Genomic DNA, 72089 nt, shown 5'->3' with positions numbered 1-72089 from the left:
ATAACCCTTTACCCCCCTTATCGCTCAAAAATCTGTCTATCTCCACCTTAAATATATTCAATGACCTAGCCTCCACACCTCTCTGGGGCAGAGAATTCCATTGATTTACAACCCTCTGAGAAGAAATTTCTCCTCATCTCAGTTTTAAATGTGTGGTCCCTTAATCTGAGACTATGTCCCCTAGTTTTAGTTTTCCCTATGAGTGGAAATATGCACTCTGCATCCACCTTGTCGAGCCCCCTCATCATCTTATATGTTTCAATAAGATCACCTCTCATTCTTCCGAACTCCAATGTGTACAGGCCCAATCTACTCTACTCATCTTCATGAGTCAACCACTCATCTCCGGAATCAACCTAATGAACCTTCTCTGAACTGCCTCCAATGCACGTATATCCTTCCTTAAATACGGAGACCAAAACTGTATGCAGTTAACGAAACAATGGAAAGGAAAATTGGGCAAGATGTATAACGGGCAGAAGATCTGCTACTGCCATTGTACACCCCTGCCGAAGTTGCATTTCGTCCCATCGAGTGGTATTTTGGCTGCAACTCTATGTCTCCGATATTTAAGGCGAAGTGGGGAGGGTGCAGCAGAGGCCGAAAATAGCCGAAGATCCCGGGGAGGCGGGTATTATGCTAAATCTAACAGCAGGACCTCATTAACGTTAGCGATCATATCAGGGGAAGAGAGAGGCCACAATTGGCAGAGGGGAGGCCAAAGGCTTCCTTTTAGGGTGGGGCGAGTACTCCTGCAACTTCTGGCCCACAAGGAGTGCTGTAAAAGGCACTTACCTTGTGGAGTCAGCAGCTCCCATCTCCCTTTCACCGCCAGGAAACCCGCACTGTGAAAGCCCAATTTAAATACGTTAATTAAATGTCCCACCTCTCCACGATGGGAGACTCGAACGCCGCAAAATCCACCGGCGTAAAAATGGCAACCAGCGCGTACGTGCCCAGTTGGGGTCGTGTTCCCTATTTTTTCATGTTTAATCTCCACCTGCGACTCTCAACCTGCCTGTCACGGGGGACTAATATCGAGGCCTGCCTATCGGCAGGCACTAAGGCCCTGAAGCAAAAGCAAATTAAAGCCATCCACCCCGTAAACTATCATGTGACAACAAAGTTTCAAATGGAAAAATGGCCATGGAAACAATTGAAACACATACGCTGTATGACTTGTAAACCACAGCAATAGGAAGTCAGCAGATGGAGATCAAGCAAACAGCAACAGCAGCAGTTAATCATAAAGCCCAGAACCTGTCAGCTCGGAAAATAATGGCTCGTCCAATAGATGCCAGCCTGCTGTGTTTAACACAGAGGGAATAAATTTAATCCACATCAGCCGGCGGGAACAGGGCAGCCGTGCAGTTGAAATCACCTCCAAAAGCTCAGCTCCTCATTCCTGCTTGATCCCCGTCTGCTGGCATCTCACTCGGTCCTCTGTTTAGGCGGCCGAGGCGCCCACCTGATTCGGGCAGCATCCTCATTAATATGTGCATTTCGGGGTCACATGATGTCATTCATGTCAGCTGTGCCTCAGTGGGTAGCACTCGCGCCTTTGAATCAGGGGGTTGTGGGTTCAAGTCCCACGCCAGGGACTTGAGCACAAAAATAAATCTAGGCTGACAATCCACTGTAGTGCTGATGGAGCACTGCACTGTCAGAGATGCCTCTTTTGGATGAGCCGTTAAACCAAGACCCCGTCTGCTCTCTCAAGTGGACGTAAAAGATCCCATGGTACTATTTCGAAGAATAGCAGGGGAGTTATCCTCGGTGTCCTAACCAATATTTATCCCTCAATCAACATAACAAAAAAAAACAGATTATCTGGTCATTATCACATTGCTATTTGTGGGAGCTTGCTTGTACACAAATTGATTGCCGCATTTCCTACATTACAACAGTGATTACACTCCAAAAGAACTTCATTGGCTGTAAAGCGCATTGAGATGTCCGGTGGTCGTGAAAGGCGCTATAGAAATCCAGTCATTCTTTCTTTCTTCGGACCCTGATGGGATTTTGACTGCGAATTGAGGGGGTGCACATCGCAGCCACCCCGCTCGGTGAAATCTGCTCTGCAGGAAGATGGGGTCCTGTGAGGTAAGTGTTAAACTTTCCTTAATGAGGCCAGGAGGAGCAGGATTGCTCCTTTGGTATCTACAAGAAAAGTCTGAACCTCTGCTGCCCAGGCTCCCCCCAACCCTCCCTACCTGTGCGACACTGCTGAAACACCCCCTGCCTCCATCTGCCCCAGTGACTTATTTGAGTGCAAGCGGAAGCCAATCTACTACCGCCAATTTTGCACCCCAACTGTTATGTCTTGAATAAAGAGTCAGACTAGATACTGCAAGCTCAAAGTAAGGTGTGACCGTAGTCCTTTATTACAGATCTCAGAGCGCCTCTCCAGCCTGTGAGGCCTTCTTGTATATAGGTGCTCCCAAGGGATTGTGGGATCCCTTGGGACTCTAGGGGATAAGCCCTCTGGTGGTTAGACATGGTATTTACAGGTTTACATACATAACAACACTTCCCCCCACCCCCACCCCAAGTCAATAGTGTAACTATTTACAATGTGAGTCGATCTTGGGCCTTCCTTTCCCTGGTTGATCGTCTCGGTGCAAATGCTGGTGTTGGTGAGTCGTTTGTTGGGCACTCGCTGGGCTGCTGAGCAACTGGCCTTGCTGGACTGCGGGGGGTGGTGAGTCCTGCTGGGCTGCTGCAGGTGATGGGTTCTGCTTCATGGTCAACCGCTGGGTCAGTTGCCACTTGTGTGTGTGTTGGAGGGTTGAAAAAGGTAGAGTCTATTGTGGGTTGTTCTGGATCGTCTGTAAATCTAAGTTTGATTTGGTCCACATGTTTCCTGCAGGTGAGTCCATTTGAGTTTGACCACAAACACCCTACTCCCCTCTTTGGCCAAAACAGTGCCAGGAAGCCACTTGGGACCTTGTCCATAGTTCGACACAAATACAGGATCATTTATTTCAATTTCGCGTGACATATTTGCGTGATCATGATATGTATTCTGTTGAAGCCGCCTGCTCTCTACCTGTTCATGTAGATCAGGGTGGACTAATGAGAGCCTTGTCTTAAGTGCCCTTTTCATGAGCGAGTGGGGTCTTGTGCGGTAACTAAGCAGGACTTGGGATAAGTGAGTCTACAGTGAGCCTTCAGTTACCCTCTTCAAGCTCTGCTTGATTGTTTGAACTGCTCGTCCTGCCTGACCATTAGACGCTGTTTAAACGGGGCAGACATGACATGTTTGATCCCATTGCGTGTCATGAGCTCCTTGAACTCGGCACTGGTAAAGCATGGCCCATTGTCACTCACATGGACATCAGGCAGGCTGTGCGTGGCAAACATGCCCCGTAGACTTTCAATGGTGGCAGCGGACGTGCTTGCCGACATTATCACACATTCAATCCATTTGGAGTATGCATCTACAACCACTAAGAACATTTTTCCCAAAGAATGGGCCTGCATAGTCGACATGGACCCCAGACCACGGTTTGGACGGCCAGGACCATAAACTTAGTGGCGCCTCCCTGGGTGCATTGCTTAACTGGGAACATGTATTTCATTTGTGCACACAGGACTCTAAGTCTGCATCGATATCAGGCCACCACACGTGGGATCTGGCTATCGCTTTCATCATTACGATGCCTGGGTGGGTGCTGTGGAGATCACTAATAAAGGTGTCCCTGCCCTTTTTTGGCACCACTACCCGATTACCCATAGGAGGTAGTCTGCCTATATAGATATTTCATCTTTGCGGCACTGGTATGGCTTTATTTCTTCCTGCATCTCTAACGGGACCCGAGACCAACTCCCGTGGAGCACACAGTTTTTTACTAAGGGCAGTAAGGGGTCCTGGCTCTTCCAGGTTCTAATCTGTTGGGCGGTAACGGGTGATTGCTCACTCTCGAATGCTTCCATTACCATAACTAAATCTGTGGGCTGTGCCATCTCCACCCCTGTGGTGGGCAATGACAGCCTACTGAGAGCATCGGCACAATTCTCTGTGCCTGGCCTGTGGCGGATGACGTAGTTGTATGCAGACAACGTGAGCGCCCATCTCTGGATACGGGCCAATGCATTCGTATTTATCCCCTTACTTTCAGAAAAGAGGATTATAAGCGGCTTATGATCAGTTTCCAATTCAAATTTGAGCCCGAACAGATATTTATCGAAAGTCTTTTTGCTCATTATGGACTGGCTTGCGCCCGTGTCGAGTTCCATGGACACCGGGAATCCATTTAACTCAACCTTCAGCATTATCGGGGGGACACTTTGTGATAAATGTCTGCACCCCATATACCGCTGCCTCCTTGGTCTGAGGCTGTGGTTCATCGTGATCCACCGTGGATCTGTCCTCCTCTGCAACATGGTGGTTTGCAGGATTAGCAGGGTTTGCTGCTTGCCTGCATGTGCGTTGGAGGTGTCCCATTGTTCCACAGTCCTTGCAAACGTATCCTTTGAAGCGGCATGAATGGAAACGATGATCATCCCCGCAGCGCCAGCAAGGTGTTAATGGCCTTGTATTCACCACCCTTGATGGTGGACTCTGAGTCATCTGCGAAAGTGCAGCTGCAGACGTGTAAGTCCTGCCCTGTACATTTTGATTCGAAAACAATGTTACTTTGTTCACAGTACTTGCAGCAGCACTAGTGTGCTGAGAAATTTGTTTGGTATTGTCACTGGTGGCAATAAACGCCTGGGCTATTGCTATGGCTTTACTCAAGGTTGGGGTCTCTACAGTCAAAAGTTTGCGAAGTATTACTTCATGGCTAATGCCAAGTACAAAGAAGTCCCTGAGCATGTGCTCCAAGTGTCCTTCAAATTTGCAATGTCCTGCAAGGCACCTTAGCTCTGCGAAGTAGCTCACCACTTCCTGGCCTTCAGACCTCTTGTATGTGTAGAACTGATACCTCGCCATCAGAACGCTTTCCTTCGGGTTTAGATGCTCCTGGACCAGTGTGCACAACTCATCATACAACTTGTCTGTGGGTTTCGCTGGAGCGAGCAGGTTTTTCGTGAGGCCATGCGTTGGTGCCCCGCATATGGTGAGGAGGATCAGCCTTCGTTTGGCAGCGTTTGCTTCTCCTTCCAGCCCATTGACCACGAAGTATTGGTCGAGTCGCTCCACGAAGGTTTCCCAATCATCTCCCTCCGAAAATTTCTCCAGGATGCCCACGATTCACTGCCTTGTTGCAGTGGGGTTCGTCATCTGTATCTCGTCGCCAGTTGTTATGTCTTGAATAAAGAATCAGATTAGATACTGCAAGCTCAAAGTAAGGTGTAACCGTAGTCCTTTATTACAGATCTCAGAGTGCCTCTCCAGCCTGTGAGGCTTCCTTATACAGGTGCTCCAAGGGATTGTGGGATCCCTTGGGACGCCAGGGGATAAGCCCTCTGGTGGTTAGACATGGTATTTACAGGTTTACATACATAACACCAACCAACACTGAATTTCACTCCCAGGGCTTCGGAGTTGTCTCGGAGTTTCTTCAAGTTTTGTGACGCAAAATCCTGGTCGCACACAGGAAGCGGTTAATAGCAAGCTGAGAGATTTGAACCTCGCAACCTCACCTGATTCTGCAGTTTCACAACCCCTTCCTCCCCTGGTTTAAACTTTCCAGAGGAGTATATTGAGTTAAATTTTAAGTCTTGGGCAGCTGACCAGGCGAAGTACGCTCGTCGCCCACCCGCACCGGGAGTTGTGGTTGGAGCCATTTCGAGGCCTAGACCTCATTTCAATAAAACCAGCGGATTCACCGCCCAAAGAGGCATCCTGATACAGCTCACCGGTTTTGGGTCGGATCAATCGCGGGCAGCCCAGAGGCCTTTCAACTGGCAACAAGGTATGTCCAGTAGCGTTGAGACTATGGAGGCTGGAAAGCCCAGGGCCACAGTGGTCCAGATTATTTTTGAAGGCCCCGTACAAATTTCCATGGTAATGCTATTTTAAATGTAGATAAGCTCCAGATATTTCATTGGGAACTTATGGGTCCGTTAGAAGATAGAAACTTGCATTCTTGAATTGAAGTCCTATAGCTGCTAAAGTAGACAGATATATTGACTTTTTATATTTGGAAAACAGCAAATTTCTGAGTAAAAATGAGAGAATCAAAATTTTTAGTCCTCTTGTCCTGTTCAGGCCAAGCTGTGCTCAAATCTGGTGGGTCGAGCTGTTAACATGGGTTGGTTGCACTTATGGTGTGAGCTTTGCACTGGGAAACATGGACCATAACTGCAGGTCTGGGGCCTTCTGGCAGCTGTTGGTGAGCAATAACTAAAAGGCACCACCCCAGTAATCCAGGGATTCACTTGAAAAAACATTTTAACCAACATTAAGGGTAACCTTTGACTTTCTTCCAGGCTCTCTTAAACCCTCCAATTCTAGGCATCAGACTAGGAAGGTGGTCCTAGTGCAAGGCCCTCACCCAGCATCTTGGAGTGCATGAGTCTGCCAATCCTAACCAGATGAAGGGATACGGAAAGCCCTGAGAGAATGCGAGCTGTAAAGCCCCAGTAAACAGTAACATTTTGACACCCAAGAGAGCATTTAGAATCACAGAATGATGCAACCCGGAAGGAGGCCATTTGGCCCATCATGCTTGTGTGGGCTCTTTGGTAAACCATTTGATCTAGCCCCTCTCCCCCACTCTTTTCACATAGACCTCGCAAATTTTTTCCCTTCAAGTACTTATCCAATTCTCTATTGAATCTGCTTCCATCACCCTTTCAGGCAATGCATTCCAGATCACAACAACTTGCTGTGTAAAAAATTGTTTCCTCGTGTCACCTCTAATCTGTATCTTCTGGTTACCGACCCTGCTGCCACTGGAAACAGTTTCTCCTTATTTACCATTCATGATTTTAAACAACTGAATCCCCTTAACTTTCCCTGCTCTAAGAAAAATAACCCCAGATTCTCCAGTCTTTCCACATACCTGAAATCTCTCATCACTGGTACCATTCTAGTAAATCTCTGCAGCCTCTCTTAAGACCTTGACATCCTTTCTAAAGTCTGATGTCTAGAATTGAACACAATAATCCAGCTGAGGCCTAACCAGTGTTTTATAAATGTTTAGCATAACTTCCTTGCTTTTGTACTCTATGCCTCTATCAATAAAGCCAAGGATCCCATGTGCTTTTTGAACAGCCTTCTCAACTTGTCCTGCCACCTTCAAAGATTTGTGTATGTACACCCCAGGTTCCTACACCCCTTTTAAAATTGTATAATTTAGCTTATTTTGTCTGTCCTCATACTTTCTACCAAAATGCATCACTTCACACTTCTGTGCATTAAATTTCACCTGCCAAGTATCTACCCATTTCACAAGTTTGTCTATGTCCTGCTGAAGTCTGTTACTATCCTCCTCATTGTCCCTTTAATCCCATAGGCTTCAAATTTTGCTGACAAGTCTATTTCATGGTATTTTGTGAAATGCCTTGTCCATATACACATCAACTGCACTACCCTCGTAAACCCTCTCTGTTACTTCATCAAAGAACTTAAACACGTTAATCAATTATGATTTGTCTTTAAGGAATCCGTGCTGACTTTCATTTATTACCCAAATGCCAATTTGTTCCAGATTATTGTCTCAATGTTTCCTACCACCGACATTAAGATGACTGGCCTGTAGTTGCCAGGTTTATCCTTCTACCCATTTTTAAACAGGGGTGTAACATTTGCAATGCTCCAGTCCTCTTAGTAGGCGTTGTGTACAGACCTCCAAACGTAATAGGGATGTTGGGGAGGGCATCAAACAGGAAATTAGGGGTGCATGCAATAAAGGTGTAGCAGTTATAATGGGTGACTTTAATATGCACATAGATTGGGCTAGCCAAACTGGAAGCAATACGGTGGAGGAGGATTTCCTGGAGTGCATAAGGGATGGTTTTCTAGACCAATATGTTGAGGAACCAACTGGGGGGGAGGCCATCTTAGACTGGGTGTTGTGTAATGAGAGAGGATTAATTAGCAATCTCATTGTGCGAGGCCCCTTGGGGAAGAGTGACCATAATATGGTGAAATTCTGCATTAGGATGGAGAATGAAACAGTAAATTCAGAGACCATGGTCCAGAACTTAAAGAAGGGTAACTTTGAAGGTATGAGGCGTGAATTGGTTAGGATAGATTGGTGAATGATACTTAGGGGGTTGACTGTGGATGGGCAATGGCTGACATTTAGAGACCGCATGGATGAATTACAACAATTGTACATTCCTGTCTGGCATAAAAATAAAAAAGGGAAGGTGGCTCAACCGTGGCTATCTAGGAAAATCAGGGATAGTATTAAAGCCAAGGAAGTGGCATACAAATTGGCCAGAAATAGCAGCGAACCTGGGGACTGGGAGAAATTTAGAACTCAGCAGAGGAGGACAAAGGGTTTGATTAGGGCAGGGAAAATGGAGTACGAGAAGAAGCTTGCAGGGAACATTAAGGCGGATTGCAAAAGTTTCTATAGGTATGTAAAGAGAAAAAGGTTAGTAAAGACAAACGTAGGTCCCCTGCAGTCAGAATCAGGGGAAGTCATAACGGGGAACAAAAAAATGGCAGACCAATTGAACAAGTACTTTGGTTCGGTATTCACGAAGGAGGATACAAACAACCTTCCGGATATAAAAGGGGTCAGAGGGTCTAGTAAGGAGGGGGAACTGAGGGAAATCTTTATTAGTCGGGAAATTGTGTTGGGGAAATTGATGGGATTGAAGGCCGATAAATCCCCAGGGCCTGATGGACTGCATCCCAGAGTACTTAAGGAGGTGGCCTTGGAAATAGCGGATGCATTGACAGTCATTTTCCAACATTCCATTGACTCTGGATCAGTTCCTATGGAGTGGAGGGTAGCCAATGTAACCCCACTTTTTAAAAAAGGAGGGAGAGAGAAAACAGGGAATTATAGACCGGTCAGCCTGACCTCCGTAGTGGGTAAAATGATGGAATCAATTATTAAGGATGTCATAGCAGTGCATCTGGAAAATGGTGACATGATAGGTCCAAGTCAGCATGGATTTGTGAAAGGAAAATCATGCTTGACAAATCTTCTGGAATTTTTTGAGGATGTTTCCAGTAAAGTGGACAAAGGAGAACCAGTTGATGTGGTATATTTGGACTTTCAGAAGGCTTTCGACAAGGTCCCACACAAGAGATTAATGTGCAAAGTTAAAGCACATGGGATTGGGGGTAGTGTGCTGACGTGGATTGAGAACTGGTTGTCAGACAGGAAGCAAAGAGTAGGAGTAAACGGGTACTTTTCAGAATGGCAGGCAGAGACTAGTGGGATGCCGCAAGGTTCTGTGCTGGGGCCCCAGCTGTTTACATTGTACATTAATGATTTAGGCGAGGGGATTAAATGCAGTATCTCCAAATTTGCGGATGACACTAAGTTGGGTGGCAGTGTGAGCTGCGAGGAGGATGCTATTAGGCTGCAGAGTGACTTGGATAGGTTAGGTGAGTGGGCAAATGCATGGCAGATGAAGTATAATGTGGATAAATGTGAGGTTATCCACTTTGGTGGTAAAAACAGAGAGACAGACTATTATCTGAATGGTGACAGATTAGGAAAAGGGAAGGTACAACGAGACCTGGGTGTCATGGTACATCAGTCATTGAAGGTTAGCATGCAGGTACAGCAGGCAGTTAGGAAAGCAAATGGCATGTTGGCCTTCATAGCGAGGGGATTTGAATACAGGGGCAGGGAGGTGTTGCTACAGTTGTACAGGGCCTTGGTGAGGCCACACCTGGAGTATTGTGTACAGTTTTGGTCTCCTAACTTGAGGAAGGACATTCTTGCTATTGAGGGAGTGCAGCGAAGATTCACCAGACTGATTCCCGGGATGGCGGGACTGACCTATCAAGAAAGACTGGATCAACTGGGCTTGTATTCACTGGAGTTCAGAAGAATGAGAGGGGACCTCATGGAAACGTTTAAAATTCTGACGGGTTTAGACAGGTTAGATGCAGGAAGAATGTTCCCAATGTTGGGGAAGTCCAGAACCAGGGGTCACAGTCTGAGGATAAGGGGTAAGCCATTTAGGACCGAGATGAGGAGAAACTTCTTCACCCAGAGAGTGATGAACCTGTGGAATTCTCTACCACAGAAAGTAGTTGAGGCCAATTCACTAAATATATTCAAAAGGGAGTTAGATGAAGTCCTTACTACTCGGGGGATCAAGGGTTATGGCGAGAAAGCAGGAAGGGGGTACTGAAGTTTCATGTTCAGCCATGAACTCATTGAATGGCGGTGCAGGCTAGAAGGGCTGAATGGCCTGCTCCTGCACCTATTTTCTATGTTTCTATGTTTCTGGCACTACCCCCATAGCTAAGGAGGATTAGAAGATTGTGACCAGAGCCTCGCAATTTCAAACCTTACTCCACTCAGTAACCTAGGAATCATCCCATCCCGACCAGGACTTTTCTACTTTGAGGACCGCCAACCTTAAGTACCTCCTCTTTATTATTATCCTATGCAATATCACTACCAATGTTCCCATTAATTTTTGGGGGGTTTGCACGCCTCATTCAATATATCGCACACGTGCAGTTTTTCCTATTTACAAGCCGGTGAGATCTTCCTTCAAATGCCCTTCCTTTCCCCCTCATGGAAATGTGTCTATTCTGCACCTGAACTATCTCCTCTTTGAAGACCTCTCATTATTCAATTACTATTTTGCCGACCAATTTTTGATTCCATTCCACCTGGATTAGATCCCTTTTCAACTCACTGAAGTTAGCCCTCCTCTAGTTAAGTATTTTACGCTTGATTATTCCTTGTCCTTTTTCATAACTATTCTAAACGTGATGATATTATGATCACATTCCCCAATTGCTCCCCCATTGAAACATGCTCCACTTGCCCCATTTCATTACCCAGAACTGGATCCAGCACTGCTTTGTTCATTATTTGGCTGGAAACACAATGATTAAGAAAGTTCTTCTTTTAATTGCCAATTAAGATGACAGGTATCATCAATCAGCTATCAATTTAAGATAAGGTTCCCCTTTTAAAGGGGCACAAACAATAGACGCATATTTATAATTCGAACAAAAATAAAAACGTACCAAATGAAATCAAAATGTTGTTGGCCTTGTCGACTATGCACTCCAGTCCCTCCGGTGTCCACTGGTCATGGAAGGCATCAAGAAAGTGCTCTTATGCACATTTCAGGAATTCCTCCCCCTCTTTGCCCTTTGCACTGTTACTATCTCAGTCTATATTAGGATAATTGAAGTCCCCCATTGTCACTACTCTGTAGTTTTTGCACCTTTCTGTAATTTGCCTGAAATTTGCTCCTCTATCTCCTTCCCACTATTTGGTGACCTTTATACACCCAGTAGAGTAATAGCTCCTCTATTCTTTAATTCTAACCAAATTGATTCTGTATTTGACCTCTCTCCAGTGCTATCATAGTTTCTTTGATCAATATTGCCACCCGCTTTCCTTTTTTCCTCCCCTATCTTTCCTAAATACCTTGTAGCCTAGAGTATGAAGTTCCCAATCCTCCCCTTGTTTGAGCCAGATCTCTGTTCTTGCCACTATATAATAGTCCCATGATATATTTAGTATGGGAGTTAAAACAACCATATCTGGGGCTGCCAATGGGAATATTATTGTAGGAAGAGCAGTGGCTTCTTTGTGAAGTGACTAGTGGGTCCCAGTGAAGGTGGTCAACTTATCAGGAAAATCATTCATCTTACACTGCAATAGAAACGTAGGGCCCAAGTTTCGGCCTCAGTTGCTCCTGATTTTTTGGAGCAACTGGTGTAGAACGGAGTATCTTAGAAATTCAAATTCTCGGCATTTAGTTTGTTCCAGTTCTAGTCAGTTAGAACAGTTTCACTTTGGAACAGAATTTTTTTTTCAAAAGCGGGCGTGTCTGGCCACTTACACCTGTTTTCAAAGTTTCGGCAGTGAAAACTTACTCCAAACTAACTTAGAATGGAGTAAGTGAAGATTTTTGTACGCTCGAAAAAACCTTGTCTACACTTTAGAAAATCAGGCATAGGTTACAAATCAGGTGTAGGGAATGGGGGGGGGGGGGTTTAAAGGGACGTTTACAAACATTAAACACTTCAGTTTTACAAATAAAGAGCCATTATCAATAATAAATGATAAAAACATCAATAAATCAACCAATAAATCAATCAAAAAATTAATAAGAAATAATTTTTTGTTTTTAAATCAATAATTAAAACATTTTCTACTTACCGACTGCAGCACCGGAAGCCCTCCAACAGCGTGCTGGGATGCCCCGCCCCACAGTGTGTCTCTGTCAGTGTCTCTATCTCTCTGTCTGTCTGTCTGTGTGTGTCTCTCACTCTCTGTCTGTCAGTGTCTGTGTTTCTGACAGTGAGGGGAGGGGGAGGAGGGGGTTAGAGGGAGAGGGGGGGCAAGGGGAGGGGAGGGGAGGGAAGGAGGCAGAGGGGGTGGGAGGGATGGGGGAGAAGGGGGAGAGCAGGGGGAGGGGGAGAAAAGGGGGGAGAGAAGGGGGAGGAGGAGAAGGGGAAGGGGGGAGAAGGGGAAGGGGGGAGAAAGGGAAGGGGGGAGGGGGGAGAAAGGGAAGGGGGGGAGGAGGGGAAGGGGAAGGGGGGAGGAGGAGGAGGGGAAGGGGGAGGAGGAGAAGGAGAAAAGGGGGGGAGAAGGAGAAGGGGAAAGGGGGTAGGAGGAGAAGGGGAAAGGGGGGGAGAGGAGAAGGGGGGAAAGGAGAAGGGGGGAAGGAGAGGGGGGGAGGAGAAGTGGGGGGGAGGCTGAATGGGGGGGGGGAGGCTGAACGGGTCGGACCCAGTCGGGCCCAAGACTTCGGGCAGGGCCCGTCCCCAGCACCAGATTTACAGGTAGGTGGCGTTGGGTCGGGTCGGGTCCGGGGTCGGGAGCGCGGGTCGGGTCGGGGGAAGCGCGGGTCGGGGTCGGGAGCGCAGGTCGGATCGGGTCGAGGCCGGTCCGGAGGGGGCGGGAAGCGGTTGGGAGCACGGGTCGGGTCGGGGGGGGGAGGGGGAGCGCGGGTCGGGTCGGTGTCGGGGCCGGGTCCGGTCCGGGGGCGGGGAAGCGGGAGTCGAGTCGGGTCGGGAGGAAGCAGGAGCTGGGCGTGGTAGGCAGCCTTATGCACGCAGCCCCAGTGAGGCCATTCGGCCAGGGCTAGGGGCTGCATGCTTCGGGCCCCTCCCACACAGTTTTGGGCGCCTGGAGCTACTGCCCATGCGCGCCCACTGTAGTGCGCATGTGCAGAGGTCCCGGCACTGTTTTCAGCGCAGGGACCTAGCTCCGCCCCCAACTGCTCGTGCTGTGCCGCGCCGAGGGCCAGAGGACCTGCAGGGAGCCGGAGAATCTGGAAGTTTTTTTTAGGCGCACTTTGTGCCTAGAAAATAGATGCAGGAGTAGGCCATTCGGCCCCTCAGGCCTGCACCACCATTCAATAAGATCATGGCTGATCATTCCCTCAGCACTCCTTTCCTGCTCTCTCTCCATACCCCTTGATCCCTTTAGCTGTAAGGACCATGTCTAACTCCCTCTTGAATATATCCAATGAACTGGCATCAACAACTCTCTGCGGTAGGGAATTCCACAGGTTAACAACTCTCTGAGTGAAGAAGTTTTTCCTCATCTCAGTCCTAAATGGCCTACTCCTTATCCTAAGACTGTGTCCCCTGGTTCTGGACTTCCCCATCATTGGGAACATTCTTCCTGCATCTAACCTGTTCAGTCCAGTCAGAATCATAAGTTTCTATGAGATCCCCTCTCATCCTTCTAAACTCCAGTGTATAAAAGCCCAGTTGATCCAATCTCTCCTCATATGTCAGTCCAGCCATCCCTAGAATCAGTCTGGTGAACCTTCACTGCACGCCCTCAATAGCAAGAACGTCCTTCCTCAGATTAGGAGACCAAAACTGAACATAATATTCCAGGTGAGGCCTCACCAAGTCCCTGTACAACTGCAGTAAGACCTCCCTGCTCCTATACTCAAATCCCCTAGCTATGAAGGCCAACATACCATTTGCCTTCTTCACCACCTGGTGTACCTGCATGCCAACTTTCAATGACTGATGAACCATGACACCCAGGTGTCGTTGCACCTCCCCTTTTCCTAATCTGCCACCATTCAGATAATATTCTGCTTTTGTGTTTTTGCCCCCAAAGTGGATAACCTCACATTTATCCACATTATACTGCATCTGCCATGCCTTTGCCCACTCACCTAACCTGTCCAAGTCACCCTGCAGCCTTTTAGCATCCTCCTCACAGCTCACACCGCCACCCAGTTTAGTGTCATCTGCAAACTTGGAGATATTACACTCAATTCCTTCATCTAAATCATTAATGTATATTAGAAAGAGCTGGGGCCCCAGCACTGAGCCCTCCGGCACCCCACTAGTCACTGCCTGCCATTCTGAAAAAGACCCGTTTATCCCGACTCTCTGCTTCCTGTCTGCCAACCAGTTCTCTATCCATGTTAGTACATTATCCCCAATACCATGTGCTTTGATTTTGCACACCAATCTCTTGTGTGGGACCTTGTCAAAAGCCTTTTGAAAGTCCAAATACACCACATCCACTGGTTCTCCCTTGTCCACTCTACTAGTTACATCCTCAAAAAATTCCAAAAGATTTGTCAAGCATGATTTCCCTTTCATAAATCCATGCTGACTTGGACTGATCCTGTCACTGCTTTCCAAATGTGCTGCTATTTCATCCTTAATAATTGATTCCAACATTTTCCCCACGACTGATGTCAGGCTAACCGGTCTATAATTACCCGTTTTCTCTCTCCCTCCTTTTTTAAACAGTGGTATTACATGAGCTACTCTCCAGTCCATAGGAACTGATCCATAGTCGATAGACTGTTGGAAAATGATCACCAATGCATCCACTATTTCTATGGCCACTCCTTTAAGTACTCTGGGATGCAGACTATCAGGCCCCGGGGATTTATCGGGCTTCAATCCCATCAATTTCCCTAACACAATTTCCCGCTTTATAAGGATATCCTTCAGTTCCTCCTTCTCACTAGACCCTCGGTCCCCTAGTATTTCCAGAAGGTTATTTGTGTATTCCTTTGTGAAAACAGAATCAAAGTATTTGTTTAACTGGTCTGCCATTTCTTTGTTCCCCATTATAAATTCACCTGAATCTGACTTTTTCTCTTCACATATCTATAGAAGCTTTTGCAGTCAGTTTTTATGTTCCCAGCAAACTTCCTTTCATAATCTATTTCCCCCCTCCTAATTAAACCCTTTGTCCTCCTCTGCTGTATTCCAAAATTCTCCCAGTCCTCAGATTTGCTGCTTTTTCTGGCCAATTTATATGCCTCTTCCTTGGATTTAACACTATCCTTAATTTTCCTTGTTAGCCACGGTTGAGCCACCTTCCCCATTTTATTTTTTACCCCAGACAGGGATGTACAATTGTTGAAGTCCATCCACGTGATCTTTAAATGTTTGCCATTGCCTATCCGCCGTCAACCCTTTAAGTATCATGCGCCAATCTATTCTAGATAATTCACGTCTCGTACCATCGAAGTTACCTTTCCCCAAGTTCAGGACCCTAGTCTCTGAATTAACTGTGTCACTCTCCACCTTAATAAAGAATTCTACCATATTATGGTCAGTCTTCCCCAAGGGGCCTTGCACAACAAGATTGTTAATTAGTCCTTTCTCATTACACATCACCCAGTCTAGGATGGCCAGCCCTCTAGTTGGTTCCTCGACATATTGGTCTCGAAAATCATCCCTAATACACTCCAGGAAATCTTCCTCCACTGCATTGCTACCAGTTTGGTTCGCCCAGTCAATATGTAGATTGAAGTCGCCCATGATAACTGCTGTACCTTTATTGCACGCATCCCTAATAGTGCACCATTTCCAGCTTTGCCTTCCTCTCCAAAGTCCTTGAATGTATTGTCACCTTCCAAACCTACCATGCCTATTTTTCCCACAACTCCATCCTTGTTTGACTCTCTTTCACCCCTGCCACATTATTGAAACGGCCCTAATCAAAGTTAAAAATGATATCCTCTGTGACTGTGCTGCACTATCGTTTCTTGTCTTCCTCAACTTCCCTGCAGCCGTTGACACGGTCGACCACAAGAGGTCAATAGATGGACGTCCAAGATACATATTCTCTACCCACCAGTCTGATGATTTAGTAGCATTGGAAGGGGGCGTTATATTCAGCTCCAAGGCAAGAGGGTCAATAATGTGATACTCAGTGCCATTTGTCGATTGTCTTTTGAGGTGCTAGATGTTACATCATTTATACTGTAAAGATATACATGTTATATATTACTGTATTTAGTTATTTGATAAACAAATTCACTTGATAATCAAAGTTCAAAATAAGTTACTGAAGACACTGCATCTTTGACAAATGAAAATAAGTAGTTTCTGGTGCATGGGTACCAGCAGGTGTGTGATCTGGCATAACAGATTTTCCAATCGCTATAATTCTTTTACATCCATAAATCGGACATTACTAATGGGTAATACCTGCATTTTCAGGAGAGAAAGGGCGAGAAATGGGAGAAAATATGTTCAGGAAATCATATGGGAATATAGGAAGATGCACATCTGTCAATATATGAAAGATCAATTTCAGTTCAGGGTTGCTAGCATAATAGATGACGTTATATAGGTCATTTCATGCAACCATGAAAGAGACCAGTGGTGGGCAGGAAAGGAAACAAGGGCACATAGTGACTCATGTTTACCCACTTTAATTGCTGAGTAAAATCCGTGGTACTCAGAAAGTTTAAATATATTGAATGCCATATTAGGAATACATTACGTGCGGATATGGGTATTAGCAGTACAAAGCACCTACCACTTTTCTGAGTGAATTGATTAATAGTGCAAAACAGGAAGTCAAAATTACTTCTTCTTTGTCATTAAGAGTGATTATAGGAACTGTGAGAGTGTGACCCAGACAGAGGTATGAACTCCATCTTTTTATTTGATTCTGATGCCTACTAAAGCAAATCATTTCTCGCACCAACTCTATCTGCCTGAAGTGCTCACCATTTGTAACCAATGTAAGTATAAACTCTCTGTATCTGTCGGTATAACTCATTCCATGTTGTCTGCTTTTTAAATGGTGGTTATTCTTATCTTTCTGTGTCATAATAAAGGTGATCTTCTCTGAAGAATGCAGTCTCCTCATTTTTACTATGTGTACACTATTTATCTTATTAACCATTCCCTCTGGCAAGGCACTCCATTCCCTGATGATAGGGGTAGAAAGAAATTTCTCCTAACCTCTCTCCTTGTCTCTCTTTGTGATCATTTTACATTGATCACCCCTTGCTATTGACTCCTGAACCAGGCTAAATAGTATTTCCCTCTTCACTCCTTCAAAGCCCTTCATAATTCTAAAAATCTCTTTCAATTTCTTCTTCTCCTTCTCAGCTTCAGGGGAAATAGTTCCAGTATCTCAAGTCTCTTCTCACAACTACAGTTTCCCATGACTCTACGCTGTACGTTCTCTATGCCTTTACTGTGGCCTCACTCACTGGGGGTGGGAGGGGAAGGTTGTGATATTCATGAGATAATTAGAGTCCATGAGTGATTCTATCAGCTTCATATTCCTACCAGGAGACAAATGCTATGCTTCATGGGGCCGTTCCCCTTGCCGTAGATTTGTGGCTCTTGCTGCAACTTGTTTTTAATTTCCTGTGAATAATTTTTTAACCTTTCCTTAGATTTTTGGTTTTTGTTGTAACTTGCTTTTAATTTCTTGTGAAATGTTTTTTTTTCAGATTTTATACTTTAAAAACAAACTAAATTTAGATGTAAAAACACAAAGGTTACACTTCTGGGGTGAAAATCAGACAGAAATTGAACACAACAGAAAATGCCAGCAAAATTATTTGTACTATGATTCACTCAGAGAATGAAATTCATTCTGTTGATAAGTTTACCAGAAAAATTCAAAGCAGGATTTCCCATGTTATACTCACCCACTTTTTGATTGAAGTTCTGAAGGGTGAAGTTCTCCTCACTCAGAACTTCAATCAAAAAGTGGGTGAGTATAACATGGGAAATCCTGCTTTGAATTTTTCTGGTAAACTTATCAACAGAATGAATTTCATTCTCTGAGTGAATCATAGTACAAATAATTTTGCTGGCATTTTCTGTTGTGTTCAATTTCTGTCTGATTTTCACCCCAGAAGTGTAACCTTTGTGTTTTTACATCTAAATTTAGTTTGTTTTTAAAGTATAAAATCTGAAAAAAAAAAATTTCACAAGAAATTAAAAGCAAGTTACAACAAAAAACAAAAATCTAAGGAAAGGTTAAAAAATTAGGTTTTTTATTGCACAAATATTTTAATATCAGTATGCTGGAGGGAGGAGGTGAGAGACTGTGAATGAAACCTACCAGAATTCCTCTCTGCATGTAACTGAAAAAGACACTTGTATCCAAGGGCTACAGAATCTGAGTGATGACAGGGAATAGTGGAAGACAGGAAGTGAGCAAGGCAGCGTGGTTGCGGGCGGGAAACCTGGAACTCCCAGGAATGCAGAGGCCCTGACGAATATAACGGCAGGAGCTCACTATCATTGTTTTATTCTGTATTCCGCCCGTCAGCCAGCCAGGTTGACAGGCTGGCCATTTGCCGGGCGGGAAAGCCAGCAGTAGAAGACCGCAGCCGGGGACCGTTGGGGATGGTCCTTGGCAATCGAAAAAGATCAAGTGGGGTGGGGGTGCTCCGAGCACAGCAATTGGGAGGGAGGCAAAGATCGAGGCAGCGAGGAGAGGCCACAATCAGCAGGAGGTTTGCTGCAGGAAACACTCCTGCCCCTCCTGGCCCACAAGCAGTGCATTTACCTGCTAGATCCGGCTGCTCCCATCTCTATTTAGCTGCCGAGTTTCCCGAGCTGAGTGTAAATTCTTGTACATGTGATGCTTGTTTTCTTACCCTCGATTGTGTAAAACACAAAACATTCAGCCCAGTGCAGCGACAGACTGAAGACACGAAAATCTTGATAAAGAGCTGAAGGTAGATGAAGACATTGTGCTGCTTTATAGTGCAGATGGCAGATGTGTAGCCTGTTGGCGTTGAAGTAACTAGCATGTTTGAGTCTACTACCTCAACCTCTTCTCTTTGCTAGTCATTTCTTTAGATTTTTCCCTATTAACCATATATCTAACACGCAATGATTTTCTTGACCAAGTTTCAAACTAATGCTCAAGTTAAATCTTGACAGGAAAAGTTACTCACATATATCCATAACTGTCTTTCAGAGATCAACAGTCTCAGATCATCATAAATCTTAAACAGGCGACTGAAGATATTGCCCTAAAAAGCAAAGCCTGTCAGCATGGCAACAGGTAAGTGTATTACACTGGAACACAAGAGACGGACATGAAAAGGAACTAAGTGTGACACTCCTTTCACACCCTACACTGGGTGATACAGTGGATCAGACACTGTCCTTTCACACCCTGCACTGGGTCGTCCAGTGGGTCAGACACTGTCCTTTCACACTCTGGGACTAGGTGGTACAGTGGGTCACACACTGTCCTTTCACACTCTGGGATTGGGTATTACAGTGGGGCACACACTGTCCTTTCACACTCTGGGACAGGGTATTACAGTGGGGCACACACTGTCCTTTCACACTCTGGGACTGAATGGTACAGTGGGTCACACACTGTCCTTTCACACTCTTGGACTGGGTGGTACAGTGGGTCACACACTGTCCTTTCACACTCTGGGACTGGGTGGTACAGTGGATCACAAACTGTCCTTTCACACTCTGGGACTGGGTGGTACAGTGGGTCACACACTGTCCTTTCACACTCTGGGACTGGGTGTTACAGTGGGTCACACACTGTCCTTTCACACTCTGGGACTGGGTGGTACAGTGGGTCACACACTGTCCTTTCACACTCTGGGACTGGGTGGTACAGTGGGTCACACACTGTCCTTTCACACTCTGGGACTGGGTGGTACAGTGGATCACAAACTGTCCTTTCACACTCTGGGACTTGGTGGTACAGTGGGTCACAAACTGTCCTTTCACACTCTGGGACTGGGTGTTACAGTGGGTCACACACTGTCCTTTCACACTCTGGGACTGGGTGGTACAGTGGGTCACACACTGTCCTTTCACACTCTGGGACTGGGTGGTACAGTGGGTCACACACTGTCCTTTCACACTCTGGGACTGGGTGGTACAGTGGATCACAAACTGTCCTTTCACACTCTGGGACTGGGTGGTACAGTGGATCACACACTGTCCTTTCACACTCTGGGACTGAGTGGTACAGTGGGTCACACACTGTCCTTTCACACTCTGGGATTGGGTATTACAGTGGGGCACACACTGTCCTTTCACACTCTGGGACTGAGTGGTACAGTGGGCCACACACTGTCCTTTCACACTCTGGGACTGGGTGGTACAGTGGATCACAAACTGTCCTTTCACACTCTGGGACTGGGTGGTACAGTGGGTCACACACTGTCCTTTCACACTCTGGGACTGGGTGGTACAGTGGATCACAAACTGTCCTTTCACACTCTGGGACTGAGTGGTACAGTGTTTCAGACATTGTCCTTTCACACTCAGACTGGCTGGTACATTGTGTCAGACATTGTCCTTTCAAATTCTGGCATTGGCTTGTATAATGGGTTAGACATAAACCTTTTACAGTTCTGTTTGCACAGTATCCCTTTACATTCTTGGATTGGGAAAGTGGTTCCATCTTGTGAAGATGTGGTGCTGTGGTGCCCCTCAATTGTTGACTGGCTCACAAATGAAAAGTAGTCGCAGGGGTATCAGACAGCATCGGGCATCTATGGAACCGTATCCAGTTAGAGTCAGTGACTACAAGACAGGAAGATTAGAATAAGAAGCTGCAGTCTGAATATCACAAGTTCATCCAATTAGTGTTATTCTTTCCACTCCTCTAGGGACGAATGAAATGATCAATATGACAATGAAGGCAGAAACAGGGAGCAGCATCATCTCACCAGTTATTAAGAACTCTAATGGCAGCTCAATTCCTATCACAATCAACATGGATAGTGCTTGCAGGTGCAGACAGGACGGTAAGACAGCACTAGCAGTGCAAATACCCACAAGGAGAATCTATGGGCATCAACAACAGGAAAAGTTAAAATTCTCGTTAGGTTTTATTACATCGCTGTGAAATCATAAGGAACGTTCCAGAACATATAAACCTCAACCTGTGTTCCCCAGTTTGCACATGTGGAAAGTCCTGGGTTCTATCCCAGGTCTGTGGCAAGTTAGCTGATCTTGGATGGTAGGCTTGGCATTAGCAGCCCTAAGCTAAGGAGGGGAACAATCAGCCAGGGGTTCTTCTTCTGATCATTATCCAGTGACTCCCACTGATAAGTGTGTGCATGTGAGGATATTTGTATTTTGGGAATCCCATTTTATAAAGGACATTAAAACCAGAGAGTATCCAGTGTAGATTCAGCAGAGAAGAGAAACTATAGTTATGAGGCGATACCTGAAAAGCTGGGATATAATTCCGCAGGAGGAGAGGCGGCTATGAGGAGATTTATCATTGAATCATAGAAGGATACAGCACAGAAGGAGGTCATTCGACCCATCATGCCTGTGCCAGTTCTTTAAAGGAAGTATACAATTAGTCCCACTCCCCAGCTCTGTCCCCATAGCCCTGTGATTTTTATTCCCTTCATTTATCCAATGTCCTTTTGAAACTTACTATTAAATCTCCTTCCACTACCCTTTCAGGCAATGCATTCCAGATCACAACAACTCGCTGCGTAAAAAAAAATTTCCACGTCGCCTCTAATTCTTTTACTTATCACCTTAAGTCTGTGTCCTCTGGTTATCACCCTTCCCACCCGGCTATACTTTCCACCACTTGCCTCGCCAAGACCGCCATGGTGGCAGTGTGGCTCTCATCACCAAATCATACCTTGGGTCTGTCCCCCTACTCCTCCGACACTTTCTCCTTCTTTGAACATCCAACCTTATTCCACCCCTCTCATCCCTCATTTAAAATTCCAGTTTTCTACCGCCCACTCAAGTATTATAAAAAATGTTATCACAGATATATCCTCACTTCCAGAAGGCATTTGACAAGGTGCCACACAAAAGGTTACTGTACAAGATAAAAGTTCACGGGGTTGGCGTAATATATTAGCATGGATAGAGGATTGGCTAACTAACCAGAAAACAGTGAGTCAGGATAAATGGTTCATTCTCGGGTTGGCAATCAGTAACTAGTGAGATGCCGCAGGGATCAGTGCTGGGGCCCCATCTATTTACAACCTATATTAATGACTTGGCTGAAGGGATCGAGTGTAACGTAGCCAAGTTTGCAGACGATACAAAGATGGGAGGCAAAGCAATGTGTGAGGAGGACACAAAAAACCTGCAAAAGGACAAAGACAGGCTAGGTGAGCGGGCAAAAATTTGGCAGATGGAGTATAATGTTGGAAAGTGTGAGGTTATGCACTTTGGCAGAAAAAAAATCAAAAAACAAGTTATTATTTAAATGTAGAAAAATTGCAAAGTGCTGCAGTACAGTGAGACCTGGGGATCCTGGTGCATGAAACACAAAAGGTTAGTATGCAGGTACAGCAAATGATCAGGAAGGCCAATGGAATCTTGGCCTTTATTGCAAAGGGGATGGAATATAAAAGCAGGGAAGTCTTGCTACAGTTATACAGGATATTGGTGAGGCCACACCTAGAATACTTCCTACAGTTTTGGTTTCCATATTTAAGAAAGGATATAATTGCTTTGGAGGCAGTTCAGAGAAGGTTCATCAGGTTAATTCCGGAGGTGAGGGGGTTGACTTATGAAGAAAGGTTGAGTAGATTGGGCCTCTACTCATTGGAATTCAGAAGAATGAGAGGTGATCTTATCAAAACATATAAGGTTATGAGGGGGCTTAACAAGGTGGATGTTTCCACTGATAGAACTAAGGGGCATAATCTTAGACTATGGGCCGCCCATTTAAAACTGAGATGAGGAGGAATTTCTTCTCTCAGAGGATTGTAAATCTGTGGAATTCGCTGCCTCAGAGAGCTGTAGAAGCTGTGACATTGAATATATTTAAGACAGAGATAGACAGTTTCTCAACCGATAAGGGAATAAGGGGCTATGGGGAGCGGGCAGGGAAGTGGACCTGAGTTCATGATCGGATCAGCCATGATCGTATTAGTTGGCGGAGCAGGCTCGAGGAGCTGTATGGCCTACTCCTGCTCCTATTTCTTATGTTCTTATACTTTCCTCCCTCAGCCTTTGCACCAAGCGACTTTTCATCCTCGGTGATTTCAACCTCCATCTCAATTCATCATGATCTCTCTCCTCTGAGTTCACTACCATCTTGTCCTTCCTTGATCTCTCCCTCAACATGAATTCCTCAACCCATGTTCACGGCCACGCACTTAAGCTTGCTCTTTCTCAAGGCCTCACTATTCCAATCGTGTCAGTTGAAGATAAGGCCATCTCTGACCATTTTCTTGTATAGCTCTCTACCCACATCCCCCTTCCCCAATCCAAACCTACTTTATTCTGCATCCACCCCTGGAAAAAACTCTTTCCAAACTCTCTAACAACTGCACTTTATCAACTCCAAACTATCCAACCTTTGGCCCTCCTTTCACAATGACATTTCTGTAGCCACCGATCTGCTGAACCACACTCTCAACACCACCTCTGATGCCCTTGTCCCTATTAAAAAGATTACTCTCTCCCACCCTGGCCATTCCCCCAGTACAACCTTCATCTTCGTTCCCTCAAGTCCAAGGGGCGCAGACTTGAACGGATGTGGAAGACAACTGGTTTAGCCATTCACCGCCAGATCTGGCTCGAACACATCAAGCAGTTTCGGGTCCTGCTTTTGTCTACAAAAACTGTTCACTATTCCAGGATCATTCTGGAATGCAAATATATTCCCTGGCTACTATTCTCTATTGCTAACCATCTTCTTAACCTCTCTCCCCTGTCTCCACCACACTCACCTCCAACAACAAATACGAGAAGCTCATGGACTTCTTTGTCTCAAAGATTGAGACCATTCGATCAGCTGCCTCTGCAAGTTCCCTTCCTTCCCCTAGCCTACTGGGCCAAACATCCTCTGAGGCTCCCACCTGCCCTAGCACTAAACATGCATCTTTCTCCAGTTTCTCTTTGATCTCCCTTCTTGATCTCTCCAAGCTCATCTTATCCATGAGACCCACTTCCTGCTCCCTTGACCCTATTCCCACTAAATTGCTGACCACCCAACTTCCTTTTTTGGCACCAATGTTAGCCAACGTTGTTAATGGTTCTCTCTCCTTAGGTCGTATCCCTCTCTCCTTCAAATCTGCTGTCATCATCCCTCTCCTCAAAATAACAACCCTTGACCCCACTGTGCTTGCTAGCTACTGCCCCATCTCCAACCTCCCTTTCCTGTCCAAGGTCCTTGAACATGTTATTGCCTCCCAAATCCATGACCATCTTTCCCGGAACTCAATGTTTGAATCCCTTCAATCTGGTTTTCGCCCCTTCCTCAGTACCGAAACGGCCCTCATTAAAGCCACAAATGACATCCTTTGTGACTGTAACAAAGGTAAACTATCCCTCCTCGTCCTCCTGGACCTATCTGCAGCCTTTGACACAGTTGACCACTCCATCCTCCTCCAATGCCTCTCCACTGTCGTCCAGCTTGGTGGGACTGCACTCGCCTGGTTCCATTCTTATCTATTTAATCGTAGCCAGAAAATCTCCTGCAACGGCTTCTCTTCCCATTCCCGCATCATTGCCTCTGGTGTGCCCCCCCGCCCCAGGATCAATCCTTGGCCCCTTCCTATTTCTCATCTATATGCTGCCCCTTTGCGCCTTTGCGATATCATCCGAAAACAGAGTCAGTTTCCACATGTACGCTGACGACACCCAGCTCTACCTCTCCATCACTTCTCTCGACCCCTCCATTCTCTCTCAATTGTCAGACTGCTTGTCCGACATCCAGCAGTGGATGAGCAGAAATTTTCTGCAATTAAATATATTGAAGACCGAAGCCATTGTCTTTGGTCCCTGCCATAAACTGCGTTCCCTAACCACTGACTCCATCCCTCTCCCTAGTATCTGTCTGAGGATAAATCAGACTGTTCGCAACCTAGGCTTCATATTTGACCCTGAAATAAGCTTCCGGCTACATATCTGCGGCATACCTAAAATTGCCTATTTCCACCTCCGTAACATTGCTCGTCTCCACCGCTGCCTCAGCTCTTCTGCTGCAGAAACCCTCATCCATTACTTTGTTACCTCTAGATTTGACTACTTCAACGCACTCCTGTCTGGCCTCCCACATTCTACACTACGTAAACTTAAGGTCATCCAAAACTCAGCGGCCCGTGTCCTAACTTACACCAAATCACGATCACCCATCACCCCTGTGCTCGCTGACCTACATTGGTTCCCGGTTAAACAACGCCTCAATTTCAAATTTTCATCCTTGTTTACAAATCCCTCTATGGTCTTGCCCTTTCCTATCTCTGTAATCTATTTCAGCCTCACAACCCCTCGAGATGCCTGCGCTCCTCAAATTTTGCCTTCTTCAGCATCCCTGATTATACCTGGTCACTATCAATGGCCGTGTCTTCAGCCGCTTGGGCCCTAAGCTGTGGAACACCCTCCCTAAACCTCTGCCTTTTTACCTCTCTTTCCTCCTTAAGATGTTCCTTAAAACCAAGCTTTTGGCCATCTGCTGTAATTTCTTCTTCTGTGGCTCGGTGTCAAATTTATCTGTTTTGTCTTATAACACTGCTGTGAAGCGCCTTGGGATATTTTACTACTTTAAAAGCGTTATATACATAAAAGTTGTTGTTGTTATTAAATCTCGTTCCACCACCCTTTCAGGCAAGGTATTCCAAATCACAACAACTCGCGTGAAAAAAAATGTCCACATGTCACCTCTAATTCTTTTACTAATCACCTTAAGTCTGTGTCCTCTGGTTATCACCCTTCTGCCACTGGAAACAGTTTCTTCTTATTTACCCTATCAAAACCATTCATGATTTTGAACACCTCTATCAAATCTCCTCTTAACCTTCTCTGCTCTAAAGAGAACTGTTATGTATGGAGAAAGAGTCAGACTGAACACTGTGAGCTCAAAGTAAAGTGTGACCGTAGTCTTTTATTGCAGGTCTCCAGAGAGCCTCTCTAACCTGTGAAGCATTCTTAAATACCTGTGCTCCCAAGGGATTATGGGATCCCTTGGGACTCCGGGGAATGAGCCCTCTGGTGGCTGTACAGAGTAAATATAAGTCCACATATATAACAACATTCCCCCGCAAAGTCAATAGTGTAACTATTTACAATGTGAGTCGATCTGGGGCCCATCTTGCCCTGGTTGATTGTCTCGGTGTGAAAGCTGGTGTTGCTGAATCATTTGTTGGTCCCTCACTGGGCTGCTTTTGCAGCTGGCCTTGCTGGGCTGCCTGGTGTGTTGGGGCCTGCAAAGCTGCTGTGGGTGATGGGTTCTGCTTCATGGTCAACTGTGGTGTCGGTTGCCACTGGTGTGTGTGTTGGGGGATCAAAAAAGGTAGGGTCCAAGGTGGGTTGCTCAGGGTAGTCTGTGAATCTGAGTTTGATTTGGTCCAAGTGTTTCCGGTGAATGACTCCATTTGAAAGTTTGATCCGAAACACCCTGCTCCCCTCTTTGGTCACGACAGTACCGGGAAGCCACTTGGGACCTTGTCCATAATTGAATACAAATACAGGATCATTGACTTCAATTTCGCATGACACATTTGCGCTATCATGGTATGCACTTTGTGGAAGCTGCCTGCTCTCTACCTGTTCATGTAGATCAGGGTGAACTAACGAGAGCCTTGTCTTAAGTACTCTTTTCATGAGCAGTTCAGCAGGTGGGATCCCAGTGAGTGAGTGTGGTCTCATGCGGTAGCTAAGCAGGACTCGGGATAGGCGAGTCTGCAGTGAGCCTTCAGTTACCCTCTTCAAGCCTTGCTTGATGGTTTGCACTGCTCTCTCTGCCTGACCATTGGATGCTGGTTAAAACAGGGCAGATGTGACATGTTTGATCCCATTACGGATCATGAATTCTTTGAACTCAGCACTGGTAAAACATGGCCCGTTGTTGCTCACCAGGACATCGGGTAAACCGTGTGTGGCAAGAATGGCCCACAGGATTTCAGTGGTGGCAGCGGACATGCTAGCCGACATTATCTCACATTCAATCCACTTGGAATACGCGTCTACAACTACAAGGAACATTTTACCCAAGAATGGGCCTGCATAGTCAACGTGTACCCTAGACCACGGTTTGGAGGGCCAAGAGCATAAACTTAGTGGCGCCTCCCTGGGTACATTGCTTAACTGCGAGCATGTATTACATCTGTGAACGTAAGACTCTAAGTCCGCATCGATACCGGGCCACCACACGTGGGATCTGGCTATCGCTTTCATCATTACGATGCCTGGGTGGGTACTGTGAAGGTCATTGATGAAGGTGTCTCTGCCCTTCTTGGGGACCACTACTCGATTGCCCCACAGAAGGCAGTCTGCCTGTATAGACATTTCATCTTTGCGCCGCTGGAACAGCTTTATCTCTTCCTGCATTTCCACTGGGACACTGGACCAGCTCCCGTGAAGCACACAGCTTTTGACTAGAGATAATAAGGGGTCCTGGCTTGCCCAGGTTTTGATCTGCTGCGCAGTGACGGGTGATTGCTCACTCTCAAATTGGCTTCCATAACCATGGCTAGATCTGCGGGCTGCGCCAATTCCACCCCCGTGGTGGGCAATGGCAGCCTACTGAGAGCAGCGGCGCAGTTTTCTGTGCCTGGCCTGTGACGGAAGGCATAGTTGTATGCGGACAACGTGAGTGCCTATCTCTGGATGCAGGTCGATGCGTTGGTATTTATCCCTTTACTCTCGGAAAACAGGGGTATAAGTGACTTATGGTCAGTTTCCAATTCGAATTTTAGCCCAAACAGGTATTGATGCATTTTCTTTACCCCATAGACACACGTTAATACTTCTTTTTCAATCATGCTGTCGGCTCTCTCGGCCTTAGACAGATTCCTGGATGCATAAGCAACCGGTTGCAGTTTCCTGAAATCATTAGCTTGTTGCAATACACACCCGACGCCATATGATGACGCTAGTACCAAACGCTTACATGGATCATACAACACAAGCAATTTGTTTGTAAAAGTGAGAAAATTGTTATGCTCAAAGACATTTTCTTGGCTTTTGCCCCAAACCCATTCACCCACTTTTCGTAGTCAGACGTAGTGGTTCTAGCAGGGTGCTGAGACCTGGTAAGAAGTTACCAAAGTAGTTCAAGAGTCCCAGAAACGACCGCAGCTCCATCATGTTCTGTGGCCTCGGTGCGTCCTCGATTGCCTCCGTCTTCACGTTGGTGGGCCGGATGCCGTCCGCCGCAATCCTCCTCCTTCCCAGGAACTCAACTTCAGGCACCAGGAAAACGCACTTCAAGCGTTTTAACCTGAGCCCCATGCGGTGCTCGATTGTGTTCCAACCTGTGACCAAGATGTCATCCTGAAAGACCACGATGTGCGGGACCGTATTCAGTAAACTTTCCATGTTTCTCTGGAATATCGTTGCCGCTGATCGGATTCCAAATGGGCATCTGTTATAAACAAAAAGACCTTTGTGCGTGTTGATGAAGATGAGGATCTTCGATGATTCCTCCAGTTCCTGCGTCATGTAGGCTGAAGTCAGATCCAGCTTCATGAATGTCTTTCCTCCCACCAGTGTTGCAAAGAGGTCGTTGGCTTTTGGTAGTGGGTATTGGTCCTGCAGGGAGAAACAATTGATAGTTACTTTGTAATCGCCACAGATTCTGACGGTGCCGTCTCCCTTGAGGACTGGGACAATAGGACTGGCCCACTCATTGAACTTGATCGGTGAAATGATGCCCTCTCGTTGCAACCAGTCTAGCTCGATCTCTACCCTTTCTCTCTCATGTACAGTACTGCTCTCGCCTTGTGATGGATGGGTTGCGCCCCTGGAATTAGGTGGATCTGCACTTTTGCTCCTTGGAATTTCCCGATGCCTGGTTCGAACAGCGAAGGAAACTTGTTTAAGACCTGGGCACACGAAGTGTCGACAGCGGGCAATAGCGCTCGGACGTTGTCCCAGTGCCAGTTCCTGCCGAGCAGTGTGGGACCATCGCCCGGTACCACCCAGAGTGGTAGCTTGTGCACCGCTCCATCATAGGAGATCTTTACGGTAGCACTGCCGATTATAGGAATCAGTTCTTTAGTGTAAGTTCTTAGTTTCGTGCGAACTGGGGTTAAGACTGGCTTGAGGCCTTGTTGCACCACAACCTTTCGAAAGTCTTTTTGCCCATGATGGACTGGCTCGCACCCGTGTCCAGCTCCATTGACACTGGGAGTCCATTTAGTTCAACATTCAGCATTATTCAGGGGACAATTCGTGGTGAATGTGTGCACCCCATGTACCTCTGCCTCCTCTATCTGAGGCTCTGGTTCATTGTGATCCTCCGTGGATCTGTCCTCCTCTGCAATGTGGTAGTTTGCAGGTTTAACAGGCTTAGAAGCTGCCCTGTACGTTACGATTTGAAAACAACATCACTTTGTTCACAGTACTTGTAGCAGCACTTGTGTGCTGAGAGATTTGCTTAGTATTGTCACTGGTGGCAATGAACGCCTGGGCTATCGATATGGCCTTACTCAAGGTTGGGGTCTCTACAGTCAAAAGCTTGCGAAGTATGGTTTTGTGGCCAATGCCAAGTACGAAAAGTCTCTGAGCATGTGCTCCAAATGCCCTTCAAATTTGTAATGTCCTGCAAGGCGTCTCAGCTCGGCGACATAACTCGCCACTTCCTGGCCTTCAGACCTTTTGTAGTTGTAGAACCGGTACCTCGCCATCAGAACGCTTTCCTTCGGGTTCAAATGCTCTCGGACCAGTGTGCACAAATCATCGTACGATTTCCCTGTGGGTTTCGCTGGAGTGAGCAGATTCTTCATGAGGCCATACGTTGGTGCCTCACAGACAGTGAGGAGGATCGCTCTCTGTTTGGCAGCGCTCTCTTCCCCATCTAGCTCGTTGGCCACAAAGTATAGGTCGAGTCGCTCCACAAAAGTTTCCCAATCATCTCCCTCTGAAAATTTCTCCAGGATGCCCACTGTTCTCTGCATCCTTGGGTTCGCTATCTGTATCTCGTCGCCAGTTGTTGTGTATGGAGAAAGAGTCAGACTGAACACTGTGAGCTCAAAGTAAAGTGTGACCTTAGTCTTTTATTGCAGGTCAGCAGAGTGCCTCTCCAACCTTTGAAGCCTCCTTAAATATCTGTGCTCCCAAGGGATTATGGGATCCCTTGGGACTCCAGGGAATGAGCCCTCTGGTGGCTGTACAGTGTAAATACAAGTCCACATATATAACAAGAACAACCCGAGCTTCTCCAGTCTCTCCACTTAGCTGAAGTCCTGCATTCTGGTACTAATCTAGTAAATCTCTTTTGCACCTTCTCTAAAACCTTGACATAATTCATAAAGTGTGGTGCCTAGAATTGAACACCTGAGGTCTAATCAGTATTTTATAAGCGTTTAGCATAACTTCCTTGCTTTTATACTCTATGCCTCTATTAATAAAGTCAAGGATCCCATATGCTTTTTTTTAAACAGCCTTCTCTACTTGTCCTCTACGTGCACATACACCCACAGGTCTCTCTGTTCCTGAGCACCTTTAAAATTGTACCATTCCCTCTCCTCCTTCCATCCTACTAAAATGCATCACTTCACACTTCTCTGTATTTGCATCTGCCATGTGTCTGCCCATTTCATTAGTCTGTCTATGTCCCCCCCTAAAGTTTGTTATTCAGCTCCTCAATGTTTACTACATTTCCGAGTTTTGTGTCATCTGCAAACTTTGAAATGATGCTCTGTATACCCAAGTCCAGGTCATTAATATACATCAAAAGGAGCAGACGATTTTAAAAGTATGATGAGGTTTGATAGAATGAATAAGAAAAGATTCTTTTCTCTGGTTAGAAAGTGAGTGATGTGGGGTCATAAAGTTCGAATTGCCACTGAGGAAGTGGAGCACGTTCTGCACTCACAGTCCCATAACTTTACTTACAGAGATGTATTGCGCCGAGCACAGAGTACAGGGTAGTTAAAGCAAGCAGCCATCCCTCTCTACCTCTGTCTTGGTTAGTTCGTCCTGCAACTCCATCCCCCACTGGCATCATACAATGGGGCGGCTATTCTCCAGGAAAGAAATGAAGTGGATAGAAAAGAAATGAGGTGAGATAAGGTGATACAAGTATTAGACAAACCAGGAAAAGTACAGATGGAGAAGGAGGTGGGAGAAGAACAATCTGATGGAGAAAGCAGCAAACTGGGGCAGTGAATTGCCACCTGCAGGCAGTGAGCTGCTGGATGGGGTTGCACTTAATCAGTAAGACATGAGAAGTATTTCTACCTGTGGCACCTGAAATCATACATTCATGGTGGCAACCCTGTACATATGGTAGACCATCATCAAATCCATTTCACCAGTTATGTAGCTTTCCTTACAAGTTAAATGTCTTCACTAAAGTGGAAATATACAGTAAATGATTAAACTTTAAAAAGGAATCTGAGGAGCAGAGCGACATAGGGTTTGGATGCACAAACTTTTAAAAGATAGGATGACAAGTTGATAGAGCTGTAAAAAAAAAAGCATATAATCTATATTTTAGAAACAGGGGTATGGAGAAAGTGGTTGTATTTATACAGTGCCTTAGCACCTCCTCAGGATAACCCAAACACCTTCCAACCAATGAATTATTTTTGAAGTCACTTTGACGAATGTGCCATCCTGATGGAGGCCTTGCTCCCCAAGAGCACATGTAAGAAAATCATGCCTGCACCATGACATCATGGGCCTGCAGGCACACAAATTCCTGATGTGTGCTGTCGGCAGGCAAGCTGCCGCATTCGCAAGACTTATCCTAGTGTGTTATGGGCAAAGAGAACAAGGTAACTCTTTTTTGGTTTAAAAGCCAAAAGTTAGGAGCACGGGAAGACTGAGGGAAGTGTGGAGTCCCACTAATTTGCAGGTTTTGGGAAAGAATGAATTAGAATATGAGAGGGTTCGATATTTTCTTTTCTGGGTTTTGCCCAACTATAATTCCAAATATTTGAAGTAAACATGAACCTTTTTTGTTTCTGATTCCAGCCAGAAATTATTCCTGCAAGGCTTCATCTCCGCCTGTCATAACTGGTAAGTAATTGAACATCAGGCACTGAAGCATCACACGGTTACAAATCAAATTCTACGCATTGCAAATGGACTTTATGTTGCAAAGTCAGTCAGGTAACACATCTCTGAAAGAACTCTGTAACTCCCTGTTCCTAAGAGAAATCGTAAGGAGGCAACAGAGCTCTGAACATTCTTTCCAGGCCCCACAAGTTCAACAAGAACAAACCAGAAATAAATAAAAGCCCCTCTGACCGTGCCCCCTCCCCCTCTCTGACCATACCCCCTCTAACTGTGCCCCCCCCTCAAACGTGCCCCTCCCTGACCGTGCCCCCCCCCGACCGTGCCACTCCCCTGACCGTGCCCCCCCTCCTCTGACCGTGCCCCCTCTGACAATACACCATTTCACAGTGAACACTGTGATAGTGAACACTGTACTAGTGAAAATCTGGCAGTGCAGAATCTGGGGGCAGGATCTCATGTATCCAAGAGTGTGTTTGCTGTGGACGCAAACAGAAATTTTTTTTTAAATCGTCGGAAGATTAATCTCTGCATCACCAAGGCAAATATAGATTTACTGAACATGAAGTTCTACTAATATAATGTCCTTTCACACTCTGGGACTGTGTGGTACAGTGGGTCAGACACTGGTCTTTCACACCCTGGAACTGGGTGGTACAGTGGGTCACACACTGTCCTTTCACACTCTGGGACTGGGTGGTACAGTGGGTCACACACTGTCCTTTCACACTCTGGGACTGGGTGGTACAGTGAGTCACACACTGTCCTTTCATGCTCTGGGACTGGGTGGTACAGTGGGTCACACACTGTCCTTTCACACTCTGGGACTGGGTGGTACAGTGGGTCACACACTGTCCTTTCACACTCTGGGACTGGGTGGTACAGTGGGTCACACACTGTCCTTTCACACTCTGGGACTGGGTGGTACAGTGAGTCACACACTTTCCTTTCACGCTCTGGGACTGGGTGGTACAGTGGGTCACACACTGTCCTTTCACACTCTGGGACTGGGTGGTACAGTGGGTCACACACTGTCCTTTCACACTCTGGGACTGGGTGATACAGTGGGTCACACACTGTCCTTTCACACTCTGGGACTGGGTGGTACAGTGAGTCACACACTTTCCTTTCACGCTCTGGGACTGGGTGGTACAGTGGGTCACACACTGTCCTTTCACACTCTGGGACTGGGTGGTACAGTGGGTCACACACTGTCCTTTCACACTCTGGGACTGGATGTTACAGTGGGCTAGACAGCGCCCTTTCACATTCGGGGATGGCATGGTACCGTGCCTTGGTCATTGTCCTTTAAGCTCTGGGTCCTGGATTTGATTCAATCCCGCCTAAAGGAGGAATGTTTTCCTTTTCTGACAGCTGCATCCATTTTGATGGTCTCAATCCAATTCACATTGATTGTTAATTTATAACACAAAGTTTCCCACACTTTAGTGCTATTGGCACTAAAATTGGCAATCTCAGATAGATCACAAGAATAGGTAGATCGCAAATGGAAATGTCACACTGATACAGAAATGGTGTTTGGGGGTTCAAGCGTATTGTTGTAATGGTGTAGAGGGAACCTCTAACCTGTGTTGTGCCTGACCTGGCAGTGCTTGATGGGTAGTGCAGTGGGAGTTTTACTCTATGTATAATCCATTCTGTGCTGACCTGGGATTGTTTGATAGGACTGTGTAGAGGCAGTTTTACTCTGTAGAATTCCATTTTTAAGTGCTGGTATTTGTTGTCGAGATCCACCCAAGAGTTCCCTGTCAGGAATATAAGTGGAATGTTAAATCTTCACCCTGTTTTACCTACAGAAGTATTACATGATCAACTTACAAACTATCATAAAGATTTCCTGAAGAAAAAACTTGAATACATTACAGATTACACATCTACTGCAGGGGAGAGCGTCTATCTCCTTCAGAGGTTCACGGAGCCTTGGTTCACCGATGGCGAATACAACGAGCTTTACAAGGAGCACGAGGTAACAGAGATTGAATCATCCTCACCCAGGACATATTTAACATCTATGAAGCACAAAAACATTTTCAGACCCATACGCGAGGAACGGCAACCGAGAGTAATCATTACCAGAGGGATCGCAGGCATCGGAAAGACGATTTACGTGAAGAAGTTCCTCCTTGACTGGGCACTGAGAAAAGCATACCAGGAGTATGATTTTGTGTTTGTCTTTCCATTCTGCGAGCTCAATCTGATTTCTGAGGAAAGCATGAGCCTTGTGCAGCTGGTGCAGGAACATTACCCACACATGAGGCAACTGGGTGACACTTATCCAGAGGAATCTGTCCGCTCCCTATTTATTTTTGATGGGCTGGATGAAAGTCGGTTTTCTTTGGAGTTTGAAAATAACCCCGTGTGTTCTGATGTAGGGAAGCCTGTGCCTCTCCGATCATTGTTGACAAATCTCATCAGAGGCAACCTCCTTCCTTCTGCATCTATTTGGATAACGACACGCCCGTTGTCAATGAACCAAATCCCATCCCGTTACATAGACAGAGTGACTGAAATGCAGGGATTCCAAGATGAAGAAAAGGAAGAATATTTCTGGAGGAACTGCCAGGACAGACAACTGACAGAGAAAATCATAGCACTGGTGAGGAAGCAAAGTAGCCTTTGGATGATGTGCTATGTGCCTGCTTTCTGCTGTATCCTGATAACTGTTCTCAAATATGTCCTCAAGTCATCCTGCGCTGAGGAATTTAGAGGCGACACAATAACAGAGGTTTATACCAACTTTCTGGTTGTCATGGTGACATACCACCATCAGCACCGTGGTCATGGAAAGGAAAAGATTGAGAAGACCTGCCAGTTACTGCAGTCAGATCGGCGGGCAATACTCAATCTGGGCAAGCTGGCATTCCATTCTCTGAGGTCTCAAACTTTTGTCTTTTATGAGGAGGATTTTAAATCCTCCAATATTGACATCTCATCTATCTGTGGTGGATTCTGTAGAGAATATTACATCAAGTTCTCCGCATTCTCCCGCAGGCGGGTCTACTCCTTTGTCCATGCCACAGTCCAAGAGTACTTTGCTGCTCTGTATTATTTTGTATCCTACCACAATGAGAAACGCAACCTGATGACATGCAGCATGCTGGGGCGGTTCTGGGAGCTCTTTTCAAAGCCCACCTTCTTTCACATTTGTAAAAGTGCCTGCAGTGAGGTGGTTCTGAGTCACACTGGCCACTTGGACCTGTTTCTCCAATTTCTCTGTGGGTTGGGAAGGAGAAGGATTCAGAATTTCCTCCAAGGCCTCCTAACCCATGTGGAGGAGCAGCAAGATGACCTACAGAACATCATAAGCTACATGAAGGAACTGCTGCAGCAGGATATCCCTCCAGAGAGGTGCATCAACCTGTTCCACTGTCTGAATGAGCTGAATGACAAGTCAGTAGTGAGGGAGATCTGTAAATCCCTCCAGCATGGCGTGCTGTCCTCCCAGAAACTGTCGCTCGCCGATTATTCAGCGTTGGCCTTCGTTCTGAAAACATCAGATCTGGACAGGGCAGAATTCGATTTGTCTAAATACAGAATATCACCAGATGGATTGAAAAGACTACTGCCAGTTCTTAAATTCTTTGAAAAAATAACGTAAGTATTTTTACCCCAAAGGAGAGCTCATTTTATTATTTTTCTGTTCCACTTATTAAATTTTATTTTAAGTTCAAGCTTAGAAGAGGGAAGATTCACTAACAGTCCAGATTCAACTAAGGACGAGGAAACTGAGCATGTGGACTGACTGCCCAGGGAGACACAGTGTTCAAACGTTCAAGGGGAAATTGAATAGATATCTGATGGAGTGAGCAATTTGATGGTATTAGATTCTTGGACCGCACAGTATTTTCAGGTCTTATACTTTCCTATGTAATTTCTTCTGGTTCATACTAATGAGGTGGACTGAGCCTGCCAAGTTTTAGTGCATCAGATGATGCCTTGCACTCACAGTTAACTTAGCCATCAGCAGTCCTTTCACGCTCTGGGACTGGGTGGTACAGTGGGTCAGACACTGTCCTTTCACACTCTGGGACTGGGTGGTACATTGGGTCACACACTGTCCTTTCACACTCTGGGACTGGGTGGTACAGTGGGTCACACACTGTCCTTTCACACTCTGGGACAGGGTGGTACAGTGGGTCACAAACTGTCCTTTCACACTCTGGGACTGGGTGGTACAGTGGGTCACACACTGTCCTTTCACACTCTGGGACTGGGTGGTACAGTGGGTCATACACTGTCCTTTCACACTCTGGGACTGGGTGGTACAGTGGGTCACACACTGTCCTTTCACACTCTGGGACTGGGTGGTACAGTGGGTCACACACTGTCCTTTCACACTCTGGGACAGGGTGGTACAGTGGGTCACACACTGGGACTGGGTGGTACAGTGGGTCACACACTGTCCTTTCTCACTTCGGGACTAGGTGGTACAGTTCTTTGTACACTTACCTCAGGATATACCTATGTAAAGCACTTTCCCACGATGAGTACTTGAGCAATGGCCTTCAAGGGACAGGGCAAGTTAAACACAGCTCTGCCTTAACATCTAGACATCACAACTGTAGGCCATACTCAGACTACCCATGAGCAATGCCAAAGGGTAAGAGCAAACAGAGATCCAGTGCTGGAGTATTATTTGTATCTGACTCCACGTTTATTTGCATCTCTTTTCCGAACATTACTGATCTATTTGACCCATTCTTTGAACATCAGGTTAACGGGCAGTATCATGGATGCGGAAATGATCAGTTCTATCAGTGCTCTCCTGCTCTCCAGTAAAAACCAAATCAAGGAATTATGGTAAGCTGTAATTTGGTATTTGAATCTTTTATGAACAATTCTCAGCAGTGTGTAGGAGCCAGGTGTCAGTCTTGGCTTAATGGTAGAACTCTCGCCTCTGGGTCAGATGGCTATGGGTTCGAAGCTCCACTCCAGAGACTTTAGCGCATAATCCAGGCTGATACTTCAGTACGTACTGAGGGAGTTGCTGTCTTTCAGCTGAGGACCCCTCTGGCCTCTCCGGTGAATGTAAATGATCACACAGTACTATTTAAAGAACGCAGCAGAGTTCTCCTGGGTGTAAATGGCCAATATTTATCCCTCAATCCACATCACTGAAACAGAGATGCTGCCTTTGGGATGAGACATTAAACCGAGGCCCCGTCTGCTCTCCGGTGGATGTAAAAGGTCTCATGGCAATATTTTGAAGAAAACCATGGGAGTTATCCCCGGTGTCCTGGCGAATATTTATCCCTCAATCAACATCACTAACAAAAAACAGATGATCTTGTCATTATCATATTGCCATTTCTGGAGCTTACTGTGCGCAAATTGGCTGCTGCATTTTCTACATTACAACAGTGACTACACTTCCAAAATACTTCATTGGCTTTAAAGTGCTGTGGGATTACCTGAGTTCATGAAAGCCGCTATATAAATGTCTTTTCTTTCAAAGGAAAATAGAATTCAGAAATAGAACTGTAAGAATGTGAATAGGTGGCTCAGCCCCTGTCTCAGTGGGTCACTGCACTGCCAAGTGTAGAACTGAGCCATAAGGTCCAGAAGGTCCTGGGTTCTATTCCCATACTATGGTGAGTTATTTTGTCTCAGCTGGTGCAGTGGTACATGATTACAACAGGCTTCATTGCCCAGGGTTCCAGGTCCAGTTTGCCATCCAGTGACCCTTGTTGGAAACTGCACACGTGTGGACGTTGGGAGAGGAATGCATCGGGTTCAGCTGTGATTTCTCCCTTTCCCTCACCATGGTGGGATATCATGTTGCCACTCACTGACTACGCTAACGTATAAAAATAATCACTTGTGTGTCATACGCCAGCCTAAGAACAAAAGATATAGGAGCAGAAGTAGACCATTGGCCCCCTTGAACCTGCTCCGCCATTTAATAAGATCATGGTTGATCTAATCTTGGGCTCAGTTCCACTTCCCTGCCCACTCCCTTTAACCCTTCACTCCCTTATCGTTCAAAAATCTGTCTATCTCCACCTTAAATATATTCAATGACCCAGCCTCCACAGTTCTCTGGGGTAGAGAATTCCACAGATTCACAACCCTCTGAGAGAACAAATGGCTCCTTATCTCAGTTCTAAATGGGCTAGCCCTTATTCTTAAACTATGCCCCTTCATTCTAGATTCCTCCACGAGTGGAAACATCCTCTCTGCATCTACCTTGTCGAGCCCCCTCAATATCTTATATGTTTCAATAAGATCACCTCTCATTCTTTTAAACTCCAATGAGTATAGGCCCAACCTGCTCAACCTTTCTTTATACGTTAACCCCTTCATCTCAGGAATCAACCTAGTGAAACTTCTCTGAACTGCCTCCAATACAAATATATCCCTCCTTAAATAAGGAGACCAAAACTGTACGCAGTAGTCTAGGTATGGTCTCACCAATATCCTGCACAGTTGCAACAGGACTTCTCTGCTTTTATACTCCATCCCCCTTGCAATAAAAGCCAACATTCCATTTGCCCTCCTGCTTACTTGCTGTACTTCAGTGAGATGTACAGCTAAGAAGCCGTACCTCAGTGAGTGTCAGCATCTTTGGGAAAGGGGAGGAAACTGGGGATAAAGAATCTGTTGAGCGATCACTCAGCAGGATGAGCTGATAGAGTGTAGATGGAAAGTCTTTAGCACACAGCGTGCTTTGTCTGAATACTCGATAACCTCACACAGTAATTTCTGGGCGAATATATATCAGCAGCCTATCTAGCATTGCAGCTGAACCCAATGTTTTCATCACCTGATATCCACTCTCCGATTGTCCTGGTCATTGGGTCAGTGAGGGTGAATTTTTTCCCACTTCCTGACAGTGGGATGCTGAGCTCAATTGTAGCTCTTCAACTTTTGCCTCAGCAAGGCCTAAGTATCAAGCCTGGGGCATTCCTGTTGTGTCTGACTCAGCCCCAAAAAGATGGATTGAAAATTGTACTGTCTCTCCTTGATTACCTTGATTGGAATGCCCCCTGGTTATAGCTGTACCGACTGGTGAAAATCTTCTGATGATCACCCAGTGGAGAATCTCAGAGTATAAACCATTACCGGGCGCTCGGTACCAAACCACCCCTCACTGATCTGACTCTGACCTTCATTATGCACATGGCCAAGGACACAGCTCAGGAATGTTGTGTCCTCTGTGTCAGTGGTGTCCAAGCCTTTTTTCATGGGCCATGTCGGTTCTTATCATGGAGCTTTGGAGGCCATGTATAGAGTTTAAATCTCTGTTCCCATTGACTCAAGTAACCAATGCTGACAGATCTTGGGTGTTCTGATTTGGCATTTATCCACCAAGAGACAACAGCACTAACAACAGCCCCTTTCAAATTTCCAAGCCCATAATATTCAAACAGGACAAACCAACCAATAAGAAGTGGAAGCGCAACTAGGACTGAATTTCCAATTACCATGGGCCACATGTGGCCTTAGGACTGCATGCTCCTGTTCTATGACCTTATTATAAATGTGATATGATTTACATTCTAGCTTGACAAATAACTTGCTGAGAGATACAGGCCTGAAAAAGCTGGCTGCTGCACTGAAGAGCTCAAACTGCAGACTGGAGATACTGCTGTAAGGAAACCTTTCCTACTTTTCAAAACTGCTTAGTTTCTGCAGGATACTGCAACGAGTATCAAGGTCCTTCCTGTATTTCAATCCCACTCAGCTGTCCAGTCATTGGGGACGAAATTGCCCTTTTTATAGCCATTAGTGTCTCTGGGGGCACTACGAGGTTATCGCCCGGGGAACTGGTCGATAACGTCTCCGACAAAATTGTCCTGGAGATTTGGGGGGGCGTTATGCCGTTAGCATGCGCCCCACAAAGTTTGCCCGGGCATGCGCAAACACAGCAATAATGTCATCACCGTGTGTGCCGATCCCTCACCGCCCTATGCCGACCCCTTTGCGCCCCATGGGGGAAATTGCCCTGTGGGCGGTGAAGATGGCGCTAGCCGATGTCACTGGCAGACATCCACCACCAGGGCTCCCCTTAAAGGGGAGGCCGTTTGTGCCGTGGGCTGCCATATTTTTCTGTCAGCCGACTCTTCTGTCGGCTCGACAGTGGCGGCCCTCGCCTCGATCAGGCCGCCATCCTGCACCCCGGCGTCACGCTGACTCACATTGCCCTGTTTCCACCCCTCTACCACCCCGTGGAGACGCAGAAGTCTCCGATATCGCCCTAGACATTTTTCAGAGTTAAAGACCTGAATTCCGGGTCACTTACCTATACTTCGCGCCGGGCACGCGTTATGCGCCCTAAACGGGGCGCGGAGCAATTTCGCCCCCATTATGTTTAATTATTGGGAAAGTCTCATGCTGTAGCCACAAACTCTCTATGCTGGCTATAAGGCTCCTACGTGAAAAAGGATAGGGGTTGTAGATGCAGTAGCACGTTTGACAAGACATGCAGACAGATCTTTGCTCTTTACCTATCCTGTGTTAGATCTCACCTGGGAGCGCTTGTTGGGACAGGGTAGAGGGAGCTTTACTTTGTATCTAGCCCTTGCCATACCTGACCTGGGAGTGTTTGATGGGACAGTGTAGCCGGAGCTTTAATCTGTTTCTAATCCATGCTGTTCCTGAGCTGGGAGCGCAGGATATTGACATTACATGCTATGCTGGGCAAGCTTCACTTTGTCAACCACAAAACACATTCCTAAAAAAGTGGGGTACTTAAGACAAGTCACCTCATCAAGAGAGGTTTTAAATGCTGGCGCTGGCTCGATGGGCCAAATGGTCTCCTTCTGTGCTGTACTATTCTATAATTCTATGATATGTGGCATGTTAGTGACCCATAAGAGAATTATTTTTAATAGCTTTGTGATTCTCACATGTGGATATTATGTGTAATTGGATTCTGTATGTAGATTAAAAATGATTACTCCAATAAATTCACTATCATCTGCAGTCTGTGTACAAATGGCCTCACAGACCAGTGCAGCGAAGACCTCATCTCCATTTTAAGGACAAATCGGATTCTGAAAAAGTTAGAACTGAAATACAACCAGTTGAAAGACGCAGGGGTGAATCAGCTTTCTGTCGCACTGAAGGACACCGACTGTAAGATCGAGACGCTGGGGTAGGTGAACGCTGTCATTGGTAATACCGATCTGTCTGCTGTTCTTTTCAAACTTTTTTGGCAGTACTTAATGGTGTCTATGTGATTTATGCAGGTTATGGCACAACTATTTCACACACTGCTGCTGTGAGGAACTGGCCCTGGCCCTTAAAACCAACCAGTCATTGAGAAGTCTGGATCTCGGATATAATAATATTGGTGACTTAGGAATTAAACTGCTGTGCACTGCGATTAAGGATGATGGCTGTAAAATAGAGAAATTAGGGTAGGTAACCTCATCTTGTGATTGTTATATCTACTCCACAGCAAGGGGTGGTCAGTGGATGGTCACTCACCTCCAGCAGACAACTCAAGAGCAATATTAGCAGCAGCTCTGCAGCCAACGCTTATCTACTTTTGTGATCAGGAAATGGTACAGAGGGAATTTACAGAAAATGGAGAGTAGAGAGAGAAATAAAACTGTTTTTGGGCATACTTTACAGAATTTGCCAATATATTTGGCACTAAATTAATTATAATCAAAGAGGCAACCGGCCGACTGGACTATGAAATGGAAATGTCACATTGAGGCCACACTTCTGAGGTTGAGCTGAGGCACATTGTTGGACAGTGTAGAGGGAGCCATACTCTGCTCCATCAAATGCTCCTAGGTCAGGATTAGCACGGGTTAGATACAGTGTAGAGGGAGCCATACTCTGCTCCATCAAATGCTCCTAGGTCAGGATTAGCACGGGTTAGATACAGTGTAGAGGGAGCCATACTCTGCTCCATCAAATGCTCCTAGGTCAGGATTAGCACGGGTTAGATACAGTGTAGAGGGAGCCATACTCTGCTCCATCAAATGCTCCTAGGTCAGGATTAGCACGGGTTAGATACAGTGTAGAGGGAGCCATACTCTGCTCCATCAAATGCTCCTAGGTCAGGATTAGCACGGGTTAGATACAGTGTAGAGGGAGCTTTACTCTGTATCTAACCTATGCTGTACTTGACCAAGGAGTGTTAGATGGGACAGTGTAGAGGTAGCTTTACTCTGTTTCCTGCATTACTACAATTCAAAGGTATGTTGTTGGTTGTAAAGTGCTTTGGGACCATCCTAAAGACATGAAAGGCATTATAGAAATGCAAGTATTTTTTATTTCTGTATCCAATCCTTGCTGTACCAGAACCGAGTGTTAATTTTACCATTTAGACATAGACAAATGAGGTGAATGCTATTCCTAATATACCTTCAAATGCTTTATTAACTGTTCAACAAACTATTGAAATGAATTGAGGGAAGAGATGGGTTTATTGAATACAAACTTCAGAAGAATTCATCCTACATTCACATCAACTGACCATCACACAGGAAGAAAATCTTTGCCCATCACTGTTCAAACACTACAGTATGCTACTTCTTGTTATGTTTCTGTGTTCTGCTCCTTCTTTGAATTTATTGAAACATCCTGTGAATGTTACCAACCTCTGGTTCTAAACTCTGTCCTTGAATGCTGTCCTTGTCCTCTCTCCCTGACCTCTGTTGCGGACCTCTGTCCTTGAATCCTGTTGCTGACCGCTGCTCTTGACCTCTGTAGATTACGCCAAACTGGTTTAACAGAAGGCTGCTGTGAGGATCTCGCCACCACTCTCAGAACAAGCCAGAGACTGATGGCCTTGGAGCTGGGCTACAACACCCTTGGAGATGTAGGAGTACAGCGACTGTTTGCAGCATTGAAAGATCCCAACTGTAAATTGCAAACTCTGGGGTAAGTACAATTGTAGTTGGCTTGTGCAATGTGATTTAATCGAAAGGTTCAGAGAGGGCAAAATTGAAATAATTTATGGGTTTTCTCAGATTTCTGAAACTCAATTACTACCTTTTATGGCCCTGTGAAAAATTAAGTATCTTTTAATTTGTTGGGATACTTTTTGGATTATTTATTGCTGACCACAGTAACTGTGAGTGGATTTTTCAAACTGAACAGAAAATACATTATCATAGCTATTATTCACACCTCAGCACAAGGCAGGAACCTACCTAATTCTGGAAGTATGCATGCTTTTATTATTCACATGGTTCCCGAATGGGGGCTCATCTAGCAGGTAATTCGAAATATTTGGTACTGATCAGTGAATCAGGCCATCCAAATATCCTAGATGATTGGTATGCTGGGATAATGGGTTTGATTGACCACTGTGTCTGGGATGAAGATAAGGATCAGGTCTGCAAGGGGGCAGAACTAATAATTCTTTGCAGTCCTTTTATAGGCAGCTCTATGGCTCGAATCTTCCAATTGTGGGTTCAGATTTGACATTCTGTGCTTAGCTCATGAGTCAGTCTAAAGCCAAAGAATCCATGTGGATAGAGATAAAAGATAATAAAGGTTTAATCACACTAATAGAGTCTACCTAATAATCATCATAGGCAATCCCTCAGAATCGGGGAAGATTGTTTTCACTCTTAACATGAGTTCTTTGTTGACTGAACAGTCCAATACGAGAACCACAGTCTCTGTCACAGGTGGGACAGATAGTCGTTGAGGGAAGGGGTATGTGGAATTGGTTTGTCACACGCTCTTTCCGTTGTCTGCGCTTGATTTCTGCATGCTCTCGGCGACGAGACTCGAGATGCTCAGCGTCCTCCTGGATGCACTTCCTCCACTTATGGCTAATAATAGAAGGGAGGTGGAGGAAGAAATATATAAACACATTAGGGAAATGAGTAAAAACATAGAGTAATAATCATGGGGGATTTCAACTACCCAGATATTAATTGGACAGAAGAGGTAGGTAAAGGGGATAAGGAAATAGAGTTCTTACAATGTGTACAGGACTCCTTTCTAACCCAATATGTAAAACTCCCAACAAGAGAGGATTTGCTATTGGATCTAGTAATGGTGAATGAACCAGAGCAAATAAGAGAAGTAAAAATAGGGGAACATCGAGGCAATAGTGACCATAATATAATACACTTTAAGATAATAATTGAGAAGGACATAGGTATTGCAAAGACCAGGGTAATAGATTGGAGAAAAGCTGATTTTGAGTGGCTGAGAATAGCACTTGGGAACATAAAATGGACATCAATACTGGCAAACAATGATGTAGAACAGCAATGGGAAACATTTAAAATGGTGTTCAACAGAGTCCAAGAAAAATATATTCTGCTAATAAACAAGAACAAGCTAAACACTAATGAGACACCATGGATGAATAAAGCCGTAAGGGAAAAATTGAGGATAAGGAGAGAGGTTTACATTAAGTACATGGACAGCAGGGGAGAGCATGATAAGGGAGAATATGAAGGGATTAGGAGAGAAGTAAAAAACACAATTAGGAAGGCAAAGAGGAATTATGAAATTAAATTATCAAGGAACATAAAACAAAATAGTAAAATATTTTACAGGCACATAAAAAAGGAAGGTGGGGATGGGAATAGGGCCACTGAGGGATGACGAGGATAATACCACAGGAAGTCGATAGAGAGATGGCAGAAATATTAAATAATTACTTTGCTTCAGTATTTACCACGGAGATAGAACAGGAAGAGATAACATAGGATAATGAGATTAGTAATGAGTTAAAATAATTACTTAAATAATTACTTAAATAATTACTTAAAATGAGGAGAAATACTAAAGGAGATATAATAAACTAATGAAACTCAAATAGGATAAAATCCCTGGTCCGGATGGATTACATCGGCACATTTTTTTTAAATCTAGAAGAAATAGCAGAGGCATTATTACACATATTTAATAATTCATTAGAAAAAGGTGTAGTGCCAGAGGACTAGCGGATAGCTAACGTAATACTTATATTTAAGAAGGGCGATGGAACATGTCCAGGGAACTATAGGCCAGTCAGCTTAACATCGGTGGTTGAAAAAATAATGGAATCCCTACTAAAGGAGAAAATAGAACATCTAGAAATGAGAAATATAATAATAAATAGCATTGATTTCAAAAGGGAAAGTCTTGCTTGACCAACCTAACTGAATTTTTTGAAGAAGTAACTGAGAGAGTAGACAAGATTAATTCAGTAGTGTAATTTATCTAGATTTTCAAAAAGCCTTCGATAAGGTACCACGTAATAGACTGATGAATAAGATCAGCGAATGTGGAGTCAGGGGACAAGTGGCAGAATGGATAGCTAGCTGGCTTCAAGACAGAAAGCAGAGTAGGGGGAAAGGGCAGCTATTCACAGTGGCAGAAGGTGGGTAGTGGTGTTCTACAGGATCAGTGCTGGGACCACAATTTATATTAACGATTTAGACTTTGGAACACATTTGTTTCTAAATTTGCAGACAACACCAAATTGGAGGGAATAGCCAATACTGAGGAGGACTGCAACAAATTACAAGAAGACATTAATAAACTTGCAGAATGGGCATATAATTGGCAAATGAAATTCAATGTAGATAAATGTGAGGTATTAGATTTTGGTAAGAACATTTTGGAGGTCACATATTCCTTGGAAAATAAGAATCTAAATGGGGTAGAGGAGCAAAGGGATCTAGAAGTACAAATACACAAATCACTAATAGTATTGACACAGGTTAACAAGGCCATAAAAAAAGCAAACCAAGCATTAGGGTTTATTTCTAGAGGGATAGAATTGAAAAGTAGTGAAGTTATGATAAACCTGTATCGAACCTTGGTTAGAACACAATTAGAGTAGTGTGTGCAATTCTGGCCGCCATGTTATTAAAAAAATATTGAGTAACTTGAGGGGTTGCAGAGAAGGTTTATAATGATGATACCAGAAATGCGAGGCTACACCTATCAGGAAAGGATGAACAGGCAGGGTCTCTTTTCTATTGAAAAGAGACGGCTGCGGGGTGACCTAATGGAGGTCTTTAAAACCATGAATGGTTTTAATAGAGTAGATACAGAGAGAGAGTTTCCACTTGTGGGGAAAAGCATAACTAGAGGCCATCAATATAAGATAGTCACCAAGAAATCAAATAGGGAATTCAGAAGAAATTTCTTTAACCAGAGAGTGGTGAGAATGTGGAACTCGCTACCACAGGGGGTGGTTGAAGCGAATAGTATAAATGCATTTAAGGGCCGGTTAGATAAGCATCTGAGGGAGATGGGAATAGAGTGTTATGTTGATAGGGTTAGATGAGGAAAGACAGGAGGAGGCTCGAGTGGAGCATAAACACCGGCATAAACTGGTTGGGCCGAATGGCCTGATTCTCTGCTGTATATCCTGTGTAGTCCTATGTAAAGCCAGTAGAGAGTCTGGGCTAGATCTGGCACCATGGAAGCATTTCACCATGTAAGAAGTGAGTGCCCATCTTGCCCATCAAGGGTTGATTTTATGTTAAGAGTTTGTTGTTGTGGTATTTCAAGGAGGAAAGCAAAGTTTGTAAATTGCTTAAAATGTATACAAATCCTGCTGTAAATATAGACTGTATCCTACTGTTTTACCTGTTTAATGTGAAATAAATTTGCCCGTTGAGTTATAGCCCAAGCTTCGGTCTGTTCGAGGGTATGTTCACTTTCCCATGCAAGTGGTGGAGATGACAAGGCAGCACTTGATATATTCCAGTAACTCAGAATATCGTAGCATTGGTTCTCTATTTGATCTCTGGGGCTTGTGGATACTGACACACTCTACTTTATAGGGGACACAAGGTCCACTTAAAGGCTAGAATCTTCCCACTCCTGCGAGTGCGGGTTTGGAGGTGGGCCTGCTGTCCAAATGGCCCTGATTGACAGCAGGTCGGGATGCTGCTCTGAACCCGCCTCCGTGTGAGTTTCTGACCCATCAGATCTGTGTTTGGAAAGCAAGCGGTGGGACTGGTAATTAACATCATTAAAAGGTACTTAAATGCTAGTTAAGAGGCTTAAAAGCTAGCACTTACAATTTTACCAATCTTTTGACAGGTTTTCCATGCCTTGGAGAACACGCCAGGTAAGTGGAGTCAGGTTCTCAGTGAATCTCCATTGCTTTGGCTAGTTGACAGCTGCAGAAGTGGTATAAAAGCTACCATTTCACAGCTGTTCACTTTCCAATGTCAGAAGCTGAAGCCTTCAGGTTTTGGAAGAGACTTTTGAGCTGTTTGCACTTTGGAAGTGTTTGCAGTGAACTCTCCATTCACTGTCAATGGAGCAACCTCTCTCACCATTGACAGATTGCTTCTGTCATCTCAACCTCACCTGCCATCTATTCCAGCAGCCCTTGAAAAAATTTCACCTTGGTCCTTAGAATCCCACCACAATCAGCCCCAATATCAACATCACTAAAGACGCCAGCATCACCACCAACAAAAAACAACCTTCTCCGCAATCAACTGATGTTGCACAGGACACAGGGCATCATCACATGACCATATTGCTGCCCGGGAGGCCAGGGATGGCTTCACCATGGCCACATTTACTTCACTTCACTCTGTACACCCTGACTGCCACATGATAAGTCAGGTTGGCACCACACCACATCAGCTCCATAAAACATCCCTGCAATGCCCAATCCATTCTTTTCACACTCATCATCATTGTAGGGAGTACCCTTATGTCTCACCATTCACTACAACTCACTAAGCCACTTCCATAGGTTCCCACAAATCTGTCCAAGAACGCAAAAAGCTGACAGTAAACATTTCAAAATTTGACAACACATGAACATTAACTCTACATGAACATTGGCTAAAGGACCCAAGTGCCTACCCTTGTGTGTTGTTAGTTGGACAAGTGTGAAGGGGTGGCTAGTGAAATGAGGAACTTATAATGTAGGTAGAGAGATGGTTGGGTGGAGGTATGTTGGTGTGAGTAAGGATGTGCACAGGTAGAGTAGGGAAGGCAGAGTGATGGAGATGTGATGAGTGGCACAGCAGGATGAGGTTGAGTGTGGCTTTGCAGTAACATTTCATGATATACTGGGATCATTGAAAGGTTTGCGCCACTGCAGCCTGGTCCTCCTGATGACATCCCTGCTTGTGCCTTCCTGCGCAATGTGCAACTAGGCTGTATGGTGTCCTGGGGAGGTTCCTTTCACCTATAGGAAGGGAAGGGGACCTCCCTATGTGCTGTGACTCCCTCCATAAGCATCTGGAGGGAGTCATGGGAGAGCCTGGGTGCAGCCGTGCACCTCTGTACAGTGCTTGTCAGTGTTTGCAGCACCTCAGTGCTGAAGAACACTGACAGAAGAACTGTCAAAAGCAATGTGGGCATGGTCCCTTTAAGGAAACCGGCTGATGACACGTCATCAAATGACGTCATTAGACCAGCTTCCTCTTAATTAGCCAGGAAGCCCGCAGGGTTGGCTTAACAAGCACAATCATCAGAAGGTTCAGGACAGAGAGCGGGCTCGAGTCGGGAGCAGGCTTACCATACGTCACCGATCGATCCCGCCGCGTGTGGTGAAATCACGGCCAGGGAGAGGTCATTAATGCTGAACCCAAGTAGTATAGCTAGGTAAAAATTCAAAACAAAAACAACTCTCTTATCATCTGCTATTTTTATAATCCTGTAACCTTATGTTCTTGATCAATATGATAATCAATTACTTTATCATGCAATACTATGAAGTATCATAGATTGATGCAAGTCATTGTAATATCTTGTTCTAGATGGATGTACTGCAATCCAGAGAGAGATTGGGGGAGACTTTCAAACTGTTGGCTGTCCATTTCTCACCTGAAAAATGGGTGACTGGCATTTGAGAATCTGGTGGGAACTGTGAGTGCCAATTTGCCCGCCTGAATCAACTTTCAGGCAGGTCCATGAATGGGTGCCCAGCACCCGTACCCAAAACAGGCTATTTAGTTATGCAAATTGGTGTTCATATGCCTGTCATAGAACTCTGTTTTCAAATTTCAAAGAGAAATAGGCCAAGCATGTATAATACATACCAGTCCCATTTCTCTTGGTGTTGAGGGGCCTCTCCTAAAAAGGTGATTTGTGTGTGGTTTTTTTAAAAGATTTTTGTAGGGCCAGGAGGAGCATCCCTTATGCTTGTTAATAGCATTGGTGTGTCTCGGGTCTACCTCAGTGCTATTCCGGGTGAAGGTTAATTGCTGTAGCTGTGAATGCTGCAGCCAAACACTAAGTGAGTCTGAACCACATCACAGGTACAGTAGTTCAGAAAAATGAACACCTTACACTAACAAGCATATGTCAGCTTTGCTCAGTTGGGAGCACTCTCGCCTTGAGTTGGAAGGTTTTGGAGTAATCCAATAATTTAGGCTGACACTTCAGTGTAGTTGTTGCATTTTCAGGTGTGCTGCTTTTCAAAGGATGCACTAAAGTAAGGGGCTGTGTCTATCTGTTCCGGTGGATGTAAAGGGTCTCGTTACTATTTGAAGAATGGCAGGACATTCTCCCAGTGCCCTGGCCAACATTCGTCCCTTACCACCACCAACACTACCATAAAACACATTCACTAGTTATTCATCCCATTTTATATTTGTGGGTCCAGCTGTGTGCAAATTGGCTGCTGTTTGTTTACCTATGGCTGGGAATGTCCCCGGAGCTTTTCCCGCTCCAACGACTGGAAGTGCAGCGGAAGCCCCAATAACGCATGTAAATGGGATTTCTGCCGCACTTCTGGCAAAGCTGCGACAGCGGAGCAGGAGCTGCTCGGAGGAAATTCCTGGCCTATAAGACTAAAGTCACTGCACTTCAATAATACTACATTGGATATGAATTGCTTTGGGACATCCTGCAGATGTGTTAAGTCGCTATATAAATGCAATTGCTTTCATTCTGGTTTGATATTCCCGAGTTTGTTCATGACAATGAGGCTACAGTATTACTGATGTAGGGATTTGCTAGGATGTGCAAGGTTAGTACAGGCAGTGGACACAATGGGCCGAATAGCCTTCTTCTGTGTGGTAATTTTCTATGATTCTCTGTTTCCTGCAGGCTGTATCGCAACAACCTGACAAGTGCCTGTTGCCCAGATCTTGCAGATGCCCTCACTGCCAGTTCCACATTGACTAAGCTCAACCTGACCAGCAACAGTCTGCAAGATTCAGGAGTGAAGTCACTCTTTGCTGCCCTGACCAATCCACACTGTATATTAGGGGAAGTAAAGTAAGGCTGATTTCAATACTGGTTTCTATACTTCTGATGAATATATTCAAAATGAGGATCCCTAATGCTGCAGATTGGAATACTACCCACTTCAGGAACCCGAACCCGACATTTTTCATCATGCACCTGGGAGTCACTCAGCTCCAAAACACAAAGGGGAGGAGACCCCCATTTCCATGTCATTCTAGTATCTGCATCTACAGCAGGTACTGGGATTGTAATGGGATGGACATTGCCTCTGGGAATGTCACTTTGGCATCTATTTGGAGGGATGCCCAAAGAAGCCAGCATAATTCCTTGTGCCTGGCCCCCTCAGATCTGAGGAAATGGGGAGAGGGTATGGGGTAGATAGCAAGTTAACGGAGGTCTGAAAAGGTAAGGACGACCTTTTTGTTCCCACAGGTATCCATTGGATCCTCGGCACAGGAGGCCTTGTGGCTGCTGTTCTTAGACAACAGTCAGAAGTCCCCGCAGCCAACGGCCATTGCTGCTGTAGTAGGTTTCTGAGCCCTGAAATAGCAGCTACATTTCTGCCCGAGTCTGGATGCAGAGCTCTGTCAGCAACTCGGCTTGTGTGTTGCGCATTGGGGCTGTACTAAGGGTCCAAACTGTCAAATGTAGGCACGGTGCATTTTACAGGGCAGGTACAGCATGGTTAGACACAGAGTGACGCTCCCTCTACACTATACCATCAAACACTCGCAGGGCAGGTACAGCACGGGTTAGATACAGAATAAAGCTCCCTCTACACTGTCCCATCAAACACTCCCGGGGCAGGTACAGCACGGGGTTAGATACAGAGTAAAGCTCCTTCTACACTGTCCCATCAAACACTCGTAGGGCAGGTACAGCACGGGTTAGATACAGAATAAAGCTCCCTCTACACTGTCCCATCAAACACTCCCGGGGCAGGTACAGCACGGGGTTAGATACAGAGTAAAGCTCCTTCTACACTGTCCCATCAAACACTCCCAGGATAGGTACAACACGGTGTTAGATACAGAGTAAAGATCCCTCTACACTGCCCCACTGCCATCAAACACCCCAGGGCAGGTACAGCATGGGTAGCTCCCTCTACTTGCTGTTAACTATGTGACTTAACTAAACCACAGCAATTTCCCCAACTTCACAATTCTAGGATTTTTTGTGTTGTCCACATCAACCAACGAGCCATTGAGAATCTGGCTAATATTTCAGGATCTTCTTTATATTAGTTTGTGGTAATATTTGGGAGTGTGAGTAATATTTCAGGATTCGGTAATATTTGGGACTTCTGTAATACTGAGTTTCTGCAAGTTGCTATGTGGGCTGAGCTGGTTACGTTTACTGGACGCTGCTGTCACTGTGTGTCTCTACTTGTTCCCTGCAGCTTAAAGGACAATAATCTGACTGCTGCTTGTTGCGAGGACATTCTGTCTGCCCTGAAAGTGACATGTACACTCAGAAAGCTGAACCTCCAGAACAACAACCTAGGAGGGTCAGCAATCAAATTGCAACACTTCGCTCAACAGCAATCCAAATGCCAACTGTATCTATAGAACACAAAACAGGTAACTGTTTCTCTTTTTGTTAAATTTCATGCTCTATAGAATTTTCCTGACTGCTCACTGTTCTGGGCAGCAGGCCTGAGACACTCACCGCCCATGGACAGCAGGCTGAGACACTCACTGCCCATGGGCAGCAGGCCTGAGACACTCACTGCCCATGGACAGCAGGCCTGAGACACTCACTCTCCATGGACAGCAGGCCTGAGACACTCACTGCCCATGGACAGCAGGCTGAGACACTCACTCTCCATGGACAGCAGGCCTGAGACACTCACTGCCCATGGACAGCAGGCTGAGACACTCACTCTCCATGGACAGCAGGCCTGAGACACTCACTCCCCATGGACAGCAGGCCTGAGACACTCACTCTCCATGGACAGCAGGCCTGAGACACTCACTGCCCATGGACAGCAGGCTGAGGCTCTCACTCTCCATGGACAGCAGGCCTGAGACACTCACTCCCCATGGACAGCAGGCCTGAGACACTCACTCTCCATGGACAGCAGGCCTGAGACACTCACTGCCCATGGACAGCAGGCCTGAGACACTCACTGCCCATGGACAGCAGGCTGAGACACTCACTCTCCATGGACAGCAGGCCTGAGACACTCACTGCCTATGGACAGCAGGCCTGAGACACTCACTGCCCAAGGACAGCAGGCTGAGGCTCTCACTCTCCATGGACAGCAGGCCTGAGACACTCACTCCCCATGGACAGCAGGCTGAGACACTCACTCCCCATGGACAGCAGGCCTGAGACACTCACTCCCCATGGACAGCAGGCCTGAGACACTCACTGCCCATGGACAGCAGGCCTGAGACACTCACTGCCCATGGACAGCAGGCCTGAGACACTCACTGCCCATGGACAGCAGGCCTGAGACACTCACTGCCCATGGACAACAGGCCTGAGACACTCACTCTCCATGGACAGCAGGCCTTAGACACTCACCTCCCCCATGGTCTGGTCTGGACAGCGGGGTCTGATAATACTTACCTCCCCACTCACAGCCTCCTGATGTTATATATTAAGCACAGCCTCTTGAGAAGGAGTGGTGCATAGCAGAGGAATAATATGTTAAAGGACAAAAGATGTCCAAAGGGTGAGTGTTTCGTAACAGTATGTGTGGTGGAAAATGAGAGGGATGTTTAATTAATTCTGTGCTACTGTTTACTTTTAAAGCTATGCAACGATAATTTTTTGTTAACTGCCTCCCAGCAGGCTTGCATCAGGCAAATGCAAGGCCAGTATATTGTACCCAACATGACACTGGTACATGGGACATGAAGCAACACATTGACTGAAACCAGCCAGAACATCTTCATAGGACACTTGTACCCACGATTTACAAGCTCAGGATGTTAGTTCCTGGCCTGGGGTTCCTTATCGCAGCAGTAGTCATTAAACGCCTTTACTCAAGACCAAAGCTGAAGAGGCTGTGGAATGGTGGGAATTGGCTGTGCCCCTTGACTCCTCTCGTGCTGAAATTGTAGTTGCTATGGCGCAGAGCTGCTGAGCGTCCTTCTCACTTGTATTCTGATGCTCGGTTAACCATGCCTCCTCTCCCAGGAGTAAGACTGAGATAGATTGGCCTGCAACGGCCAAGGGTGAGCGGGTGGTTGTTCGAGGTGGCTTCTGGGTGTCATTGCGTACAACAGCAGCTACACTTCAAAAAGTACTTAATTGGCTGTAAAGCGCTTTGGGATGTTGTGAATAGCGTAATATAAATGCAAGTCTTCCTTAGTTTTGTTCTAGTGATCTATTTATGTGCACATCAACTTGACATCCACTAGAGGGCAGTGGATCATTACAACAGATGAATAGTGCCATGAATGTATATAGCAAAGTATACGGTGCAAGGAAATGTATGCCGTATGTAGCAATGTACACTGTATATAGCAATATACACTGTGAAAGGAAATTTATACTGTATATAGTAATGTATAATATGTAAGGAAATATATACTGCATATAGAATTGTATACTGTGTAAGAAAATCTATACCGTATATAGCAATGTATACTGTATATAGCAATATACTGTGAAAGGAAATTTATACTGTATATAGCAATGTATACGGTGCAAGAAAATGTATACCGTATATAGCAATGTACACTATATATAGCAATGAACATTGTGCAAGGAAGTTTATACTGTCTATTTGAATGTATACTCTGTATATGAATTTATACTATGAATGGGAATTTATACTGCGTATAGGATTTACATTGCAACAAGGACTTTAGATTGTGCACAGGGAAATATGTTGTGCATATTAATTTATATGATGTATATAAATTTATACCATGCATATGAGATCTGTACTGTTTGCAGGAATTTATACAGTACACCGGAATTAATATTATGTATATTAATTGAAATATGTACATGAATTTGTAGTGTGAGTTGTATTAGCTTATGGCTGGTCCTGATATAGATACTTTACTTTTTGTGAGTATGGTTCCAGTACTGTATTTTTAGTTTCTTTGTCCTTTGATGCTTGTTTCTTGCATGACTATCCACTACCATACGGTCGGATGTGGCACTGAGGCCTCACGACTATATCATTTATTTGCACTACAGTCAAGTTATAGTTCCAAATATCTTTGAAGATACCCCAGAACAAAAAGAATTACAATCTGTTTTGCACATTGCTACATTTAGATGATAAACCATTCGCAGGATGTTTGTATTTGAATTGAACAGCTTGCCCTTTTTTGGAGATACTCATTAATCTGTTTTAACAACCTCAATTATAGGCATTTAACACTGCTGGATAAAATTCTGATGAGGTACTGCATTTAACAAATAGTAGCATGTTAAACTCCACAGAAACATCCTACAGATGCTTATTAATGCCCCTGAAATAGATTACTGTCTATTTAACAATCATATGGTACAGATACCATAGAAACATAGAAACATAGAAAATAGGTGCAGGAGTAGGCCATTCGGCCCTTCGAGCCTGCACCGCCATTCAATGAGTTCATGGCTGAACATGCAACTTCAGTACCCCATTCCTGCTTTCTCGCCATATCTCTTGATGCCCCTAGTAGTAAGTACTACATCAAACTCCTTTTTGAATATATTTAGTGAATTGGCCTCAACAACTTCCTGTGGTAGAGAATTCCACAGGTTCACCACTCTCTGGGTGAAGAAGTTTCTCCTCATCTCGGTCCTAAATGGCTTACCCCTTATCCTTAGACTGTGACCCCTGGTTCTGGACTTCCCCAACATTGGGAACATTCTTCCTGCATCTAACCTGTCTAAACCCGTCAGAATTTTAAACGTTTCTATGAGATCCCCTCTCATTCTTCTGAACTCCAGTGAATACAAGCCCAGTTGATCCAGTCTTTCTTGATAGGTCAGTCGCCATCCCAGGAATCAGTCTGGTGAACCTTTGCTGCACTCCCTCAATAGCAAGAATGTCCTTCCTCAAGTTAGGAGACCAAAACTGTACACAATACTCCAGGTGTGGCCTCACCAAGGCCCTGTACAACTGTAGTAACACCTCCCTGCCCCTGTACTCAAATCCCCTCGCTATGAAGGCCAACATGCCATTTGCTTTCTTAACCGCCTGCTGTACCTGCATGCCAACCTTCAATGACTGATGTACCATGACTCCCAGGTCTCGTTGCACCTCCCCTTTTCCTAATCTGTCACCATTGAAATAATAGTCTGCCTCTCTGTTTTTACCACCAAAGTGGATAACCTCACATTTATCCACATTATGCTTCATCTGCCATGCATTTTCCCACTCACCTAACCTATCCAAGTCGCTCTGCAGCCTCATAGCATCCTCCTCGCAGCTCACACTGCCACCCAACTTAGTGTCATCCGCAAATTTGGAGATACTACATTTAATCCCCTCGTCTAAATCATTAATGTACAATGTAAACAGATGGGGCCCCAGCACAGAACCTTGCGGTACCCGACTAGTCACTGCCTGCCATTCTGAAAAGCACCCATTTACTCCTACTCTTTGCTTCCTGTCTGCCAACCAGTTCTCAATCCACGTCAGCACACGACCCCCAATCCCATGTGCTTTAACTTTGCACATTAATCTCTTGTGTGGGACTTTGTCGAAAGCCTTCTGAAAGTCCAAATACACCACAAACTGGTTCTCCCTTGTCCACTCTACTGGAAACATCCTCAAAAAATTCCAGAAGTTTTGTCAAGCATGATTACCCTTTCACAAATCCATGCTGACTTGGACCTATCATGTCACCTCTTTCCAAATGTGCTGCTATAACATCCTTAATAATTGATTCCATCATTTTACCCACTACTAATGTCAGGCTGACCAGTCTATAATTCCCTCCTTTTTTAAAAAGTGGGGTTACATTGGCTACCTTCCACTCCATAGGAACTGATCCAGAGTCTATGGAATGTTGGAAAATGACTGTCAATGCATCCGCTATTTCCAAGGCCACCTCCTTAAGTACTCTGGGATGCAGACCATCAGGCCCTGGGGATTTATCGGCCTTCAATCCCATCAATTTCCCCAACACAATTTCCCGACTAATAAGGATTTCCCTCAGTTCCTCCTTCTTACTAGACCCTCTGACCCCTTTTATATCCAGAAGGTTATTTGTGTCTTCCTTAGTGAATACCGAACCAAAGTACTTGTTCAATTGGTCTGCCATTTCTTTGTTCCCTGTTATGACTTCCCCTGATTCTGACTGCAGGGGACCTACGTTTGTCTTTACTAACCTTTTTCTCTTTACATATCTATAGAAGCTTTTGCAGTCCATTTTAATGTTCCCTGCAAGCTTCCTCTTGTACTCTATTTTCCCTGCCCTAATCAAACCCTTTGTCCTCCTTTGCTGAGTTCTAAATTTCTCCCAGTCTCCGGGTTCGCTGCTATTTCGGGCCAATTTGTATGCCACTTCCTTGGCTTTAATACTATCCCTGATTTCCCTTGATAGCCACGGTTGAGCCACCTTCCCTGTTTTTATTTTTATGCCAGACAGGGATGTACAATTGTTGTAGTTCATCCATGCGGTCTCTAAATGTCTGCCATTGCCCATCCACAGTCAACCCCTTAAGTATCACTCGCCAATCTATCCTCGTCAGTTCACGCCTCATACCTTCAAAGTTACCCTTCTTTAAGTACTGGACCATGTCTCTAGTTCTGGACCATGGTCTCTTAATAAAACCAGCGCACATTGAGAAATTGCGTTGAAAGACACCATTGTTTTTAAATCGAAGAGTTTGAAGGGAGTCAAGAACACTGTAAAAATCATTAATAAAGTTCAACTTGTTTTACCTGTCAACATAGTAAATAGAAGTTTGTTGAATTTCAGAAGTTTTCTCTGTTTTTCACTCCCTAACCACCACCACCGAACGTCTTGAAGCAGGGCAGGAGGGTTGTAGCTTTGGCCGGCAGAACCGGCCCTGCACCCAGACACAGGGGCTCAGGGCTCAGCTGGAAAACAAGCCATGGGGGGAAGGAGGAGAGAGAGAGAGCGAGGTGCCGATCGAAAGCCTTCTGCACTGAGCCGGGGGAGCGAGGTGCTGATCAGACGGCTTCAAGCCCGGGGAGCAAGGTGCCGATCGGAAGGCTTCTTAAGACTGCAATGAGTGGGGGGGTGGGGGGAGAGAGAGCGAGAGAGAAGGGGAAAAGTCACAAGACTGCAATTAGTTAAGGAGGGTGGGGGGGGGGGGGGGTGGAGAGAGAGGAGAAGTCACAAGACTTTGGTCCATCCATACAGATCTTGGGGAGAGTGAACTGCGAACCTGTGCTGCCTGCTTTCCTGCCGTTTTGAGCTTCTTTCAAAGGTTAAATTTAAGTATGGGGACAATACTGACAATGCCATACCTTGTGCGAGCCTTCTGCATCATGGTGCTACATGGAGACAATTGATTCGACGTCACCGCATCAGGAACATCGGAGCCCCTAGAGTGCTGGGCAGGAGGCCTTACCCATCTCGGGTATATCGAGGCAGGCGTTCATATCCATCTGAGTGATGCAGACTGTGTCAGAAGGCTGCATATCTGCAAAAAAGTTGTAACTGAGATCTGTGAGTTGGTCAAAGCAGACCTGCAATCTAGAAGCATCAGGAGGTCTTCTTTGTCAGTTGAAGTGAAGGTTACAGCTGCAAGACTTACCCTCTCCCTCGAGTGTGGGCCCAGCTTGTGCAGTACTGATTGCTTTTCTGCAGGCAGGACCCATCAAAGCAGCGATCCTCTCTTCCAAGGGTGTCTGTGGCTGCAGAATTGCCGGGCCTCCTCCTGTTCAAGTTCTTTCCCTTTTGTTATGTGCCATCTTCCTCTGCAAAGATGAAAACCTAACTTTTTAGAGAGGTTGTCTTTCTGCTGGGTGGGACATACAGATGGTCACATTTACAATTGCAACTCCAGTGAATAAATGAAAATATTACTTACACTAACTACTTGACCAAGGTCCTGCCACTTCTTTTTACACTCGCCTCCATAGAAACATAAAAAATAGGTGCAGGAGTAGACCATAAGGCCCCTCGAGCCTGCTCCGCCATTCAATAAGATCATGGCTGACCTGATCATGGACTCAGCTTCACTTCCCCGTCTGCTCCCCATAACCCTTTATCCCCTTATCGTTTAAGAAACTGTCTATTTCTGTCTTAAATTGATTCAATGTCCCAGCATTCACAGCTCTCTGAGGCAACGAATTCCACAGATTTACAACCCTCTGAGAGAAGAAATTTCTCCTTATCTCTGTTTTAAATGGGCGGCCCCTTATTCTAAGATTATGCCCTCTAGTTCTAGTCTCCCTCATCAGTGGAAACATCCTCTCTGCATCCACCTTGTCAAGCCCCCTCATAATCTTATACGTTTCGATAAGATCACCTCTCATTCTTCTGAATTCCAATGAGTAGAGGCCCAACCTCCTCATAAGTCAACCCCCACATCTCCGGAATCTGTTCTCAATCACAGTAACTAGTGCCTCCACTTCTTCCTGTAACAAATTCTTGGTCCTTGCACCGCGTTGCATCTTGTAATGCTGCAGCTGCGATTTTCCCAATGTTCTCACACAGCACTCCTTCTCACACACACACAACTGGCTCTTTAAAAATGGCCAATTGCCAACTCGGAGCTGTACTGCACATGCGCGTCCATTGCAACGACGTCAAAACTGTAACTTTTTCCCCCGCGCATACACAGAAGGTGTGGCATCGTGTTTCGGCACAGACAACAGGCTCCACCACCGCCGCCCCCCCCTCTCCCCCCCCCCCCCCGAGGCGACTGGACACACTGCGCGGTGCCAAATTCAAGTATAAATCAGGGAAACTTTGGCAAATTATTTCTGGGCGAGAAAAATGGGCGTAACTCTGGCAATATGCCAGAAAACGGGTTTGGGCAAAATTGAGCCTAATAGACTTGTTAGCAAAATGGAAGTCCATGAGATTAAAGGGGCAGTGGCAACATAGATACAAAATTGGCTAAGAGAGAGAAAGCAAAGAGTAGCGGTGAATGGCATATTTTTCAGACTGCAGGGAAGTATACAATGGTGTTCCCCGGGGGTCAATACTGGGACAACTGCTCTGTTTGATATGTTTTAATGACCTGGACTTGGCTATACAGGGCATCATTTCTAAATTTAGATGTCACAAAACTCAAAAATGTAGTAAACAGTGAGGAGGATAGCAACAAACTTCAGGGGGACATAGACTAGTAAAATGAGCAGACACACGGCAAATGCAATTTAACACAGAGAAGAGAATGATGCATTTTGATAGGTTGGGATGAGGAGAGGTAATATGAACTAAATGGTACAATTTTAAAAGGGATGCAGGAACAGAGACCTGAGGGTATACATGCACAAATCTTTGAAGGTGCAGGACAAGTAGAGAAGGCTGTTTAAAAAAAGCATATTGCATTCTTGGCTTTATTAATAGAGGCATAGAGTGCAAAAACAAGGAAGTTATGCTAAACCTTTATAAATCATTTCTAAGGCCCCAGCTGGAATATTATGTCGAATTCTGGGCATCATACTTTAGGAAGAATATCAAGGTCTTATCGAGGGCGCAGAACAGATTTACTCGAATGGTATCAGGGATGCAGGACTTTAGTTAAGCGGAGAGATTGCAGAAGCTGGGGTTCTCCTTAGAGCAGAGAAGGTTAAGAGGAGATTTGATTGAAGGGCTTTGATAGAGAAAATAAGAACAAATTGTTTCCAGTGGCAGAAGGGTCGGTAACCAGAGGGCACAGATATAAGGTGATAACTAAAAGAACGAGATGTGACATGAGGAAACAATTTTTACACAGTGAGTTTGTGATCTGGAATGCACTGCCTAAAAGGTTAGTGTCATGTATCTTACATTATTATATATAACTGTATCCTAACATGCTATACATGACTGTAATAAGATATGACCTGTAACCACCAGCATACCTTACCACCAGGGGTGCACTTGTAAGAGACAGGTATATAAGGACAGGTCTCAGGCAAGTGCAGCATTCCAGAGCTGTGAAATAAAGGTGCAGGTCCAGAGTGACCTTGACTTCACTACATGCCTCGTCTGAATCTGTACTGAGAGGACAGGACTTTACTGTGGTGACGAGTTACGGGATTACAGAATCCACAGAATGACGAACAACGGATCAGATGAAAAGTACAATGCGGGAGACAATTGGGAGGACTTTATAGAAAGGCTCCAGCAAAGCTTTGTAACCAAAGACTGGTTAGGCGACGATAAGGCAGACAAGAGAAGAGCCCATCTCTTGACCAGCTGTGGCTCGAAAACATACGCTTTAATGAAGGATCTGTTGGCACCCGAGAAACCAGCAAGCAAGTCGTTTGAAGAATTGAGCACACTGGTAAGAGACCACCTGAAGCCAGCGAGCAGCCTACACATGGCCAGACACAGGTTCTACAACTACAGACGCTGTGTGGGCCAGAGCATACCCGATTTCGTGGCAGAACTTCGGAGGTTGGCTCGTTTATGTGGGTTCTCCGATGAACTGAGGGGAGAAATGCTGAGAGACTTTTTCATTGAAGGAATAGGTCACGCAGGCATATTCCGGAAGCTCATAGAGACCAAGAACCTGACCTGGTTGCACAGACATTCTTGGTAGGGGAAGAAGAAACAAGGTTGATTTACAATGCAGGTACAACAACTAACGAAATAATGGAACAAGGAGTTCACAGCATGAGACAAGCTGCTACCCCCACACACAGACAAAACCGGGAGAACAGGTTCTCGACAGCAGGCAGTGGCAACAGAAGCCATCAAGGGCCACAGGAATGGCCGTTCAACCCACAATGCGAGCAATCAACTACAAACTGAGAGAAGCTCAAGAGAGATCAGCCAGACGCAGCTCATTCTTTGCAAGCAGTCTGTGTTGGAGGTGTGGGGCTGGGCACTCGTCAAGGGAATGTCGATTTCAGCAGGCTGTTTGCAGGAACTGTGAATATACAGGGCATCATTTGGCCCGCATGTGCAAAAAAACGGCAGCTCGGCTGGTATACGAATCGGATGGGTCGGAAAGTGGAACAGAAGATGATGGGGACAGTACCCGGGACACCGATGTACAGTAGGTCAACACGATCAATGGCCGCTGCTCCTACAACAGGACGCCTCCTATAATGATGAGGGTCCTACTCAATGGGATATCTGTCAACATGAAGCGAGTCAATCTCACATGGGCGCTCAACAATTTGAACAACTGTGGCCGCATAAAAGAGACAGACCAAAACTCACAAGGGTCGACACCAAACTAAGGACCTATACCAAAGAAATCGTACCAGTCCTCAGCAGCGCCATGCTCTCTGTCACACACAAAGGGACAATGAACCGACTTCCCCTGTGGATTGTCCCCGGAGACCCCCCAGCACTGCTGAGGAGAAGCTGGCTGACAAAACTAAACTGGAAATGGGATGATGTCCATGCCATGTCATTAGAGGAACGGACCTCCTGCTCAACAGTTATAAAGTAATTTGAACATCTCTTTCAGCCAGGTGTGGACACTTTCAAAGGGGCCAAAGTCAAAATCTACATCAGACAGGATGCGAGATCGGTCCATCACAAGGCCAGAGTTGTACCCTATGTGATGAGGGAAAAAATTGAACATGAACTAGACAGACTTCTGCAGGAAGGCATGATATCACCTGTGGAATTTAACGACTGGGCAGGTCCCATCGTCCCAGTCATGAAGCCTGATGGATCCGTACAAATCTGTGGGGACTACAAATTTACCATAAACAGAGTCTCCCTACAGGACCAGTACCCACCGCCCAGAGCAGAGGACATATTTGGCTGGAGGTAAACTTTTCTCAAAACGAGACCTCACATCTGCGTATGTGACGCAAGAATTGACCGAGGAATCCAAGCTACTCACCACCATCAACACACATCGAGGCCTTTTCATTTACAATCGATGCCCATTCGGCATCAGGTCGGCAGCTGCCATATTCCAGCGCAACATGGAGAGTCTGCTCAATTCCATCCCGGGGACTGTTGTATTTCAAGACGACATACTTATCACGGGCAGAGACACTGACTCCCATCTCCGTAATTTGGAGGAAGTACAAAAGCGGTTGGATCGGGTCGGCCTACTAGTCAAGAAATCCAAGTGCCTGTTTCTCGCACCTGAGGTTGAATTTTTGGGCAGAAGGATTGCCGCTGATGGAAACCGCCCAACAGAGTCCAAAACAGAAACAATTCGCCTGGCACCCAGGCCCTGGAATGTCTCAGAACTGCGCGCCTTTCTCGGGCTACTCAATTACTTTGGGAACTTTATGCAGAACTTAAGCACGCTGCTGGAGCCTCTCCACGTGCTACTCAGGAAGGGGTGCGATTGGTTTTGGGGGGACGCCCAGGAACGCGCCTTCAATAAGGCACGCAACCTTCTATGTTCCAACAGTGTTTTGACTTTTTTTTGATCCAGGTAAAAAGCTAGTTCTCACATGCGATGCGTCAGCATATGGGGTCGGGTGCGTTTTGCAACATGTCAATAGTGCGGGCAAATTACAACCCATAGCTTATGCCTCCAGGTCACTTTCGCGGGCGGAGCGCAGGTACCGAATGGTAGAGAAGGAGGCGCTCGTGTGCGTTTATGGTGTCAAAAAGATGCACCAATACCTTTTCGGGGCCAAGTTCGCATTAGAAACTGGCCACAAGCCTCTCACGTCCCTCCTATCCGAGAGCAAGGCAATAAATGCCAACGCCTCGGTGGGCACTCATGCTGGCATCCTACGACTACACAATAAGGCACAGACCAGGCACAGCCAACTGTGCCGACGCGCTCAGCAGGCTACCCCTGGCAACCACGGAAGGATCTGACGAACAGGGCTGTGAGATAGTCATGGCAATCAATGCCTTTGAGTCCACAGGTTCGCCCATGACGGCTCGCCAAATCAGAGCCTGGACGGCCAGCAACCCCACGTTTTCCTTAGTAAAAAGATGTGTCCTAATCGGTGACTGGGCACAGGCTCGCGATGCCTGCCCCGAGGAATTAAAACCCTTTCACAGGTGCATGCATGAGCTATCACTACAAGCAGACTGCCTGATGTGGAGCAGCCGAGTAGTCATGCCTCTGCGAAGCAGAGAGGCATTTGTCCTGGAGCTCCACCGCGAGCACCCGGGGATCGTTCTCATGAAGGCCATAGCCAGATCCCACGTCTGGTGGCCTGGTATTGACGCGGACTTGGAGCTCTGCGTCCGAAGGTGCACCATTTGTGCCCAACTCAGCAATGCCCCCAGGGAGACTCCACTGAGCCCCTGGCCCTGGCCTACCAAACCGTGGTCGCGGGTGCACGTAGACTATGCGGGCCCATTCATGGGCAAAATGTTCCTCGTATCTGTAGATGCATTTTCAAAGTGGATCGAATGCACCATTTTAAACTCGAGCACAACCTCCACCACTGTGGAGAGCCTCGCAACCATGTTTGCAACGCACGGAATCCCTGACATATTGGTCAGTGACAATGGTCCGTGCTTCACCAGCGCAGAATTCCAAGACTTTATAATTGACCACGGCATAAATCACATCAAGACGGCACCGTTCAAGCCGGCCTCCAACGGCCAGGTGGAGAGAGCAGTGCAAATCATTAAACAAGGCATGCTTAAAATCCAAGGTCCCACGCTGCAGGGTCGCCTGTCGCGACTGCTGCTGGCATACAGATCTCGTCCGCACTCATTGACTGGGATCCCCCCCCGCGCAACTGTTGATGAAAAGGACTTTAAAAACAAGGCTCTCATTAATCCTCCCAGACATGCACAAAATCATTGAGGCAAAGTGCCGTAAGCTGACTGAGTACCATGCCAGAAATTCGAGGGGGAGATGGAATGAGATAGGGGACAAAGTGTTTGTACTAAACTATGGCAGGGGTCCCAAATGGCTTGCAGGGACAGTAACGGGCAAGGAAGGAAACAGGCTACTGGTAGTACAAATGGACAATGGCAAAACCTGCCGGAGGCATGTAGACCAAGTCAAAAGCAGATTTACCAACAATACTGCGGAACCAGAGGCAGACTACAATGTGGAACTCGCACCATACCTGGTGGACAGACAGAGGGAACAACCTGAGGAAAGGGCAATCCCAACAGATAGCCCAGGCGAGTCAACAACAATCACACCAATCGAAACAGACAGCCCAGGCGAGATACCAGCAACCACACCCAAAGAAAAACAGAACTAAGGCAAACAACTGAACCACAACTCAGACGCTCCATGCAAGAGCGTAGACTACCTGAGAGACTGAACCTATAAAGACAATAAGACCTTGGGGGAGGGTGATGTCATGTATCTTACATTATTATATATAACTGTATCCTAACATGCTATACATGACTGTAATAAGATATGACCTGTAACCACCAGCATACCTTACCACCAGGGGTGCACTTGCAAGAGACAGGTATATAAGGACAGGTCTCAGGCAAGTGCAGCATTCCAGAGCTGTGAAATAAAGGTGCAGGTCCAGAGTGACCTTGACTTCACTACATGCCTCGTGTGAATCTGTACTGAGGGGACAGGACTTTATAGTTAGTGCAAGCAGACTTAATAGTATCTTTCAGAAGAGAATTGGATAAATACTTGAAGGGAAAAAATTTGTAGGGCTACAAGGAAAGAGCAGGGGAATGGGACAAATTGGATAGCTCATTCAAAGAGCCGACACAAGCACAATGCGCTGAACGGCCTCCTTCTGTGTTATATAATTCTATGATTATAACTCAGGCCTTTGCTGATAAATGTCATGTATCTTACATGGCGACTGTTTGTACTATCACAAAGTGTGTTACCAGAGGGCACAGCAGTGGGAGACTTGTAGGTTACCTGTACAGCTGTGCCTGGCCTAGTATAAAAGGCAGGTCACCAGGTGTGATCCTCACTCTAGAGTTACCAATAAAGGATTAAGGTCACTACAGTTCAAGTACAACACACTGCCTTGTGGAGTCATTATCAGAGCATCCAAGGACATAACAATTGGCAATGAGATTACGGACTTTCACGCGAAAATGGCTACCCTTGGTACGTTGCAGCAGTTAGCCGATGTGATGACTGGGGCGCCTTTGTGGAGAGGCTCGACCATTTCTTCACAGCCAATGACCTGGCAGGAGGCAACCTGGCCACACTGGCGGGCAAGCGCAGAGCTATCCTGCTAACCAGTTGTGGGCCCACTGTCTATGGCCTCGTCAGGGACTTGCTGGCACCAGCGAAGACAACGACCAAGACATACGAGGAGCTCGTAACACTGATCCATGAGCAACTCAAGCCCAAGGAGAGCAGCCTCACAGCCAGACACTGGTTCTATATCCACCAAAGGCCAGGAAATCGCGAAATACGCCGCAGACCTCAGGAGGCTGGCAGCACCGTGTGATTTTGGCGACCACCTCACCGAAGCGCTGCGGGACATTTTAGTCATTGGACTCGGCCATGAGGGCCTTCTTCATAAGCTACTGTCAGCGGATACCACAGTCACACTACAGAAGGCCATCTCTGTGAGCCAAGCATTCACAACCTCGACCTGCAGCTCTAGGCAGATGACGCACCCTCAGGACTCAAACCCGGGAGGTGCTGGCGCCTTTTAGAGGCTAGTCTGTAGAATGCGAATCCTCTCAGGGAAGAGAGAACAGGCCCCCGAGTCCCGTAACTCAGAGTCCGCCGAGGGGGGCTAATGGAGTAGCTCCATGCTGGCATTGTGGAGGGAATCACAGGGCTCACCAGTGCCGTTTTAAAAACTATGTATGCAAAGGCTGCAGCAAAAAAGGCCACCTTCAGTGAATGTGTAAGAGAAAAATGACTCACTGTGTCGATGAAGAGTCAGTAGATGGCCATGAATCCAGCACGGGTTATGAAGCGACAGGCAGAGAGGCAGCCCAGCCTCATGATGAGGTATATAGCATGTTTACCTGCACCACCGAGTGTTCCCCGTTGAGGATGGAAGTTGAGATAGATGGCGTTCCAATCTTCATGCGAGTGGACACGGGGCCGAGCCAATCAGCAATGAATCAAAAAGCCTTTGAGAGGCTATGGGACAAATGAGCTGAACGTCCCAAGTTGGTCCCGGTTCAGGCAAAGCTGCGCACCTACACCGATGAACTTATCTCAGTCATTGGTAGTGCGGATGTAAAGGTTCTCCATGATGGCACGGTGCGTAAGTTACCTCTGTGGATTGCTGCAGGTGATGGACCAATGCTACTCGGAAGAAGGTGGATGGAGAAGATCCATTGGAAGTGGGAAGACTTTACCCCTCCAGTGATCGACGTCCTCCATGCTCAGAGACAAAGCAAGGCCTCACCAGAGAGTGGACCCGGCACCAGAGAGCAGACCAGCACATCACCCGAGACACAGACCGCTCAGCACGACTGCGTGGAGATGATCCAGCTGAGACGACCCGAACGCACCTTCCAGATTCCAGTGGCAGGACTCCGGAGAAAGAAAATCGGATCCAGATGCGACTTCCCAGTTTCGGAGGCAGAACCCGGGGAGAAGAGGATCACTTTAGTCGACATCATGGATGGAGGAAAGATGGTGCCCGAACCACGAGGTGATGCGCTAAAAAAAAAGATGGCGGCGGCCAGACCACGAGGTGCAGCGCTAATGGAACAACACATGGCACCAAACGGAGAAGAGGATTGGGGTAAAGAAAGCAAGGCTCTCTTAAAGGAGGCCTGCAACCCACCACACTTAAAGGGACAGGTCCACATTCTCAATCAATCTAATAGCAACTGTGAGTTAGAGATAAAATGTGTAACTGATGATCAGAGTTGTGTACATGCAGTAAGCAAGGAAAAGTCGTGTGATCATGTAAAATGTGTAATTGATGATCAGAATTGTGTACATGCAACAAGCAAGGAAAAGGCGTACGATTGCGATCGGAGCTACAGGGTATTCACAATAAGTAATAAAACGTTGTGCGATGTAGGATTTCAACTGTACATAGCCAATGCAGCGGGCAAACACCCATCAGGAGCACACAGGTCCAGCGAGCTACCCAATGCTGTAGCCTGCATCCCTGGGACCAGAGTTATGCACCATGGAGTCTGGCCACAAGCAGCCAATACACACGAGCTGCAGAGCAAGCGATCTCAGGAGGGCAACGGCACCGGTATCGATACCCTGCCCCTGATCAGCTCCACCTCTCAGGCACCCGATGGCACCAACTGCCACGAGCCTGAAAGAGCAAACTGTGCCAAGGCGCAGCCCCTAGACCCCATCGCCACCAAGGCCATACCCAGAAACGAAGGGTCACCCACAACAGTCCTCCCTAAGCCAGGAACCCAAATCAAACAATGCCCAGGCTAGCGAGTCAGCAGTTCCCTGTGCACTGCTAGACGACAGCTCCTCTGTGAGCAGCAGCGACCCAGGGCACAAAGAAAGGACAGGGAGGTCACAGGCATCTGTGAACCTGCCCGACGCTAGGAACAACGGCAACAGCCCCAAAAGTAGGCACACCTCCCCTTTTATTTTCGCCCCCGCGAGCAGAGTGCAGCCTGGCTCGCAACCCACAAAGCTGGCACAGGCATCGCCCATGACAGCCTCACAGGGCGCTACCGAAGTTTCGCTCCGGGGTAAAAATGAGTCGCTGCGCACAGCGATGACGCCATCACGAGCACAGCGTCCCAGAGTGCAACTGGCAGGAGCGGGGTGCCGACAGTTTGCGCCTCCGCTAATTCTTGCGGAATTTCACGGGGGACAGTAGCGGCCCCGTGCCCCAGGCGAGAAATCATTTGTAACCCATTAGTGTCCCCGGAGGCGCTAACAGGAGGTGCAAACGGCGTGACTTTCTCCCCCAAAAAATATCTTATTGACGATCTTCTACGGCAGTTTAAACAATATAAGCATCATAACCTTCTGTGACTCAGAACTCTGGGGTGATCAGATCCTCGCCCGAAGAGAACAGGAGCGTCGTCTTCTTCCCGATAATGGGAGAATAGCAACTGCTTCCCTTCCTCAGAGTTCTCCTGATTTGTAGTTTAAAAAAAAAACATTTTATACTTTTTCAAGGTTTGCAGCAGCTGGTCCTGTACATCATTCCGCAACCGATATTGCCCGACATTTGAGATGTTTATTCTCACACCACAATAACCCATTGACTACTATAGGACTGGCTCCGTTTGTTTTTGCAGTTAGCAAATATAATCAATCCAAGTCATGAGAACATGCAAACTTGCAGTATCTTTGGACTGTTAACTAAAATGGTCAACAGGCCCATCAGGCCCTATGATGATGCAATACATTCAGTCCTATTCCTTTTACAGGTACTCACGTCATAGGGCTTTCCCCAGTCCACATGGGTTGTCACCATCTCAAAAAAGGTCGATTGTAGGCTACCGTTCACTAAATTATCTTCATACAGGTAATCTTCAAGATAAATCGATTCCATTATTTTGCACGGTATTGAGTAAGACTACTGGGTTTGCATTTGCCTGCATCTGCTTTGGCACCCTTGTTGAAACTAGACACCGGGCCTTCCCACATAATCAGCACCTCATAAATCGCAGCCATTTCTCTTTTAGTGCTGGGAACGCTGAATGGAAGGGTGGCTTCTAAGGGACAAGGACTACACTGTGCTACTGGGGTTTATAGCTCCACTGAGAAACTTCAATACTGAGCTGGAGAATGGGGCCCACATCAAACTGAGGACTAGCAAAGGGTTGTATTTAGATGTTCTCCAGCAACACTTGCTGTGCCTGGATCAGTCAAGGGGCTATTTATAATGTGCCTCCCAATGTCTCGGAGAGATGGTGGTCAATTGTTGAGTGCTGCCTAACATTGCAATAATGAGACAGCACAGCTGGAGAGAGGAACTCCTCCTGGTGAAGAAGAAAAGCTGGGACATGTCACGGGGAGAGAGATAATCAATATAACTCATTCCATGCAGGCTGCACTTTTCTGCCTCCATTTTAAGAAGTGCTATTCATTTTATTCGCCTCAGAAGGCTCAAGCCAAACACTAAGGGGGATATTTTGGCGAATGCATGAAAACAGGCACTCAATGGGTGCTGCGCTAATAAGAAACGCCTGTTGAAAGTCTGGATTTAGCACCCACTTTTTGGGTTAATTAATGATTTGAACATGCGTGTAGGCGCTAACCAGCAAGTTTGCCACTCAAGTGCTGATTTTCGGGGAGCAGTATATGTGGCACATTTCGTTCCCCAACAAGATGAGTTTTTGCAACAATCCGGTAGTTTCATGGTCACCAATACGAGCTTTTTTTTTTCAATTCCAGATTTATTTGGTTGGCTGAGTTTGAGTTCCTCAGCTGCCGTGGGCTCTGGATTACTTGTCCAATAACCTAGCCATTATGCTACGGTACCCGTGCTCCTGAACATACTGCCTCCTAATGCGCTACAATCCAGGTACAACAGCATTTTCCCAGCATCGCTGGGGCACCCGCGCACTTTGGAAGTGCCTGTGATTTTCCTTCCATTAATCTCGGCTGCAATGTTCTGAGCTAGTGTCTAGATTCGCCCCATTGGAGCTGGTTTTTATTGCGGATTTAAAAAAAACTTTTATCTTCAGCCATTTTCCAGATCCTATTTATGTTTTTCAAAAGCAGGGGACAATCAGAGGGGCTGGGAGGGAGCGGGGGGGTGGGGGGGAATTGAACCTCCAAAAATCCGGGTAAATTCAGAGAAAATCCGTTCCAAAAAAAATCTGCATTTATTTGGAAGAGTTCTAAAACCCAAGAAAAGATGTCAGGGGCTATTCTGATGAAATGTCTGAAACGTTAACTATACTGAGGGAGCCAGCATTGGCACAGAAAGAAAGAAAGCCTTTCATTTATATAGCACCTTTCCCAACCACCAGATGTCCCAGAGCACTTTATGGCCAATGAAGCACTTTAGGAGCGTAGTCACTCTTGTAATGTGGGAAATGCAGCAAGCAATTTGCACACAGCAAGCTCCCACACACAGCAATGTGATGATGATCTGTTTTTTTTAGTGATGTTGTTTGAGGGATAAATATTGGCCAGGACACCAGGGAGAATTCCCCTGCTCTTCCTCGAAATAGTGCCATGGGATCTGTTGCATTCACCTGAGAGAGCAGATGGGACCATCTCATCTGAAGGACAGCACCTCTGCCAGTGTATCACTCCCTCAGCACTGCACTGTAGTGTCAATCTGGATTTTTGTGCTCAGGTCTTCAGAGTGAGACTTGAACCCACAACTGTCTGACTCAGTGACAAGTTGTGCTATGCACTGAGCCATGGCTGACAGACACAATGAGCAGGAAGTAAGAATTCTTTTGAGGAAAGATTGGATAGGCTGGCTTTGTTTTCTTTGGAACAGAAGAGGCTGAGCGGAGAACTTATTGAGGTGTATAAAATTATGAGGGGCCTAGAGAGAGTGGATAGGATGGATGGATGTCCCTTAGCAGAGGGGTCAACAGCCAGGGGCATAGATTTAAAGTAATTGGTTGGAGGGTTAGAGGGGATTTGAGGGGAAATTGTTTCATGCAGAGTGTGTTGGGGGTCTGGAACTCACTGCCTGAAAGGGTGGTAGAGGCAGAAACCCTCACCACATTTAAAAAATACTTGGATGTGCACTTGAAGTGCTGTAACCTACAGGGCTACGGACCAAGAGCTGGAAAGTGGGATTAGCCTGGATAGTTCTTTGTCAGCCGGCATGGACACGATGGGCCGAAATGGCCTCCTTCCGTGCTGTAAATTTCTATGATTCTATGATTTCTATGAATACAAAGACCTACCTAGGTGTGGAGTGCTGTGGCTGGCACATAGCAGAAGGTTCTGGGTTGACTCAGAGACTGATGGAAAGAGCGAACAGGTTCTCAGATGTGGCACTGGAGGTTGTCGTGGAGGTGGTCCAGAGGAGGGATGTCCTGAACCACAATTTGTTACCCTTTGGTTAAACAGCGATTGAGAAGCTGAGTAAATGCTGACAATATATGGAGCAGGATGACAACTGGATGCTTAGTGGGATCTGAGGTCTGTGCAGAAAAGTTCAAAATAAGCAACGCCGTGCCTCAAGATGTGATGTTAGCTTGTCAGTAGTGAGGGGTTGAATCATTGGGTTGAGTTGTGTGGTTTCTGACTGGAGACTGCCAATCACCGACTAAACTTCTGAAAAATATTATCTGAAGAATAAAGGTCAGATAAACAAATTCAGAACCTCACACACAACAGCCTTCACACTTCCTCTCAACTGTTCACAAAATAAATATGGTCACCATGACAATCACCATGACATTTAAATGTGGCCCTTGCCTGTATTGCAGGCACTTTAAAAATAACACCCACCATTCATTTTCAATTTACTGACGGACCATGGCTGGTTATAATTTGTATCCAGGTGCCTTGTGCCCTGAGCTCCTGTCAGAGTTTGTATTGAAAGAGCCACCTTTTTCCCCAGTCCTTCCTCCACTGCTCAAGTCATGTAAAAGCCTGAATTACATTCAGCTTTCCAGTGACTTTCAAGGCAGGTCTCTGCTCTGGACCAGGGGATGATTGAGATGAACCCAGATACCAAGGAGATGCTGAAGTTGCTGGACTTTGACAGCTTGTCCAATTTGCACATGACACAGCCTTTATTAGGAATGGCCTTCAGGACCCCAAGAATCTAACATTATTTGTACCACATTGTTCTAATAATTAAAAAAACAAGGAAAAAAAAATAGTCAATTCCACATAAAACAAATTATAACAGTATCAAAACAGAAACTGATATTAAAACTCCCCCCCCCCCCGCCCCCAAAATGCCTCTGCTTCTTTACGAACTCCATCAAACTGCAGATGGGCAAAGAGT

General features: G+C 45.9%; 1 protein-coding gene across 3 annotated transcripts; it reads left to right on the top strand.

The window, feature by feature from the left end:
* The first annotated feature begins 18508 nt into the window (after positions 1-18508).
* LOC139265836 (NLR family CARD domain-containing protein 3-like) lies at positions 18509-57122 on the top strand. Of its 3 annotated transcripts, none has more exons than XM_070883324.1 (13): positions 18509-18999; positions 19245-19331; positions 20917-21054; positions 32165-32209; positions 34024-35821; positions 36941-37027; positions 39731-39817; positions 41154-41324; positions 41419-41589; positions 42899-43069; positions 50177-50347; positions 51717-51897; positions 53117-57122. In XM_070883324.1, the coding sequence occupies exons 2-12, from the start codon at positions 19322-19324 to the stop codon at positions 51883-51885; spliced, it is 3018 nt and encodes a 1005-aa protein (XP_070739425.1). In that variant the 5' UTR covers positions 18509-18999; positions 19245-19321; the 3' UTR covers positions 51886-51897; positions 53117-57122. The 3 variants fall into 3 exon arrangements, with proteins under 3 accessions (XP_070739425.1, XP_070739424.1, XP_070739423.1); XM_070883323.1 differs by having other exon boundaries at positions 53114-57122; XM_070883322.1 differs by having other exon boundaries at positions 53078-57122.
* The last annotated feature ends 14967 nt before the right edge of the window (positions 57123-72089 follow it).

The sequence above is a fragment of the Pristiophorus japonicus genome, chromosome 6 (genome assembly GCF_044704955.1).
Source record: "Pristiophorus japonicus isolate sPriJap1 chromosome 6, sPriJap1.hap1, whole genome shotgun sequence".
Lineage (NCBI taxonomy): Eukaryota > Metazoa > Chordata > Chondrichthyes > Pristiophoridae > Pristiophorus > Pristiophorus japonicus.
Note: the sequence above shows the minus strand (reverse complement) of the source record. Positions and strands in the feature narration are given on the sequence as shown.

Bases quoted from the DNA above. Each gene is read 5' to 3' on its own strand.
- LOC139265836 (XM_070883324.1), top strand. The intron at 41,325-41,418 runs GTAGGTGAACGC...TGATTTATGCAG, and splicing joins TGTAAGATCGAGACGCTGGG to GTTATGGCACAACTATTTCA. The intron at 43,070-50,176 runs GTAAGTACAATT...TGTTTCCTGCAG, and splicing joins TGTAAATTGCAAACTCTGGG to GCTGTATCGCAACAACCTGA.